The sequence below is a fragment of the Crinia signifera genome, chromosome 7 (genome assembly GCF_055691185.1).
Source record: "Crinia signifera chromosome 7, ASM5569118v1, whole genome shotgun sequence".
In the NCBI taxonomy this organism is placed as follows: Eukaryota; Metazoa; Chordata; class Amphibia; order Anura; family Myobatrachidae; genus Crinia; species Crinia signifera.
In genome coordinates, this window is record NC_139223.1 from 141,196,196 (window position 1) to 141,268,284 (window position 72,089).

The 72,089-nt window shown below is 44.2% G+C and overlaps 1 protein-coding gene and 1 long non-coding RNA gene across 2 annotated transcripts; one reads left to right on the forward strand and one right to left on the reverse strand.

The window, feature by feature from the left end:
- Window positions 1–3,311: 3,311 nt before the first annotated feature.
- On the reverse strand, window positions 3,312–44,407 carry LOC146020625 (uncharacterized). The gene is made up of 4 exons (XR_014450818.1): window positions 44,249–44,407; window positions 42,376–42,425; window positions 11,380–11,500; window positions 3,312–4,162 (listed from the first exon to the last, which is right to left on the reverse strand). It is a non-coding gene; the product is annotated as an uncharacterized LOC146020625 (long non-coding RNA).
- On the forward strand, window positions 41,671–47,465 carry CXCR4 (C-X-C motif chemokine receptor 4). Its single transcript, XM_083153880.1, has 2 exons — window positions 41,671–41,764; window positions 44,832–47,465. Exons 1-2 carry the CDS (start codon window positions 41,750–41,752, stop codon window positions 45,900–45,902), a joined length of 1,086 nt encoding a protein of 361 aa, XP_083010006.1. The 5' UTR covers window positions 41,671–41,749; the 3' UTR covers window positions 45,903–47,465.
- The last annotated feature ends 24,624 nt before the right edge of the window (window positions 47,466–72,089 follow it).

A 72,089-nucleotide genomic window follows, 5' to 3' on the forward strand; every position in this document is an offset into this window, starting at 1 on the left:
GATAGGCCCATTAGTGTGTCTCTTTGGAATTGGAATAGAGGAAACAAACTCAAAGATTATGTATAAATATGTGTTGTGCCTTACTACAATGGCCAAGGTGATAATAGCCAGGAACTGGCACACAACAGAAACTCCAAATATCTATAAATGGCGAGCACTGGTCAATGATGTGGTACGGCACGAATGACATATGTTTAAAACCAGAGGGGCCATACACAGATTTAATGAGAAATGGGATAGGTGGTGTACAGCTGGATTGGGTAGAGGGGAGGATATAATTTAAAAGTTGATTTAATATTTGAAAGAGGATCACATGAATAGGCATATGATTAAAAGTGTATATATATAGGCTGATGAATTGTCCATGCTCCTTAGTTAAAAGATGAAATTTTTTTTATGTTGAATCTGTAATGCTGGCTGGTGTTAAAAAAAAAAAAAAAGGGGTTAAAGATAAACCTAAAAAGTTAAATGTAAACCGGCCAAAGGAATATAAAGTCAAGGCGTATAGTCTAAGTAGAAAAGAAGGTGAAGGAAGGGTTTTTTTTTTCTTTTTTTTTTTTTTCTCTTCTCGTTCAGATGGAAACGATCAGGGATGTATAGATAAGGTAGAAGAGAGATGGGGTCAGAAATAAGGGAGGGTGGAGAGGGAGGGGGGAAGGGAAGGGGTAAAGTAATTAATTAAGATCACCTCACGAACCACAAGAACACAAGGTACACATATAATTGAAGAACAGGGAACACAAAAATACAAGAAACACATAAAAAAAAAAAAAACACATAGAAACACACAAGAAACACACAAGAAGCACATAAACAAACACAAACTACATACGCACATAGCAGGTGCGCCGAACAATCACATAGTAATCACATATTTTAAGGTGCACTACAATTAGAGAGGGAGGGCACAGAAATAGGGAAGTAAAGGAAGGGAAGAGCGAGGGAAGGGAAAGAAAGGGGGAGGGTGGGTAGGGAGAAGGAGAGATAGAAGTAAGGGGGGAATGGGGCTAGAACTCTGATCACATGCCTCTCCACAGTATTTATGTAAACGATTGTGCCAAGGTTCTCTGGTCTATTCATCTGCCTGGGTATTTTTTATGTTAAATGTATATTGATCTATTTATTTATGTATTTATATAAATCCTTATATATATCTTTTTTTTTCTTTTTTTCTGTACTCTGTATATATGTGTTCTTATATGTCCGATTTTTTTTTTTTTTAATTATGTATGTGTGTAGATGAAAATGAAAAATAAAAATAGAAATAAAAAAAAAAATTATTGTCTGTGATTGGAACCTCTGCAGTGTGAATCCTGTTCTACCCCTTTCACATCGCAAAATGCAGGGTTGCTCTGGGACTTTGAAACGGTTCAGTCCCTGGGCAACCCTGCATTTTACTCTGTTCACATCCCCTCAGCGGACTGCCAATATTGCCGGCTCGCTGACCTCACCCAGGGGCGTGTCAGAGCATCATCGGGGGAGGTGGAGGAGGCAATGCTTAGTGCTGGCGCTGCTCCAAGCACTGCCTCCTCCATTGGTGTGAACGGGAAACGGGTCACTCCACCTTATTAACCTGTTCACACCGCAAAGCAACACGGCAATGAACCGGTAAGAACCCTTCTTTTTTACTGGTTCATATTGCCGTGTTGCTACCGCTTTGCAGGACCCAGTAACCCCTTTCACATCGCACCAATTACCGGGTCAAACCGGCAAGAAACCGGCATGAACCTGGTAATCACAGTAGGTGCGATGGGAAAGGGGTATAGGTTGCTTTTTATTTTACCCTTGTATGTCCTATTGTCATGTATTGCTAATTGCACATTGTAACCTGCGTAGTGCACCCAAGATGGCCGCCTGGCCTGGGACTCTCCTGTGTGGAAAGAGCCGTGACTGGTTCTGATAATTTTGCAATGATCTCTCCTAATCCCAATGTGCGTAGGAGGAATAATCCTTGGCATTGATAACACAAAATGTCTGTCACACATTTGTATTTTATTCATTGTTTCTGTATTCTCTGAAAAAGTAAACTTCTGTAATACGTTCATGTTATCTGTAACGTGTCTTGTGCCGAACTGGAGAAATTACTGTAGAAATACAATTCTTCTTCTTTTTCTTCTTCTTCTTCCTTTGTTAAATCTTCTTTTTATTTGTATTTATTATTATTATTATTATTATTATTAATCAGGAGTTAATAACCCATATATCATATAACCGACTTGCATTATTCACATACAACACATACAAATATAATGTTTCCCTACCAAACCTTGAGCACATATTAGTCGGAGGCATTGATTCATTACTCCATAAGCCCCGCCCATTTGTATGGTCACCTCAGTGATCGGGGTTTAAGCTTACTCCATAAGCCCCGCCCATTTGTATGGTCACATCAGTGATCAGGGTGTAAGCCTACTCCGTAAGCCCCTCCCATTTGTATGGTCACATCAGTGATCAGGGTGTAAGCCTACTCCATACGCCCCTCCCATTTGTATGGTCACCTCAGTGATCAGGGTGTAAACCTACTCCATATGCCCCTCCCATTTGTATGGTCACCTCAGTGATCAGGGTGTAAGCCTACTCCATAAGCCCCTCCCATTTGTATGGTCACCTCAGTGATCAGGGTGTAAGCCTACTCTATAAGCCCCACTCATTTCTATGGTTACCTCAGAGATCAGGGTGTAAGCCTACTCCATCCCCATTTGTATGGTCACCTCAGTGATCAGGGTGTAAGCCTACTCCATTTACTTTCCATTACCACCTCTAATCTCATTTACCCACCAGCCCTCACTGCGACCTCCTGACCTTTTGGAGCATTTATTAATATAAATAAAGACAAATTCACACAAAATATATTTAATAAATAAATTCAAACTTTTATTTTAAGTAAAATGTATATATTATTTTTGCTCTGCATTATAAAATAGGGAATACTGGAACAGGATTGTTCCAGAACTCTTACACACTTGTCCTATAAGAGGAACAAGATGGTGGAGTCATCCATCAGCGCTCAGGAGAGGAAAAACCCCCTGTGGGGGAAACCTCTGGGGACCCATGGCTGACGGACTGCCCGTCCCTCTAGGCATTAAGAGACTTTGCAGAGTTTGCCCAAACCACCCACCCACTAACCTTATATAACCCGTCATCCCTTCTGTCACCACAAATCTGTATTTTAACTTTTTTCCCAGATGATGAAGAACGCACCCGATGGCACCGGGGGGCACGCGCATGTCCACAGTAATGGGGGGGAGAGACAAGGTAGGGGGGAGAGACAGACAAGGTAGGGGGGCGAGACAGATAAGGTAAAGGGGCGAGACAGACAAGGTAGGGGGCGAGAGAGACAAGGTAGGGGGAAAGAGACAAGGTAGCTAGCTACCCATTAGTATTAGGACTCTATGTAAGAATCAGTCAGAACCCCTTTAGGACTCGTCTCTGGTGCTATAAGGGGTTAGGGCTGCAATGATATATATAGGACAGCTCTAACTCTGTTTCCTATGTCCCCACCGGGTCTGATCTCTATACACATACACAGACGGCCGTCATGTATGTGCATTAGTCAGTAACCCATTGCCAACAGGCTGCTGGCAACACAGCAGAGGATACAGCGGAGGAGGGGACACCGCTGGTCCTCGCTGGAAAGATACTGTGTGTGATGGTAAATACCAGCGGCATATCCTGTGTATCACACTGACACTAACACAATATACTGCCAGAATTTAGTATCACTCTTACATGGAGCCCAAACTATGATAAATCTATAACAACAGTATCAGATAATAACAAAGTAATGGGTACAGCACCATATACATCTCTCCCACCTCTGCACATTAATAAGTAGGGCTCCGTACGGGGACTTGATGCAGCATAGGACACCTTGTGCCTTGCGACACGTCCTAACCGCTCCATACAGGGTTTATTCAGCGTCTCCAGACACTGCCCTTAGGTGTCCCAGGTACAGCCCTAGTGACTGCTTAGTACTGTCCCCCTAGGTGGGAGATTTGTTTGTATCCAATACTGTCCTGTCGGTCAGGTGATCAGTCATATATTACAGTAGTCGCACTCCGAGTCTGCCGCCGCATCGCACTAACCTGCCCTTATCTCTGTCCAGTCACTAACCTTATGTGAGTATGTCCTCCTGCTGCTGAGCTGCGCAATGCCCGGAGTCCTGTGAGGTGAATGAGTGAGACAGCCTCAGTACAGCTCTGATCTAGGCAGTCCCCATTATGACATCACTATACCCTCACAGACCCCACCAGATTGGCCAGGGCTGGCTGTTTGTGGTTTGAGGCCCATTATGACATCACAGATCCTTTGTCTTTTGCATGACTGACCTAATTTAAATATTACATTCACATCAGAATCTAATGTATTATTTGATGGAAGGATTTCCCTATAAATCTTTGGGAATGTGAGGTTTTATATGAACACAATTTTCACTGTAGTTACATTGTTTTCTAGCAAGGGTGGCCAGATTTTTGTGTCCCAGGATAATACCTCCCAACATAACCCATTCCAGGAGGGACAAGATGCTCTCTTTCTGGACATCCATGTCAGTGGCAGTTGCAGGGCTGCAGCACAGTTCACAATTCAGGTAGGGGAGCCCCACCAACTGCCACCCTAAACACCACAGTCTGGACTCACTGGCAGATGTGGCTCCCCTTTTGAATTTGCGACATTGGTGCAGTCCCACCTCTGCAACTACCACTGGCAGCAAGTCCAGGAGCAGAGCATTTTGTCCCTCCTGTATTGGGTCATGTTGGGAGGTATGCGGGATCAACTTTTAGTTCACATATTTAGCGGAGATCTACCATTGTCAATGGGCCTGATTCGGAGGTGGCCCATGTACTGATATTTTGTTTTGCTATTTTCCGCATGCATGAAAGTACCGGAAACTGCAGACCCGTAAATCTAACTGTACGATGGCGGGCACAGTTGCACATGGCATTGCTGCCAGTAGAGATGGTAACTGTATATTTCTGCAGTTATAAATACATAAGAATCAACAACTGCACATACATACATACATACATACATACATACATACATACACAAACATACCTACATGCATACATACATACATACATACATACACACAGACATACATATACACAGGGCTATTTTTCAGCAGGCTCCAGCAGGAACTGTGGCCCTTATTCTAGTTCACTCTTTCTGACAAAATATTTCTTAGATGGACAAAACCATGTGCACTGCAGGTGAGGCAGGTGTAAAACCCCACCCAAATCTAATCATCTCTGCACAAGTAACACCTGCCTCACCTGCAGTGCACATGGTTTTGTCCATCTAAGAAATATTTTGTCAGAAAGAGTGAACTAGAATAAGCGCCACAGTTCCTGCTGGAGCCTGCTGAAAAATAGCCCTGCATATACATATACATACATACATACATACATACATACATACATACATACATACATACGGATATACATACATATCCAAACATACATACATACATACATTCACACATACATATACATACATACATACGGACATACATACATACCCAAACATACATACATGCATACATACATAGCATCCACGTCTGAACCAGGATCACAGGCACTATGCTTCCCACAATAGATTTTGTTTTGCCGATCGCTCTTACAAACATAGGGCCATATTCTGCTTGCCTCGCTCGGACACCAGCTCAGGAATTCTCTTAGGCTCATGCCTGTGAGCCTGCCTGTGAGCCTGCCTAAGTAGGACCTCTCAGTGAACTGATTAACAGGGGCCTAGTGTCCACCTAATATTGGGAAAGGAAGACTGCACCCAGGCCTAATTCCTATATATGAGGCCACAGGCCTAGTGCCTGACTATGAGCCCATGGGCTTACCACCCAAATACAGGGCCTCACACCAAACACCCAGGTGATAGGGGCCTCATGCTTGGTGTTTGGATGAGGGGGGCCATGGGCCAGGAGGGCCCAGTTTATTGTGGCCAAGGGACAGGAGGGACAGACTATTTAGCCATGGGACAAGAGGGCTAGCCAAAAATGCCCCATGGGCCAAGAGGGCCCAACTATTGTGCCTACAGGCTGAAAGGGCCTGAATATGCCATATGGGCCTAATGCCCAAATACATGGTGGTCTAGGGAAAGGTAGGTAGCCACCGGCCGCCTACCTGGAGCTGGAAGAGGCCACATGGGGGAGCTTTGTCAGCTCTATTGCTTTCCACCCCTGCTGACCTCTCCAGTACCAGCCACCATCTTCTGCCGCTGGCCCTTCCTGGCCGGTGGCAGCGCTGCTTCTTTTCTTTTGCCAGCCGGCGGTGGCGATCTTCTTTCTTGATCACGCCGGATTTCTTCACACTGCCTCCGCCATCTTTGGAACTTCTGAAGAGCTCCCACATTACATCTGGGCAAACGCACTCCCTTCTTCTGCCTCCTGGCAGCGTCTGACGTCAGATGCCGGAGGTTGGGCCAACTACGGTGTGGTGAGTGCTGAATGGCTTGCCGTGGCCATTCCTTTTGGCCTCCAATTCGGGAGGCATGTTTGGCTCCCAAATGGCATCAGTTTTTGAATGCTGCTGGCAGTGTTTCTCATTGGTGGCCGTATTGGCGCAAATTTCAAAATGCCGTGCTGCTCCCTGTCGCTGCATACAGTCCAGCGATGGGAACCAAAGCCTGCTGAGGACAGAGCTCACTCTAATCCGGGAGCTGCTGCTGCTCCAGTGCTGGTAGCAGGGAAGCTGTTCAAGCACTGGGGCACACCTTTCCAGAGACACTTTGCAGAAACTATTGGGCAGTGACTGCAGGTAACACACCACTTTCACCAATACAACTTAAATGAAGTTGAAATTAATGAAAAATCTATTGAGGCAGACTAAAGAAAACATAAATATATTCCAATGAAAAACATTAATTATTTAAGGTGTTAAGCAAATAAGTTAATAAATGAGCTGAAGATCATCCTTAGGTGAAGTAAGAACGAAAATATTATCTCAGGTCCCAGAGGCATTATAAAATGTCACTGCATTAATGAGTCTTTGTAACCTTCTGGCTCACTGTTTATTTATTAGTGTGATGTACATTAGTGTTTTCTCTGGAAAGCTCTGGTTCCTCTTTCTCCATAAGTATTTGCAAATAAGACGTTGGTTGCAATCCAATATATTCCAGAATAAAGAGAAAGAGGTACTACCAAGGGAGATAGTGGCTCAAATAACTGGAGCACGAAAGAAAGCGGGAATCTCCTTTTGGTATAAGGCTCTAACTCAAGAAAAAGAGGAAAGGAAAACCAGATGGCAAACTAAGTGGGAACAAGACCTAAACTTTTCCCTTGAACTGAAACAATGGGATCAACTATTCGGAATGATACACCGAATGTCCAAAACATCTATTCATACGGAAAGATATCTTAAGATATTTTATCATGCATATTACACACCAGTTAAGATGCATAGAATCTTTAGGGAGCAAACGGATGTGTGTTGGAGATGCTCTATAGAATGTGGAGATCTCATACACATCTTTTGGTCCTGCAAGAAATTAGAGGGATTTTGGACAGACATGGAATTTTTTTTATCTGAGCTTATGGGAACGAGACTGCGTTTAACCGCCCCAATGGTTCTCTGACATATCGGGGTGTCTAGTTTGGCACAGGCAAAGAAGTACTTGTTGAACCAAATTCTTAGCGCCATCATAACAACCATAGCACAGCTATGGAAACAAGACCAGCCCCCTACACTACAGATGGTAATAAACAAAATAAAGTTTAATTTTAAGATGGAAACGCTGAACAATCCAGGAAACTCTAAAATATGTAAACTATGGAGAGATTGGGAGAAGATACAGTATAACCATTGGGGAAGAATATTGATAGACATTAAGAGAAACCTAAAGAGGAGCCCAGACTTAAGACTCCTAATTACCCTATCCCTCCCCCTCCCGTTGTATTATAGATTGAAGAAATTATTAACCCAGTAAACCTTGACTCTCGAGAATTGTAACCTGTCTTGATATGTATGTTTGTAAGTCATGTATTGTATCTGTATGTGTATTGTCTAAAAAGTTAACAGGCAAATGTGTAATTCTATTGTCTGTATTAACGCTTTAAAAAAAAAAAAAACTGAAATCAAAATTTAAAATGCAAAAAAAATAAAATGTCACTGCATTAATGAGTCTTTGTAACCTTCTGGCTCACTGTTTATTTATTAGTGTGATGTACATTAGTGTTTTCTCTGGAAAGCTCTGGTTCCTCTTTCTCTTTCCTGTGCCATAATTCAGGTAAATGGGTTGTACACCCGGTATACGGCCTCCTCTAGCATCCCCCCCAAAAAAAACCTGCAAGAGGGCGGACATTTTATGAATGAGATTTTTCATAGCAGCAGGAGCCGAGCCAGGAGGAGTGCCAGGACCGCAGAGATCTGCGGGTCCCGGTTACAGAGGCGGCGGTGGCAGCAAGAGGCCATGGGGGTAAGGCGGGGGGAACTTTCTTGGGGGGGGGCGAGCCAAAATTCCCAGAGGGGGGTGTGCTATGTCTGAAGTTATGCCTCTAATTTAATCTCTGGCCCCTGATCAATCTGTTTCTACGGTATCGCTCTGGAGATCAGGTCTGAATAACCCATCTGGGTATAATTAATGGTATTTTCAATGTTGAGAAATACAGGTAGGTACTTATCAATCATGCAATACCATAAGGCATCTTATTGGCTCCAAATTGATTCTGCAGCAGGACAAGGCCTCAAACAACCAATGTCATTAAGAACTATCTAATTATTAATAGTAATAATAATAATTTTATTTATATAGCGCATTTCTCCCATAGGACTCAAAGTTGCTCTACAGGCATCTGAAAAATGGTACATTGTACAGGATATTGGTATTATGGAATATAGAAAACAACACATAAATAGTTAAAAACCACAAAAAAACCTAGAAAACACAGTCAGCATATTGCAGGTTTGGTGCAGATATTTTGGGTAATAAAATTCACGCAGTGGCGGTTTTTACCTCAAGCAGCCCATAGAACCTATGCATCCATGGGTCCTGATGTCTTTCATCTACATTATTGTATAGGCATTGGGACCATGGCGCAGCCAGCAGCAGCCCCTCTCCTACTATAAGAAAGGAGCCGCCTCTGCTTCCACGGATCATATTCCACTCACGAAAGGTACTAAAGCTCGGAGTTAGGTCTAAACATTAGATCCATGCATTTTCAACCCATCCACGAGGGGAGGCAGCAATGTTGGGCATTCTACAGAGGTTACTCTGTAGAAGGTTTACCATGCAAGGACCCATGGCACACATGAGATGTTTGGTTTTATTTAGAGATAGGGACACCCAATATAAATGTGGCCCTGGGGTAGGAAAGAGGCCAGACAAGGGTTTACTTTGGTGCCATGTTGGCGAGCCCCCTTTTCTCCTACCTTTGGCACAGCAGGCAGACAGGAGCCAGCAGAGTAGCAAGCAAGCGGTAGCAAGATGGCGGCTGCAATCTGGTGAGCGGTCTCAGCTCCTTACTTAGGGGGAGATTCTCTAAAGAAGAAATGAGGTAGAAACCTTGTTATCAGGGTTTTTACCGCATTTCTGTATGCTCTAAAGCCCCCCCCCCCCCCCGCAGTGTCACCGCTGCGGAGGGAAAAGCATATGGGCTTCTTACCGCAGCGCTGTGTGAGGGATCCCTCCTAGCATGCCCTGCGGCCGGCACCGTGCTCTGCACATGCACAGATGGACTCCCGGGTCACAGACCCGGAAGTCCAGCACCGGCACCGCATCGCAAGGGACAGCACTTATCGCAAGAGCTGTCCCTTGCATTAATGATTGCATATGTTAGAGCATATGCGATCATTAAGAATGCGATGTCCGGCGAAGGGGGGGGGGCGTTAGAGGGCTGCGGATGTTAGAACATCCCGCCATTAGTCACTTCATGTGGGCTTTATGTGGGGAACGCATCCAGGAAGCGCACTGTGATGCTGACCAGTGTAAATCTGGTGGTTGCAGACAGATGTTATTGCATTTGGAGATCAGCATGGTGGGTATTCCTGGGGGGAGCACCATAACGATGCTGTGGCGAGCGGCAGTCATGGCTAAAATTCAGAGCAAAGAAGAACAAGGAGTCCTGGAAGTGATTATATGGCCCCCACAGAGCCCTCATCTCAACATTATCTGTTCTGTCTGGGAATACTTGAAGAGACAGAAGAATTGGAGCAAACCTACATCGACAGAAGATCTGTGGTTAGTTCTTCAAGATATTTGGGACAGCCTCCCTGCCGAGTTCCTTCAAAAACTGTGTGCAAGTGTACTTAGAATAATTGCCGTTGTTTTGAAAGCAAACGGTGGTCACAGCAAATACTGATTTGATTTAGATTTCTATTCTGTTCATTCGCTTTGCATTCTATTAATTGATAAAAGTTAAAAATTATAAACACTTCTATTTGTAATTTCTAGCTTTCATTTCATCTGTATTGAGCATGGCTTTTTGCTGATGATAATAAACTTGACTATTTTTGAAAGCATTCATACTTTGCGGAATGTTTTTTCAAACGTGCCCAAAACTTTTGCACAGTATTGAAACCACTGAGAGGGAAGCATTTATAAGCCCATCAAGGAAGTCGTGTGGCTTAGAAAGGCACAAGGGGTGAGGTTATATACCCTCTGTGCCAAGAAAGAAATCAAAATCAAAACATCAATGCATTGATGGAAGTGAACCATTGGATGACTACTATCAATGGGAAAACCATCAGCCATTGATACTGTAGTTGTTAGTCATCGAAAGTTTATGGCCATCTCCATCCCAATTTAGAGACATTATTGGCCAGATGTAATAGCCTCTGAGTTCAGTGGCCGTGCAGGATGCCAGCTGAACTCAGAGGTTATTTTAAAAGGGGCAATCCATTTACAAGGCAAAACCCTCGATGGCATATGATTGCTCCTTTAAAAAAAAACAAGTTTGGCCGGCATTCCATATGGCCGCTGAATTCGGAGGCTATTACATTTGGCCATATGAGCCCTCCAGTCTGTGAAGTATGTAGGTATAGAGGGTGCAATGTTTGGAGATACACCCCAACTATCAGTGACATGTAGCTCTGGAAAGTATTGTTATTTCACACACAAAAACATTGTGTTTTTCATTAGGAATGTGGCTAGAAATTCACAGACTGAATCTTTGGGGATTTTTATTATGCATAGTTCCAACCAATAGATTGTCTTATACTGCAAGTATATTATTCCTGATCGTATGTAAAGTTTCCCCATAGCCTGAAGTACGTCTGTTAATCGTGTTTTATTTGCATCAAAACAGATTGCACCACTTCTGTTCTTAAACCACAGACAGAATGTCAGTTAAGAAACCACAAGTTCTCATTGTTCTCATTGCAGCTGAATCTCCTGTGTCTACAAGGCCAGGCCCCTTCTCACTACGTACTGTACCTCAGGAAGGTTGCTAAACACTTTCTTGTGGTTAGTGCAGGAGGCCATCCAAGCTCCTGGGGCGAAAGCTGGGCCCTGACCACGGGGAATTACTCTGCATCTCTTACTGCAAGCTTGGAATCTGTAAATGCAGAATAGTGTGGTTTAATGGTTTGATATTGTTACAAACCTGATACCCAAAGAAACAATCAAATCTTACTTTCTATTCACCACAAACTAATTATTCTCAGCCACAGTAATGTGTTTATAGGAGACAAAACCATTTTTCTTCAAACATTATTTCTATTATTTTGGCTATCCATTTAATAGCCCTTTTACACAGAGGTTTTTTGCTTTGTGGACCCGGGTCAGCGTCGGTGTAAAAGAGGTAGCTGAAAAAAACACAGGTCCATATCCCCACGAATCCTACCCTGGTAGCAACATGGGGAGGACCCGGGTGAAGGGCTGTGGAAACTGGTATGCAAGGTCATCAGACCCGGCTCCCGTTTACAGCAATGGGGGAGCCCATCCTCCAGACCGCAGCATTTGGGGAGGGGGGTTGCACACAGTCTCTGCTGCTGTCTGTTGTACTGTCCAGACAGCAGTGGAGCCGGGGAGGAGGTGCATGGATGCCTGTGTGCGGTATCCATTCACCTCGCGGATGGGGGAGCTGGCGGTGCACGGAGGCTGGGAGTAGCCCAGCAGTTTACCTTGGTTGCTGGGTTTCCCCCAGCACGGCGATCGGCGAAAAATCATGGATCCGACCTGGATTGGAATGAAAAGCATGTCATCTCAGTCACACCCCCTATTACATAGACCACACCCCTTTTTGGGCATGTGCGACTATGCCTTGCGAGCATCTCTGAAATCAAAAAGTTTATATGTATGTCCCAGAGTGTTTTCTTGGAACATTTTGCAGGGAGATACAACGGCAGCCGTAGGCACCAAAACTGTGGGTGCTCCGGGACCCGAGCACCCACGGAAAGTGAGGAGCACCCACGGCACGGGCCACGGCAGCGGGGTCCCAGCAGCGGATATGCTGTCAGCAGCGGGGGTCCCTACAGCGGATGGGAACTAGTAGAGGTATTACCGCTGCCAGTATCCCCCCGACGGCAAGCAGCGGGTGAGTCCCGGGGGTGGGGGTGATAGTCTGGGGGGGTTAGTCTGTGGGAGCACCCAAGAGAAAAATCGTAAATCGGCACCCCTGACAGCAGCAACATCAGGCATGTAAATTACATAAAGTATACACTGTATCTGTATGTCATACCTGCATGCTCTACTGCAAGTGTTGAGAGACTCCATTTTTACGGGCAGCCCAATGCATCAATGCGTAGATCTTCCGCACCCATCTGAATTTGCGTCATTTAGCCTCGCCTCTCCCGCAGCCCATGAATATAGCCATGTTAATGCATTTGCATACCTGCCAATTGTCCCAATTTTTGCAGGAACGTCCCATTTTTGTCCCGCGGTGGGGGTGGGAGGCAATTGGGAGTCCCTTCTGCCACCTGTCGCAGCGGTGAATGGACGCTATGCACATGTCTATTCCTGTAGGCAGAGGGAGCTGGGGCATGGCCAGCACAGAGCCATGGGCCATGCCCCCACAGCAGCAAAATGGGTCCCTCTTTAAGATCCTCTAATGTTGGGGTGGGAGGTATTGTTCTTTTTTTATCTATATAATCATATGCAAAATAAAGGAGGTTTGTTTTTGATCCTGTTTTTGCTATATAATAAAGTGACTTTTAATAACATCCCCCCTGTCTAAAATATGCTGCTAAATGACTTATACCAAATACCAAAGCATCTACTGTGTGCCTATTTTTAGCCTCTGTGGTTTTTATATGTAATGTCACAAAGACATATTGTAAATAAAGATCAAAAGTTGATGGATTCAATAACAACATCAAAACAAAACAAGTTCCAGAGGAGAGACATTCTGCCCAATTCTTCCATGTAGGAACCTTTCAAACAGTATCTTCCTGCAACCACCGGCCTGGAACAGCGCCTCGTACTGTGACGTCCCTCACAGGTGTCCTATTGTGTCTTGCACGGGAGCAACCTTTTTTCTTTTCCTATTCTCCATTAAAGCAGATGTTATGGACGAGTTCAGAGCTTTGGTCCTCCTACAGCTACTATTTTAGGAACAGATGATAATAGCAGATGCATGTGATCAGAGAATAAACCTGAAGTTGTAGGTAAGTACACGAGACCACCTAACAAAGCAGCTGCGGGGCTCTGCTGGGGTTCTCCCCACAGGTATGGGTTTTAGGGTCAACAGAACTTAGGTCAACAGTCACTAGGTCGACACAAGCATTATGCAAAACCGAGGTAAGTAGCATTGTGTCTCTGTAAAAATGAGGTAAGCAGCATGGCGGTTTGGCAAAACTGAGGTAAATAGCACCAATTTTCTAAGAGTGTCAGAAAATATGCAGGTGCGCCCAGGCATTTTAAGGGAGGGCGTCGGCCTCAATCAGCATTTTTCTATCAAAAGGCCCCCATCCAGTAGTGCGATATGGACCCTTTTCATCCGATTCAAAACTTCCGGAACAAGAGATCGGAAAAAAGTGGCCATATCGCATGCCATTTTACTCCATCTCTTTTCGAAGGCACATTCCTGTGCTCCTCGGATCAGAGTTGTAAATCGTCATGACTGCCATGAATATTTATTGTATTCTGCATTGATGAGTTAAGCACAGGTGCAACTAACTACTTATTGGGAGTAGGGTATATAAACCCTGACTGCAGGCATGCCAACATCCCTTTGATAAAGCTGTACTTTGAGACAGCGAAACGCGTCAGGACAAGGCACTTTGGCACCCACATTGCTACTACCATCATTATTTGGCCCAGACCAGCCACCACCGGAGCTAACTCTGTTTACATCTTCTTCCGCATCAATATTTGGGAACTCCATATAAACCATCTGAAGACTTCTGCAGTGACTGCTTTCCTAAGGATCAATTATCTTCAAATTGGACACTTTCCTGCGGTAAATATAAATCCATCTTACCTCCTGACACTTATCTGGAAAAAAACTTTTTATGGCGGTGTACTAGGAATGGACCACCCTACCAAGTAGCCTAATAGGTGCCAAATCCTTTGCATATGTCTATCATCGTTGTTGTGCAATCTTTTTAATTCTATGTGTAATAAACCTTGCAATTTTTTATTGTTAAGCGCTACTATTCCTCTCTTTTTTTATTCTGCAGCCATGACTGGGATCACTAGTGGATGGCTGGCTTTAGCGTTGTCATACCTGTAAAATTCTATTATTACTCTATTTGCACTTTTTTTCACTGCCTTCAGCTTTATATGTTTAATAAATGTGTTACTTACCTACATTTGAGGCATCTCTTGAAACACATAGCGCTTAATGGTATCTGTCGCAGACACTTTCTAAGACAACAAAATATGATGTTGATGTAATTAATGATGAATATATTTACATAAATTAATCTCCAAACAAAGGTGTGTGTGGCAGTGACCCTTAAGTGCTGTGTGTTTCATGAAATGTCCAAATGTAGGTAACAAAGGTATTAAACATATACAGCTGAAGGCAGTAAAAAGATGCAAGTAGAGCAATAATACAATGTAAAAAAAAAAAAAAAACAATACCAGCAAATGAAACTATGCAGTATAAAAGTTCCAAATGGAGCAAATTCCATGCAAAAGTAAGTTCCTAAAGGGAGCAGATAAGTCAGTTACATTTGACTTCACAGTAGCAGCATGTAGTAGAATTGATCGTACCAGTAAAAGGAGGTGTCACCTAGCCCACATTACACTGTTACATTTTTGGGGGAAAAAGGAACGAGAGATAGATACATTTACATTGAATCATCAGCACCCGTGTTATGTGACACCATTAAAGCAAAGGGTGTCAGAGTCCCCAGTATAAATGTCCAAGAAATGTTAAACTGTGGAAGGTGAAATGACGATGCAAGACCCTAGTAACATTTAAAAAAGAAACTCATAGAAAACTATATACACCATCCTGTTCTGAACCCTCGCCTGAATCAACCGACCCTAATGTCCTGCTCTCCCTTAAGATCTATGTATATTCCCCCTGTGGCTATGTGAATAGCCAATCCGGGTAAAACAAAAAATAAAACAGAGGAGAATGTTATCCCCCCCCCCCCCGGCTCCCTCCCCGGACCCCCTCCCCCCCCCCCCCCTCCATACACGCTGCCCCCATGTAAATACAAGGAAGATATCCCATAAGGTTTGGGGAATTAGGTTTGGAACGGAAGTGCAACGTGTAATGTATGTCATATATGTATGTAATGTGGTCAATAAGTGTGATCATTTTATATATTAATGTATGTTATTTGAAAAATTAAATAAAGACTCAAATTAAAAATAAAAGAATCATCAGCACCATTTCCCAGCACTTTAGCAAGTATAGTAGGCTCATATTTGGGGCTCATTTACATTTGGATATACAAAGTTTTAGATTACACACCCACACTTCTAGGAGCCACGTTCACAATCTCTTTTCATAATCTCTCCATATAGGGAACTAGACACACCCTTTGGGTGGGGCATGACATGCCCCCTCAATGGGGCGCTTTGCAAAATTATACTACCAACTATAATCTCCCTGAAACTAGTTTTCAAAAGTAGGCTAGTATGCTCCAAATCCATCTGCAATAAATTGTAGAGGAAATGGGTTTCCACCAGTGGCGTAACTATAGAGGGTGCAGGGGGTGCAGCTGCTATGGGGCCCGGGGCTTGTGGGGGCCCGAAGCCCAGCAGACATCCCCCTGCACCCTCTTGAAGATTTATGTATTAAGTGTGCTGCCATATATGTGAGCGGAAGATCCCTCTCTCCTTCCCCCCCCCCCCCCCTACCCGCACCGTCACCTGTGTGCCGCCTCCAGAGCGGAAAGTGAAACCAAGCTGGAGTCAGTTAACTGGCCTTGGTGATACCCCCTCCCCGGCGCTGCTGATCGCGAAACCTCAGGCGTGGGACAGTGCTGGGGGAACTGGCATTGTAGGCTCCTCCGTCCGTCTCGCCGTCTCCGCCTCCAGCACACTGACCATGAGACCAAGCGGTGGGGACATGGAGGCTCCCTCCTCCCCTGGCACTGACCGCAAGACCCCCGGCCAGAGCTTGGCAGCCCCCCCTCCCTGTTGGGATGGTGCTGGGGAACTGCATTCGAGGCTCCTCCGTCCGTCTCGCTGGCTCCGCCTCCAGCTCACTGACCATGAGATCCAGCGGTGGGGACTTGGAGGCTCCCTCCTGCCCCGGCACTGACTGCAAGACCCCCGGCCAGAGCTTGGTGGCACCCCTCCCCGGGAATCTTTGTAAAACCTCCAAGGGGGGCTTGGTGGCTTCCCCTCCCCTGGCACTAGTCCCAGCAAGCCCCAGCACTAATCCTCACCCAGTGGAGGGGAATGACTTGGTGGTTCCCTCCCTCCCCTGCACCAGCACGGATCAAGAAGGACCTTCATGCAGCAGCAGATGCAGGATTGTGCAAGCCAGAGAAGCAATCCCCAGGTCAGTGCTACCATCCACTGTCCCCAGCCCAGTGCACTCATGTCCTCGACCCAAGCCCAGTGCACCCCTCATCTGACCAACCATCTCCAGCCAAGTGCCCCCCATCTAACCAATCACCCCCCCCCCCAGCCCAGTGCCCCCCATCCTCTATCCTCAGCTCAGTGCCCTCCACCCCCAGCCCAGCGCCCCCCCCAGTTAACCAAAAATCCCCTGTCCCCAGCCCAGTGCCCCCCCCCCCCAGTGTTTTGTCACCCTGCCCCCCCTTCCCTACTCAGTTTACTGCCCACATCCCACTGCCCATCACCTAACCCTCAGCTGGTACAGTCAGAGCCCCCCCATAACCTTAATCCTCACTGTCATGTCACCCTAACCAGTATCCACTCTGTCTGGTCCTGCTTTCTACTCTGTCATACTCCTTCTCATCTACAAATCTGACCCCAAACCCCCCCCCCCCTCATTCTGGCAGAATGCTGGGGGACCCTTTCAAAATTTTGCTATGGGGCCCAGACAGGTCTAGTTACGCCTCTGGTTTCCACAGTTCATGTTCGATTGACCAGTAGCTGTGTGGTTTCATGCTTTGTAAACTACCAGGTGGTACATTATTTAGAGTTTAAAATAAGACACAAAAATGTTATAATATTTTATTGATACAGCACTAAGCAATGCAATTTAACATACCTGTGTCATGTGTAGTCTCCAGACAGGTCATCAGTGCCTACAACATTCAGAGGTGGACACAAATGGCTACACTGCTACATTTTGTGTCCTGAAGAAAATATTAAAAAAATGCTTGTCACTTGTGTAAAAAGATGGTGACCACCATTTTCTAGGGATGCCAATTTTTTTTTTAAATGCTCAATCCCGGGATTCCTGCCCACATGCTAGCTGCCCTGCAGATTTACATACATGGGCGGGCGGCTGGGAGCAGGGCAGAGAGCAGTGGTGTGGGGTTGCCCAGTGCATCCACGTGGGTGGAGGCAGCATCAGTAGGCCTGCCCAGGAGTGGAGAAGTGATGGTGCACCCTGCGTAGCATGACAGTCAGAGGTCATGCTGCACAGGCCATAGGCCGGGGTCGAAAACAGCCGAGCAGCGTCTGAGCGGGTTCTCAGACGCTGCCCGGCATTAGACTCAGACAATTCCTGGACATTTTGGGACCAAACGTCAATCATGCTAAACATTTCGTGGCACTGCAACCGACTTTGCAAAACCAGATATGCACAATGCAGCTCCTGCACATGTGCAGATCAAATACTAGCGGACAATTGCTTGAGTATCTCATTAGCACCCACCTCTGCATTGGTCCCTAAATTGTGGTAAGGATATCTCCATTTATAATGCAACCAGCAGTTCCAGTAACTGACTGAAAGTGACAGGGATGCAATGACTCACACAGATTTACACCAGTATGTAGAAGATATGTTTCCATTCAAACTCATCCGCAGTATTAGGTATAATTTTGGACATAATTTTGTACATACTGTATAATACGGTTATTATTTAGTCCTCCACCGGAAAACATAGAGCCCATCTTTGACACTGCAGTGAGCCGGAATCACATTGCTACGATGTATAGCTAATGCTAATGTTACACTAAAGCAGCCAGACTTGGATATGGGTAATAACTGGACCCAGACAAGACGCCGGACAGCCAGACTGGACATCAAAATCTGCAGTCCGGAGCTTGTAATGTCTGGTCCGGGGAGTGTCCCGTCCTGGGGGTGTCCTGTCCGGGGGGCTTCACGTCACAGCTGTCCCCGTGGAGAGGAGGAAGGGGAGAATAAAGGTATGGTCCAGGCATGAAGCAAAACCCGGAACGGTCCGGACCACATGGGGAGGCTGTAATCTCCCCTTCCCCATGTCCCTGGTCAATGCTTCCACAAGCAGGCATCCCCCTGGACAAGACACCACTAGGACCGGACACTACAAGCTCCGGACTGCAGATTTTGATGTCCGGTCTGGTGGTCCGGGGTCTTGTCCGGGTCCGGTTTTTACATAGTCCCGCCAGACATTATCTATACTTCCTTTACATTATAAAGAGAACCCCATGTGACTGAGCGAGAGATTTACTAAGATGGGAGTTCTATTTCAAATGGGATGTTGCTATGGGCAACCAATCAGAATCTACTTTTTTTTTTAGCCTCTTCTAGAACAGGGGTGGGCAACAGGTGGCCCGCAGGCCACATGCGGCCTGCAAACAGCTCATGACTGGCCCGCCGCTCTGCACTGCTGTATGTGTGTCCGATGGCGGCTGTGTGTGCATGCGGCGTAGTCCTGTGTAGCTGACACTCAGCCTGTGCATAGCAGGCACCCGGCACGGGCCGGTGCATGTGCAAAAGGCCACAGGACTACGCGGCACGCACACAGCCATCGGACACACATACAGCAGCACCGAGCCCCCCCCCCCCCCATTGTCACTACAGCCTCAGCGCCACCGCCGAGGATGGGTGAGTCACCGTGATTGCATGTGGATGCAATCTGCAATATTTGTCAAGGATGGCGCGCAGGTGTTTGGAGTATCTAAAGAGTGGCAGGTGTGTGGCATTACTAATGGGGGCAGGTACGTGGAATAACTAAGGGGGAGCTGATGTGTGGAAAATGTGAGGGGCATGTGTGGCATTACTAATGGGGGCAGGTGTGTGGAATAACTAAGGGGGAGCTGATGTGTGGAAATATGAGCATTACTAAGGGGGAGCTGGTGTGTGGTATTATTAAAGGGAAGCTAATATGTGGAATTACTAATGTAAGGGACAAGTATAAGGGGCCTACTATTGTGTTGCATAATGTGCAAAAGGGGTATATGGTGTGCTACAATACCTTCAAAGACACACCCTCTTTTGAGTGACCACACCCCTTATTTCTGGAGTGTGGCCCTCGAATATCTGCTGGAAGTATTAAGTGGCCCCCCAGCTGAAACAATTGCCCACCCCCTTTCTAGAAGATAATAGATAGTATCTGATTGGTATCCCATAGCAACATCCCATGTGTAATAGAACTCACATCTTAGTAAATTTCCACCTTACTCTCTGCAGCTAGCACAGTGGGCTCCGGACGTATCGTCAGGGGCAGAACAGAAAGGTACAGTACAGGTCCCGCTTACTGCTGTGGTGGGCGGCGGTGATTGAGTTAGACGTGTCGGTCAGCGGATAACAGAGGCTGAGCACTCCACGCTCCAGGCTGATGAGGCACAAGGACCCTTGGCAGGGATTGCAGGAAATCAGAGTCACAATTACCACTGGTGTGGCGATGATACTTGGTCCACAAGGGTTCCTTCTGTGGCTGGTCTCTTTTGTAACATGTTTCATCAAGCACAGGGTGGCTTTATCAAAAGGCTGAGCTCAACATCAAGCAACCCCAAGTATAATATGGCATGGAAGGGGTACAGTGGGTCCAGGCCCCCGCAGATTCCACACAAAGATCAGGCACTAGGCTTCCTGTTCCACCATTTTCTCTCTTTCACTTACAGTACTTTCATTTCATTATGTTTTCTCTTCACCCAAGCCCATACGAATGGAGGTTTTTGGTGGGGTTTGATTTTACATGGGAGGATTGTATAGAGATATGCACTTTGTGTTAATACATAAAATTAAATAAATAAATATGAATAAATATGAATAAATATATATATATATTCATACTACACAGATACTACACAGACTGAAATGTACTAAAATGGGAGTTCTGTTCCAGATGGTATGTTGCTATGGGCAACCAATCAGATTCTATCTTTTATTTTCTAGAAGGTTCTAAATAAATAGAACTCCCATTTTTAGTACATTTACCTCAGAGTGTTAATTTACTTGTTACATTACATGGCTAATTTGTTGGTGCCTTTATAGATCAAGGAAACAAATACTAATGATAGTAAGTGGGTTTCCTCCGGGTACTCCGGTTTCCTGGTAGGCTAATCGACTGTCAACAAAATTAACCCAAGAATGTCTGTGTGTGCATGTACATGTGGTAGGGAATATAGATTGTAAGCTCCACTGGGGCAGGGACTGATGTGAATGGTCAAATATTCTCTGTAAAGCGCTGCGGAATATGTGTACGCTATATAAGAAACTGTTAATAAATCAATAAAAAGCTAAATATAGTGGGGTCCGAATGCCGAATGTACTTGAATTTCAAATGAAAAAATGTACTGTTAAAACAAAAAAACTACACATTAAATAATGAAATACACTATGAAAGTGTTGCTGATTTCTAAACACCACACAGCCGTCTGGTAATACTGTCTACATGCACAGGAGAAAACATTGTGACAGTGGGAAATTAATGAGATAGGATGGACCCAGCTCCGTAGAGATAACAGATCAGTTGACAATCATTAAACCCTGTCAGGGCATGAATTAGAGCTTCTATACCACACCTGATCCCATAGAAGGGAGACGACTGGTATCTGTCCTGCAGCCACCATCTGCCAATTCATGTCAGATCAATGCCATCAGCTATCTGTTTGTTCTTTTGTCTAATATCTCTTTGGTTTGATCCATGGATAAAACCTGTTCCCTGTCATACGAGGCAGCCATGAACATACGGTATTAAAATATTATCATGTGTGTTATTGCACCTCTTTGTCTGTTAATACCCAGCCTATGATTTATTACCGTGCTTCTTCCCAACTGTAAAGCGCTGTGGCATATGCCAGTGCTATATGAAGATATTTTGGTCTAAATAATTCTAATAATGGCAAAAATATATAAATATATTGTGCAGTTAATTATATAGAGTACATACTTGTGCTTTACAGACAATGGCCATTATTCTGGTTCACTCCCAATGGAAAATGCCTTCTCAAATGGACAAAACCATGTGCACTGCAGGTAAGGCAGATGTAACTTGTGCAGAGAGAGTTAGATTTGGGTGGGGTTTTACTTCAAAGTGAGATCTATATTGCAGGGAAAAAAAGAAGTCAGTATTTTCCCTGCACAGAAACTAAATAACTCAACCAAAACCAGAATAAGGGCCAATATTTGGCCATTCACATGAGTCCTTCTTTTGGTGGAGGCAGGTGCGTCAGGCCCCCTCCTCTGGCAGAGAGTAGACTCTGAGATTATGCTAGACAGTCTACTGCACATGTGCAGATCTCCGGGAACATGGGCCCAGGTGCACTGCACACCTTGCACATATTATAGAAACAAAGTCCTGTTGGAGAAATTGTGCTATACAAATAAAACTTACTATATTCCCCATCACATGGGCACAAATAACACATGAGGGTAGGGATGGCCATCGACCATCGATGATTAGAAATCATCGATGGTTTATGGCCAATGTCAAATAGTTTTGCCATCGATGGGGGAGAACCAGATTGTTTCCCACCATCGATGTAAATCTTAAACAAATAGTTTAGTTTTTGCTTTTTCCCTAAAGTGCCGGGACATGGAGCATAGCTCCGCCCCTGATACCCACAAAGCCCCGCCCCTGCATTTTCATTGGCCCACAGGCCACTCAATCACAGAAAATGGATCACCATTGATATACAAAAACATTGATGGTCATCCATTGAATAGCTATACACTATCGATGGCCAGTTACACTTTTGCCATCGATGGCAACCATCGATGGCAAAGGCAACGATGGCCATCCCTACATGAGGGCTTTTTTCAAATGATTGATAAAGAAAAGTGGGATTTAAAATACGTTGGAGAAAAGCAGAAGATCGGGGAAGCATAAAGTACAGCTATATCAACAACGGCATCCTTTACTGCTGGAAGACACCGCAAGCTCTTCCGCTTAGGAACACGCTATACATCAGCTGTACAATAGAAACCAACCACCAGCTTTCCGGCAACTAAACCTTGGGTAAGTCAGTACACACAGTAGCCAAGAAGGCAAAAGTGGCGTTACAGTGGCCAGCAGCGGGTTCCAGTCCTGTTAATAAAGCACCAGAAGACTATAAACATTTGTTTTCCTGATTCCTTCCTTTCTTAACCCAGTCTTGTTGTACCTTTCTTTCTACCCTACCCTTCTAAATATTACTATTCTAATCCTCTTTAAACTTTGTTTTAAAACCAACCAACCAAACCACCCCCCAAATCCTTTTTATTTTATTTATTATTTTATTTATTTATTTTTTGATTTGTTTGTACATACAGTGTTCGGTTTGCAGTATTATTATTATTTGCAGTATCATTATTACATTATAATATTATAACTTTATAACTTAGAACTCATGACCTCAGCGCTGTGAGTTGGAACGGTAAAAGTATTATAATAATGCATTGTTTTTAAAAGGATGAAAACTTAAAATTTCATAATGAACAATTTTTAAATAAAAAAATTAATAGGACTTAAAAACTTAATCTTAAATAAAGTGAAGGCTCATTTTTGAGTTTGCAATCATATATAATATATTTGTTTATATTGTGTATTTGTGCTTCTGCCTGCTTCTAGGGAGGATGGTTCACATGCTTATTTGGATTTGATGCAACTTCCCCAAAACTGTCACTATCAGGCCATTACAACAGCACTAGACTCATAACAACCAGTATGAGTGAAGCATTGACGACAGCTTGGTTACTCTGTATTTATCAGCTTGCTTACTCAGTGTCTGTTTCAACTGTCATGTTCAAATTTAAAATTCCATCACCTTCCATGTTACATGTTGCACTCTGGATTTTGTACATGGGTATATATCCCAGGTGCGAGCTGCCTGAGACTCCTTTCAGACTAGCGGCTTGACTTAGCTTATTGCCCGGTTAGTGCCATCACCACCGATACAACTTTTCCTATTCTGAGATAGGTTGCTGTTTTGTATAGATGCGGCATTCCCGGTCACACTGGACAGCGAGACACATGTATGCACATGTATGCTTTGTGCTAGTGGGCACTGTGAATTGCTTGTTCCCCATCCCGTTCGCACCTAGCAGTGCGGGCAGGAGCTGTGGGGCGGCGGCAAGCAGCTGCGCCCATGGGATCGCTGGGCGTTCCCATGTAAATGCGCTGGTGTGGGGGGGTGGTCAACTGACATCAGCGGATGTCAGCGGCCCACCTGCTTCCCTACAGGGAACATGCAGATCTAAGACACCATAGAGGTGTCTTAGATCTGCGAACGCTTGCAAAATAATTGATGGTCAACGACCATCGAAAGATTTTGTCACCACACACATGGCTGCTAAACATCCACTCGATGCCTGCAGGGATATTTGGTGTGCGAGCGGGGGCGGCCATTAGTGTGGGCGGTGGGCGCTGCATACATGACACTCAAAGCCATCCCTACATGAGGGCTTTTTTCGGTACTCTTTACTTAGAAGGGCGCCCATCTCGGCCATCTCGGGCATTGAATGCACTAAAAAATCAGGTGCGATGCGACAGACGAGATGCCCGAGATTTCCCATAGGGAACAATGTTAAATGTCTCAATTGACCCGATTTTCCTGTTCAATGCCTCAATTGACCCAATTTTTCCATAGGAAACAATGTTAAATGGGCCACAGAGGCCAAATAGGCACCCTGAAGTGAATAATGGCCACCCGAATTGTTAACGCCACCCCACGATCAACGTCAACCCGAAGCGTGGCGAGTGCAGCGAGCCCGCGAGGGGCGGCGGTACGCGTCCTACGACCTTTTCATACCCCCACTATCCACGTCGGCGTGGAGTTGAGAATAGAAAGTGTGGCGAGCGCAGCGAGCCACCGAGCCCGAAGCGTGGCGAGCGCAGCGAGCCCCGCGAGGGGACGCGGATACCTTCACAGGTATCCGCGTCCCCTCGCGGGCTTCACAGCTGTCCGCGTACCCTCGCAGGGCTCGCGGGGCGTCGGTCGCATCACAGGCGGCTAAAAAAGGCTTAAATGGTCCAGACGCGATGCCCGCGATTTCCCATAGGGAACAATGTTAAATGCCTCAATTTACCCAAATCATCATAGGGAAAAATGTTAAATGGGCCAGAAACCCCCCAAAACACCCCTGAACAGTGAAATGGCCCCCCCAAATTACTTAACGCCACCCCACGATCAACGTGAACCCGAAGCGTGGCGAGCACAGCGAGCCTGCGAGGGGCGGCGGTACGCGTCGTCCGACCTTTTCATACCCCCACTATCCACGTCGGTGTGGAGTTGAGAATAGAATAGTGTGGCGAGCGCAGCGAGCCACCGAGCCCGAAGCGTGGCGAGCGGACGCGGATACCTTCACAGGTAAACGCGTCCCTTCGCGGGCTTCACAGGTATCCGCGTCCCCTCGCGGGGCGCGCTGCGCTCGCCACGCTTCGGGCTCGGTGGCTCGCTGCGCTCGCCACACTATTCTATTCTCAACTCCACGCCGACGTGGATAGTGGGGGTATGAAAAGGTCGGAGGACGCGTACCGCCGCCCCTCGCGGGCTCGCTGCGCTCGCCACGCTTCGGGTTCACGTTGATCGTGGGGTGGCGTTAACTAATTTGGGGGGGCCATTTCACTGTTCAGGGGTGTTTTGGGGGGGTTCTGGCCCATTTAACATTGTTCCCTATGATTATGGGTAAATTGAGGCATTTAACATTGTTCCCTATGGGAAATCGCGGCCATCGCATCGGTCGCATCGTATGCGATGCGACCGACGCGATTTTTTACCTGCGATGCCCAAGATCATGATCGGTGTGGCCGTGCTAGGAAACAAGTACCTATTTGTTTATATTGTGTATTGTGCTTATGCCTGCTTCTAGGGAGGATGGTTCACATGCTTATTTGGATTTGATGCAACTTCCCCATAACTGTCACTATCAGGTCTTACAACAGCACTAGACTGATAACAACCAGTATGAGTGAAGCATTGACGACAGCTTGGTAACTCTGTGTTTATCAGCTTGCTTACTCAGTGTCTGTTTCAACTGTCATGTTCAAATTTAAAATTCCATCACCTTCCATGTTACATGTTGTACTCGGGATTTTGTACATGGGTATATATCCCAGGTGCGAGCCGCCTGAGACTCCTTTCAGACTAGCGGCTTGACTTAGCTTATTGCCAGGTTAGTGCCATCACCACCGATACAACTCTTCCTATTCTGAGATAGGTTTCTGGGTCGAATAGATGCAGCATTCCCGGTCACACTGGACAGCGAGACACATGTATGCACATGTATGCTTGGTGCTAGTGGGCACTGTGAATTGCTTGTTCCCCATCCCGTTCGCACCTAGGAGTGCGGGCGGGGGCCGTGGGGCTGCGGCGAGCAGCTGCGCCCATGGGATCGCTGAGCGTTTCATGGGCATCCCCGTGAAAACACTGGGCGTTCCCATGTAAATGCGCTGGTGGCACAGGTGTGGGGGGGTGGGCAACTGACATCAGCGGATGTCAGCTGCCCACCTGCTTCCCTACAGGGAACATGCAGATCTAAGACACCATAGAGGTGTCTTAGATCTGCGAACGCTTGCAAAATAATTGATGGTCAACGACCATCGAAAGATTTTGTCACCACACACATGGCAGCTAAACATCCATTCGATGCCTGCAGGGATATTCGGCATGCGAGCGGGGGCGGCCATTAGTGTGGGCGGTGGGCGCTGCATACATGACACTCAAAGCTGCAAAATTTGCAGTGTTGCGTGTCAACCAGAATAAGGTCCTCTATGTGCATAATGAAATGATGTTGCTAAACATATCATTATTCTGTATTATTTTTATATACTGTAGCTGCTGTGTTTGTATTATAATGGGGGAAATGGTTTCTTTCTGGGGTAAATGTCAAAATAGTAAGAACAAGTAATCATAAAACACTTTAGATTAAAAACTACATAATATCATGTTAACATTATACTGTATGTATAAATATAAAGGCAAGTCTTGGATGACTGCGATTGCCACAGTAATGGGGACGGTTGGGATGAACAGATCCTAGAAGGGATAAAGGCATCAATCACCCCCAGGTTCTCCGTAATGCTGTAATGACTTGCAGCAATCACTCCACCTTTAAAAGCAATTTTCTAAGCACTTCACTTTATGGTCCCCGTTTCTTTCCTTCATTATTAAAAACTCATTATACTGTAAATCACTCTCTGATTGCAGACATGAGGCTGTCACTTTTGGGAGAATACTGAGATTTTCTGCCACCCTACAGGGGAAAAAAAGAGCCAATTTGTAACTTAACCAGTTTTTCAGGATAGTGAATATACGGCATGGTCAGCCAATCTAGCATTATGTGTTTATAGAGAATTGCTATAAGATTATTGGCCTTGCAAAACCCACAATCTGGTCACATACAGGTTCTTCATTGCAGACTGTATCATTGACAAAGATTTGCCTATCTACATTGCAGGGTCTATTGCCGGCATTTCCAACCTCAGTCATCAAGGCACACTATAGCTATAGCCGACACGGTTAGCAAAATCAGCGGTGCTCCGGTAAAACGATATAACGCATACACACTACCAATATTGTTAGCAATATTGTTCAGTGACATCACTCTGCCCTGCTGAACTTGCAGTCGTTGATGATATAGTTAAAGGGGGGAGGAGTCATTAACAATCCACAAGAGCGTGCATCGTTAACGATATAGTGAGTATACACTAGGCAATGTGCACAATAATATAGTTAACAATATAGTTATTGTGCAAATCGTATAGTGTGTGTACACACCTTAACAGTCCAGGAATTAGTCAATCGAATTATAAAATTGTGAGAGATAAAGTAACAACCAATTGGCCCCGAACTGTCATTTTCCAATCTAAGGCTGTAAAATGTAAATTAGAAGCTGATTGAATAATAGTTTATCTCTCACAATGTTGTGATAGCCATGCATGAGCTCAGGTGATTTCACTAATACCTCAGTTGGCTCATTTTGATTTAAACATTTTACGAAAGCCGGCTGCACCCATTTTAAATTGAAAAGCTGGGTCGCATATGGGATTTTGTATACATGCCCAAGCTGGCTGCAAACCAGCTGAAACCCATTTCGGAGTGGTGGCTGGACCCGGATTATTGCTGGTTTGTGATGTCACTGCACATGTGACCAGTACTGGCGTTTGGAGATGCGATAATCTTCTAGTGCTAGATCTCCCTATGTAGTAATTGACACATCGACTCAGCTTATCCTTTAACACTACACTGTGAGCCGATCGTGGGGTCAACCCTGCAAGCTAGGCGGGTTGGATCACCAGATCACTGGATCAGGGTTTTAACCCTTTTCCACTGACTAACTCCCAGGTTATCCCGGCAATAACCCAGGTTTTTAGCAGCAGTGGGAAATAAGTGTAATGCGCCTTGACGATCAAGGTTTTGAATATTTGTTCTATTTACTAAATCCTTGCATTGCAAAGCATTGTGTTTTTGTACAATAGCAGCAACAGACATTCTATGTATGCTGAAATTTACTATGCTCGGACTCCTAAAGACAGCTGTGCAGGGAGGCCTTCCCCGTGCAAATTCCAGATAGATAAACTGTATAGACAAGGGCGTAACTACCATAGGTGCAAGGGGTGCAGCTGCTATGGGGCCCGGAGCTGAAGGGGGCCCATCTTTGCTGTCTAACTAATATGTTTTACATGCATTTATCACCATCAGTTGCTAAATAGGGGGCCCTTACAAACTTTTGCTATGGGGCCTACAAATATCTAGGTATGCCTCTGTGTATAGATCAGGCTTTCAGTCCTCATGGCAGGCTATAGAGATGAAGTATCATACAAGAAAAGAGTGACTGCAAGAGATATAATTTTATTTTTTTAATTAGGAGTGAACAGATAATAAATTTGTCCATTAAAAAAGCCAGAGAAGGATTATAAAAAAAATGGACGCCTAAATCATATTAAATGTATTATCATCTACACAACTTAAAACCTGGTCTAATAATGTGATAAAGAGTAAATGATCATCTTTAATGGGTCGATTTTATGAGTTGATGTAATTGGCAAACCTTCGCTTATCACATCATGATCAGTTTGAAAATTTTACTTGGGGACATTTTGTGAACATATGTTGTGATTTCCCCACTAATTACCGACTGCAGCTACCAGAGCTGAATTAATTATTTAATATAAAAAAAAATGCCTTTAGTACCAATCATTTTCTGTTTGGTTATTGTAATTAGAAAAAAGGAAAAAATCAGAATGAAGAAATCATCGTACTAATTAATAGATCAGATTGCAAGGTATGGGCGCACACTGGGCCTTCTCTGCTTCATTAATGATCAAAACAATAAATGCTCATTCAGAATTTTTGTCCTGTCTGAAAATTAAAAATATTGTCTGATAACCACAATCTCAATCTGTATGTGCCTTAATCAGACAAATTATATAAACAGGAGAACGTCTTGATCACAGGACCAGAGAATATAAAATTCTGCTATGGGTCCTGAACATGCCTGTCCACCCTCACAAACCCATGACTATTATGAGAATATGGGAAGCTGTCACTAGAGCATTGGAGAAATCTAGGCCTGGTCGGATTACTTCAACTTATTTTTTTACGTGTTGGGTGTAATTGATTTTGAAGACAGAAGACTGGAATGAGAGCCAAAATCAGCAGAAAGCAGTAGGTTCTTATGAGGTTCAGACTATGGTTGGGTTGGCTTGGGTTGTGCTCCAAATAGGGCTCGGCTCTGCTACTGAGCAAACTCAGAGGAGAAGAACAGAGGCTTCTTAAGAGTGGAGAAGAACTGTTTTTACCTCCAGGCCTTGTCTCATTCTCACGCATTCAGTTGTGGTATTTCCTCCACTCGCTGATTCCGCTGTTAGTATTTCTTTGGACCTTTGGGTTTATCTATGCTTAGTGGTCCCACCAGAAACTATTCTCAAAAGATAAGGTAAAGTTTCACCATAACCAAATACTACTGACGTGTCTCAACATGTTTAGTTGTTGTGGAAAAAACTAATTTGCAAATGCCCCAACAAATATTCAGGGTTTTTTTTCATACAAAGTTCTGTCTGGTTTCAGTGGATAGTAAACAATACAATCTGATTTCCATTTCTTTCAAACAGACCCAGCCCGATAATCCGCATATGAAAAAAGTCTTGCCTTGTTTACCATTCAGTTTATTGTCCGCTATTAACTTTAATGCTAGAAATTGACATTTAGATTTGTGTATTCAGTTATGGGTGAGGACTCAAATGTTCCCCTTAAAACTTTGTAAGTGAAACTAGAAGGTTGGATGAGGATTGCTGAAGTGAGATCTAGTCTAGACATGTTACTCTGATTTCCAGTGGGCGACAGATCCTGGGACACTGTAGAACTTTAGGGGGCATATTCAATTAGTTTTGCAGTTTTGCAAGGTAACGCGAGTAGGTGCAAATTTTTGCTATACAATTATCACGTTATCTTTCAATAGGATTTTTTCTTAAATCCTCAGAATATGTGAAAGCACCTTGAGTATTACTGGACTAATAAATAATATTAATATTAAATAATAATAATAATAATAATAATAATAATAATAATTAGGATAATAATAGCAATAATAATAATATAATAATAATAATTATTATTATTATTATTAATAATATTAATATTATTAAACATTTTGGAAAAATTGGCAAAAGATCTTCAGGAAACCCCCACCCCCTAAAAAAATTATGTTTTATAGGGCAATTATTAGTTTTTACTTAGCTTAATTTTACACAGAACTAATTTACCAGCATTTTCAGCACCCCAATTTAATCAAAAGCAAATATTTGAAAATTTTAATATCCAATATATTTCTTTTTTTGGGTAACAGGATGATTTCCCTATTTTTTCTTTCCTAAATAAAAGTTACATTTTATATGAATACGAAAGATGTGCCCCCAAAAGAGGTTAATTTCATTTCCTGTCCACTGACAGAACCCAAGGTTTGAACAGAAAAAAAATTTAAAAGTAATTCAGCTGTTATATAACATTTGGGGTGAAATAATTCACTACCTCTGCTCAATAACTGGTTGTCGAAATCTGACATACTGGGCCTTATTCGAGTTCACTCTTAGAGGCAAATTCCTTCTCAGATGGACAAAACCATGTGCACTGCAGGTGGGGCAGATGTAACATGTGCAGAGAGAGTTAGATTTGGGTGGGGTTTTACTTCAAAGTGAGATCTATATTGCAGTGTAAAAATAAAGCAGCCAGTATTTTCCCTGCACAGAAGCAAAATAATTCACCCAAATCTAATTCTATCTGCACCTGTTACATCTGCCCCCCTGCAGTGCACATGGTTTTGTCCATCTAAGAAGGAATTTGACTCTAAGAGTGAACTAGAATATGTCCCACTGTGTACACTGTACAATTACTGGCAGACCATGGGGTAAATTTACTAAAATGGGAGGTTTTTTTGAAGATGTGATGTAGCTACCAATCAGATTCTCTATATTATCATCTAGAAGGTGCTAAATACATAAGCAGTAGATTCTGATTGGTTGCTATGAGAAACATCCCCTCTTTAATAGAACTCCTATCTTAGCAAATTTACCCCCATCTCCCCATTCTGGTTCGTTGGAATGTAATGTAGGGTACACACACACGTGAGCAGATCGTGAGACAATTATACGATGATCACATGATCTGTTGGAGCACACGATCTGCTCACGATCTGCATAGGTTCCGATCACAATCTGTACCCAGTTGAAGGGATCATTTTTTAATCCTGCCTGCAGCAGATAGGATCTGCAAAACGACCAGCGGGGTAGCGCATCAGATCAGAATCGGATCTAAAACATGCCAAAACATGCCCAATTTACACACAGTAAGGTCAAGATTGTATCAAAATTGTGGGAATTGAGGCCAAATCGTTCTGGTGTGTACCCAGCATGAATTTTGTATGTATGGGATTGGGAATAAATAACAATTGAAAATGGAAAATGTCACTGAGACAAATTGGTTAAATCGCGGATGTGGTCTGCACCCTGGAGTTGCAGCATAATTAGACATGGGCATAACTACTGTAGGTGGTTTTCTAAAGAGGCATATCTACTGGTGGTACTGGGAGTCTTGTGTAAAGATGGAGGTGCCGATCATTATGTTAGCAGTGATGACACCTGCAGTAATATTCACCATTTCTGATTGGCTGATTGCATATTGAATCCTCCATTCATACAGATCACTATAAAAATATGAATATGGATTAATTATATGTATTTTACATTTATGCAGCTGGATTTATAAAGCATACATACTTTATATGGAAAATTAGATTTTCACATAAAATTAATGACACTGTCAGGAAAACCACTTGTCACAAGCAGGTGCAAGGGTCTCAAGCTAATGCAAACAGGGATTTAGTAAAGACCGGACAAGAACCTGGAACGCTGGACTGGACATAAAACTCTGCATTCCGGAGCTTGTAGTGTCCACTCCAGGGGGTGTCCCGTCCGGTGGGTATCTTGTCTGGGGGGATGCCTGTGATAGAACGTTCTGGTTTTTGCTACATGCCCATACGGTACGGGACACTACAAGCTCCGGAATGCAGAGTTTGATGTCTGGTCCGGCATTCCGGGTTCTTGTCCGGGTCCGCTTTTTACCCATACCCATGCAAACATACATCTATCTCCACATCCAACTTAGCAAAGTCCCTTTATATCATACATAGTGAAATGAGATTCATGTTCTTACATACTATGCAGACACACCTACTACGGTAATGAGATGTGTCCTGTAATTTTCAGCTCATGTATAAATGTACGCAGCTCATTATAGAGCTTAAATTATTCATGAGCAGAAAGTGTTATAAATTACAACCTAAAAAGTGCCATTAATGTCCACATTCTTCTCTTGCACGGAATCTGAAATACAGAGCAACAGAAGCACGATGAGTGATTGTACGTAGGGTGAGGACGCATGGTGTGTGGTGTATGATTGTATGTGGGGTGAGGACGTATGGTGTGTGGTGTATGATTGTACGTAGGGTGAGGACGCATGGTGTGTGATGTATGATTGTATGTGGGGTGAGGACGTATGGTGTGTGGTGTACTATTGTACGTGGGGTGAGGACGTATGGTGTGTGGTGTATGATTGTACGTGGGGTGAAGACGTATGGTGTGTGGTGTATGATTGTATGTGGGGTGAGGACGTATGGTGTGTGGTGTACTATTGTACGTGGGGTGAGGACGTATGGTGTGTGGTGTATGACTGTACTGGGGTGAGGACGTATGGTGTGTGGTGTATGACTGTACGTGGGGTGAGGAGTATGGTGTGTGGTGTACGACTGTACGTGGGGTGAGGACGTATGGTGTGTGGTGTATGATTGTACTGGGGTGAGGACGTATGGTGTGTGGTGTATGATTGTATGTGGGGTGAGGACGTATGGTGTGTGGTGTATGATTGTACGTAGGGTGAGGACGCATGGTGTGTGGTGTATGATTGTATGTGGGGTGAGGACGTATGGTGTGTGGTGTACTATTGTACGTGGGGTGAAGACGTATGGTGTGTGGTGTATGACTGTACGTGGGGTGAGGACGTATGGTGTGTGGTGTATGATTGTACGTGGGGTGAGGAGTATGGTGTGTGGTGTATGACTGTACTGGGGTGAGGACGTATGGTGTGTGGTGTATGATTGTACGTGGGGTGAGGACGTATGGTGTGTGGTGTATGACTGTACTGGGGTGAGGACGTATGGTGCGTGGTGTACGATTGTACGTGGGGTGAAGACGTATGGTGTGTGGTGTATGACTGAGGACAAACTGTGTGCGTGACAGGTGGATGTTAAAGGCTGCATTCTTAGCATAGTGTAAGCATGGTGCTGACCATATCATGTAACACAACGGTAACACAATACACTGCACCATACTGAATCTGAGCAGGCTGGAACTTCACAGATCTACACTATATAGTGTAAATCAGGAATAGAATTTCATTATCATTCCCATATTGGGGAATACCAATACAGAATCTGTACAGTAGCCTGGAAACGGTAAACCAAGGAATATCAGTGAACAGCCTAATGATTGCTTCACTGTCCAGTCACCTTATGCAAATGTCTTTATTTACCATGTGCTTGTCGTAAATTGTATTGTACTGTAAAGGGGCATATACAGATGGAGTAGCTCCCGTCGGAGCTGCTCCTGGCGATAGAATCGTCATCTGCCAGCTGCCACCATCCGCCAGAGAGGGACACGCACCCACAAGATGCTCGCGTGCCCCATTCTGATGGAGCCCTCTGCCGCCTTCTGCAGCTCCCCAGAGGCTCCCCCAGCTGCCCCTGATCCCTGCCCATCTCCCTAAAGCGGAGACGGGCAGGGAAAGTGCTCCCCGCCGCTGTGTTCTGACGGGGACGCATGTGCGTGTGAGACGCTTGCGCATCACCGTCTGATGGAGCGCATCTCCGCCAGCCTACGCCAGCTAAGGGAATCTACCGATTCCCAGCGCTGGCTGAGAGGTGCTCCATCTGTACGTTGAGATGTGTGCTAAGCGTTTTTGCTAAGCTATTCAGGGTAAGCGATTTCCTGTGTCTAGATCGCCCATAGAGAGCCCATACACATGCAGCAATGTGTGCCAAGCGATTTTACTAAAGCAAAAAAGTCAGGGTAGCGTCTCAGAATAATATAGATCACAATCGCTATCACTCATTCTGTACACAGAGATGTGCAGTCACTTGCTAAGCAATTTGACTAGCTTTTGACTGCATGCACTGACTTAACTAGCGGGCGATAGCGATGTGCGGGACCGCCATCGCACGGGGAATTCACACAGAGCAATCTGTACTTACTTTCTAAACGATCTAGTACAGATTAGAAAAGAGCACAAAACCGCTCTGTGTGTATGCCCCTTCATTCGTTATTTAATTGTTTGTTTGTTTTTGCTCTTTTATGTATTGTTAGGTGCTGCGGAACCCTCGTGGCACCATAGAAATAAATTATAATAATAATACAGTTGTACTGTTTTAGCCAGGGAGATCAACTGCATTGGACTCAATGTTTTATTTCATTCTAGACAAAAGAACCTTTAAAATTGGCAGTATATTTTTAGTTAAATATTAGTGGTCTTGTACAAGGTATATAAGTATAAAATAGACGTTTCCTGCCGTAATGTATGCAGTTTGCTTATACTTAAAGGCATTTGTTTGTCATCATTTGTGTTATTTCTCAACACCCCAGAGTGTCTTGTGATTATTGAGTTTTTAGGACCCACTTAATATCCAAAACAATCATTCGCCACCAGGAAAATAAATTCATTTAGATCCCGGGTTATCTCATGTCTAATGCAGGAAATTGACTTAATCCAACAAAAGCTGAGTCAGACAGGGACTGGAGTGAGGCTGCTGATGATTTTATCATTACTGCAGAACAAGTTAATTATTAGGGACTGATAAGACCAACAAGAGCACACAATAGAGGCTGTTCCCTGTAGTGGCCTTGAGTTAAAATAGAGACCCTCATTTGGTTCATTTATTAAGCAGCAAACATGTAAACCCATGCTGCTTCTAGCACTGCACTTGTGCTCCTGGTGGATTTCCATATGTGCGCCCACATGCTGGTTGGAAATTCCAATGATCCTGATTTAGGTAGGACAGGCACAATTTAAGAGGGCTGGCTTACACAGCGTCATGTAATTCAAGACTTTTGTTAGTTCCAGGGCCAGATTCTCTAAACTTCAAAAGTGATAAAATGAAGAGTGATAAACAGCCAGCCAATCAGCTCCTGTCTGACATTTTTCAAACACAGTCTGTGACATGGCAGGTAGGAGCTGATTGGCTGGCTGTTTATCACTCTCCATTTTATCACTTTTGAAGCTTATAGAATCTAGCCCCCAGCAGGGCTGGATATATATATCCTCTTTAGTAAATGTTCCGGCTGATGGGATATACCATATGACCCGGGAGGGCAGGCAAGCATGAAAGTAGCCAACAGAATACACAAAATATACCCTCGCGGGATCGTTACGCTCACCACGCTTTGGTACCTGTGGCGAACAAAGCAAATTTGATGTTCCACTGACCTGGCTGCTGCCACTGCCGTCGTTGGTCACATGGTATGTTCTATTGGTCACATGATCCAAACTACACTCACAGCATGGGAACTAGCTGCTACCATTCCGGGACAGATGAGAGGTTGGCTGTTATCATTGAATGTCATGCACACAAGTAGCTGGCACATGCGGCATTAGGGCCCGGGTGCTTTATGGGAGAGGAAGGGAGCAGTGTATGTATGACCATGTTTCCTCCTTGGGGTACATCAGGGTTGCCGACCCTCCCGGAATTTGCGGGAGTCTCCTGAAAATCGGGTCCCCCCTCCCGGCCCCCGGAAGGGTGGGCAACCCTCCTGGAATCAGGGGGACCCCCACTGAGCCCCCCCCGATCGCGGCATTTAAATGCCACAATCCGCGGGTCTCAGAGGAGGGGGCGGAGCTAAAATGGCACAATTGTGACATTTTAGCCCCGCCCCTTCCATTGAGAACAGTTATTTCGGCTATTTGTCGTAATGGGGGCGGGGCTTAATGACATCACCGGTAAGCCCCCGCCCCCCGAACGCGTAATGAAAGATTCCTCTCCGGGCTTCTCCCGGAGAGAATTATATGCAAGTCGGCAACCCTGGGGTACATGGGCAATTGTAGAACCATTTGAGAAATGCAATGTTACCCTGAACTGCTTACATGGGTGATATAAGAGAGGAAGGAGCCCACCTGCAGGCCCTGTGCAGTGCAGTAGACTCCGGCACACCATGTTTCCAGTGACTTTATAATGTGCATGCGCAAATCTCCAAGAAAATAATATCCACGGCGCCATTTTCTCAGAGATTTCTGCTGCTGTTCTCCAGTGCCTTCATGGGACTATGGAGGGGTAAATATATATTTTTATGGGTGCAAGGTGTGCATTGTGGGCAGCTCACCCTCTACCCATCATAGATGTGACATTGTAGGCCAATGGCTATTGAATTGTACCAATGTAAACTTGTGTTGTCCAAAATGAATTGGGCATTTGTTAGTACAGTTCCTGCATACAGTACATCACAGTGATCAGTAATTTACTATTGCTGCTGCTGTGGTCCTCACCTCCTGGTCTGGCCTTTGTGTGCTAATACTAGTGTGTTTTGTAAACATCAGGACTCTATCTGTTCTGGGGCAGCAGCTTGGGGTGATGTGCATTAATTGCTCTGATACAGTGGTTAATACACTTAGAGGGTGAACTCCAGGATCTGTGCCGAGCTACACTAATGAAATTAGTCTGGATTTCATATGTTCATTAGGGGATGTAAATAAATACTGTGCAGTTTCCCATCTAATGGAAAGTTGGAAACAGTAAATGATATCTAGTACAGTAATAGGAGGATATTTTGGTTGACACGCAGCGATGCGAAGTTCGCAGTGGCATCAAATGATGTGGAGCGCACACGCAAAACTAAGACACTCTCAGGTGCCTTAGGTTTGCGTGTGTTCTGTACGCCGGGCGCTCGCACACAACAGTGCCAGCAGGGGGGCGGCGGGCTGGGGGATGTGCACATGGGAACGCCCAGCATTTCATGGGCGATCCCATTAAAACCCTGGGCGTTCTCATGCTAATGCCCCAATGACACGGGTCCCGGGGCCGGGCGGCTGACATCACCGGATGTCAGCTGCCCGCCCTGTCTTCGTACAGTCCACAGGCAAACCTAAGACACCTGAGAGACACTCTGTTCACCATGGCTGCTCGTACACAGTTCATGCACATGCGCAGAAATGTGCATGTCCAAAAAAAAAGTCATTGCACTGCCGTGCAAATTCGCATGGGAGTGCATGGACCAGAATAAGGTCCATAGACTGATTGCTGTTTAGTGAGTCATCTAACGCTGCCCGCCGGGTGAGCGAATGCCCACCCCCTGCCACCGTGCGATATTTAGCATAAATATCCATACAAAGGGGAGCGTACGGGGCCAAAATCATTAGATGCCCGCCAACCATCAAATCATTTTTCTTGACTGACCTATATTTGAGGTGTCTAGCTCCAAGAACAGGGCGGTCACTGATGTCATGTGACGTCAGCCGCCTGCCCCCCGGTAGGCAGCTGCCGACCTGCGTTCGCATGGGGACGCCCAACGTTTTCCTGGGCGCACCCACCGTTTTTGTGGGCATGCCCAGGAAAGGCTGGGCATCCCAAAAGCGGTAGCCCCCTGCCCGCCTCCATCCCGCCCCCACTGTGCGAACGCCTCTGCTGCTGTGCAAGTTGCCGAAGACGTCCGCACAACGGTCCTGAACATGCGCATTTGAGAATATATGCATGCACAGAGCGGAAACATTGGCCCCCGCTGCGAATACCCCGGGGACCGAGCGTTACTGAATCGGGCCCCTAGTGAAAGCATGCACTTGCCTACAGTACATGCTCAGACATGTCATGAAATAGCAGTTGTTGCTCTCTCATTAATAATAGTACAAAAAAAGCATATACAAGCAAATGTCCACTGTAACAAAAGCTAGCAATTGTTTCCCCTCCAGCTCTCATTATGCAGAGATGAAAGGTTCTGTATACATAACACCTGCTAATGGGTGACGACAGTATCTGACACTTTTATTACAGTTTCCATTTATTTCTTAACACCAAAATGTATTTTGATCAATACAGGATAATTATAATTATTTATGATAATTACTAGATAATGGATGCCTTTCTGTCATTTCACAAGCAGAACCCAACCCATATGTGACACACGAAGGTATAACATTTTTATGATTAATTCAAATTTTTTCTCTTTTTTATATAACTTTTACAGCAGTATCACTCATACAGAAGAAACCATTTGTCCATTGATGGTGCTTTACTCCGAGCTAAGAACACAATAATGGTCATCAAGGGATAAATACTGTCAGCCTTTAAATATTACACTTAACAATGGTATGTACATTAGGCTAATATGTCATTCAAATGTACTTATTGTACTGTAGAAAAAAGAATAATAGAATCCACAGTGGATTATAAATAAATCATTATATCCATTTAGCTTACTCCATCATGTTATTAAGTGTCAGCCATGCAGCAGAAGGGTGTGGTATATACTGTAGGTGTATACATTGCACTGATGTCTTTTAACTATAAATGAATGGATAATAATCCCCAGCACTGCCCCACCACCACCTTAATGTGACCTTGGCATGTTTCCGTCCCTATACTACTGTGGTTGTTGCAGGTATTAACACTACTGAGCTAGTCCCATTGTTATAAGTCTGCAGGACAAGTATTTGAGCACTAAGTCAACTATCCCACACTGACCCTTTACACTAAGGGGGGTTTATCACCACCCTACTCTTAATAGTAACAGAATGAATTACCAGTTAAATCTGAATCTGAGTACATAGGAAAATGGGAATTAGCAGAACAGTAAAATGTTTACTGCTGATTTGGGACCCAAAGCCCCGGTGCACCCTCAGAAGCTGCCTTCCCTGCCTCTAGTCTCATATCAGGGTATATTTGTGTTAAGGATTATCCAATCCAGCAGCCAGAACCCAAAGACTAATACTGCCTGGTGAGGCTGTTACTGCAAAACTGGAGGTACCTAAAAGTGAGGCTGTTTCATATGAAGATAGACTGAAGGCGGGAAAAAGGGGCGTGTCGGGGTTATGGTGACAAGTACGATACACTGTGCACACCTGGGTGATCTGAAAGCCCAGGCACCCTGCACACCCCACAAGTTAGGTGGGCATTAGGGGTGCAGCTGTCCTGTCATGTACAGTTATTGATTACAAAATAACTGATTTAAATCACAATACAGGGGTCGCAAAAAAAAGCCCTCACACTGTCACTTGTCACACAAAGGGGGGAATTCAATCCCAGGTCCTGACTGTTGGTACGTCCTGCTCGCCAGTTTATTGGCAACAACAGCATTGAATAGGTGCCCGCTGCTATTTCCCCTGTCAGAAATAGCAGCGTGGAATGAATATCAACCAAAATAGTTTCAGTTTTAAGTGGTTGGTATGTTGTGTACACATACAATATATTCTTATATGATACTACAACCATGGCAACAATATTACACTAAAATGTTACAATAGCTACAATGAACAGCACTATGGTATATGTGGTAGTTAAAGAATAAAACATAATACTGAACCATGTCCGTACTTCCCAGTGGCACACGCCTTATTCCTTTACCAGTACAACATATGACACCCATATGGCAGAAAAATAATAATGGTTTGTGTTTGAGCAGTGAGTGCATGTGGGTTAGTATAAATAGAAATATCATAGCTGCAGCCCAAATAACATTCAGCACTGACTAAATAGGGAGGGGATCTGAGCATAGCCAGAGGTTAGAAACAACAATAGCTGTTTTTTTTTAACCTAATGCTTATAGGGCTGGGGTATAATCTGTAATAAAGTCTGCCTTGTATTTCAGATTTTTATCTTTATGACTTATATTTTCATATCAGGTACTTACTTGAACTGATCTATGCCTATAATAGTGAACAAAGATATGTCTATAATAGTAAATGGAGATATGACTATAATTGTGAACAGGAATATGTCTATAATAGTGAACAGGAATATGTCTATAATAGTGAACTGTGATACAGATTTAGCTACGCCTATTGTGGCTACTACATCATGGCTGATAGTGCCTGCTCAGAGTGCCAGGCTGCCAGCCAATGTATTACTAATGGGCCACGGGTGCAACTATGATGCACGCAAACACAGGTTGCGCTATGCATGTTGCACCTGCAGCAGGATGTCACCACAATGTGCGTGGTTACATATGTATGTCTATAATTGTGGATTTTAATATGATAGTAAACTGTGATATTTCTATAATAGTGAGCTGTGATATGGCTATAATAGTGAACTGTGATATGATAGTAAACTGTGATATGGTTATAATAATGAACTGTGATATGGCTATAATAGTGAATTGTGATATGATAGTAAACAGTGATATGGCTATAATAGTGAGCTGTGATATGGTTATAATAGTGAACTGTGATATGGCTATAATAGTGAATTGTAATATGATATTTAACTGTGATATGGCTATAATAGTGAATTGTGATATGATAGTTAACTGTGATATGGCTATAATAGTGAATTGTGATATGATAGTTAACTGTGATATGGCTATAATAGTGAGCTGTGATATGGCTGTAATAGTGAATTGTGATATGATAGTTAGCTGTGATATGGCTATAATAGTGAACTTTTCTATGACTATAATAGTGAATTGTGATATGATAGTAAACAGTGATATGGCTATAATAGTGAACTGTGATATGGCTTTAATAGTGAATTGTTATATGATAGTAAACTTTAATATGTCTATAGTAATGACTATGATATATCTATAATAGTGACTGATATGGCTATCATAGTGAATTGTAATATGATAGTGAACTGTGATATGTCTAGACTAGGGAACTGAGATCTGGCTATAATAGTGAATTGTGAATGATATTGAACTGTTATAGGTCTATACGAGATAGTGTTCTGAGATGTCTAGAAAAGAACACGAATAATGGCCAATTTTGAAAATAATATGATGGATTCTGTTATCGGCGTCCACAAGGAGTTAAATGTTTTCCTTGTATTCACAAACGACACACATACACATATGTGCAGTCATGCAAAGAGCTGTGATGCACTTTTCCGGACTTCATGAGTAAAAAAAGATTTGACTCTCTGAAGCATAAAATGGAAATAGATGAATTTAGAGCTACACATTAGCACTGCAGAGTCTAGCTAGAAATGTCTGGCTTTGTTTCATACAGACAAAAGCAATGGAACAATAAATTTACCCTGCCTCAGAACCACATAGAAATGGACTGACTGGCAGTCTCTTTAAGGTGCATGTTGATGATTGTTATTTGGTAACTGATGTTTGTTGCAGATGCTTATCTTAAAACAAAAAAAAAGTCTCCCCCTTTTTACCAGCTGCAGGATAAACAACAGGAGGTAGTGTGACAGTGAAATTAGCAGCTATTGTATGTAAGAAAGCTCAGGACATTGGATGGGAGGCAGATGGGAGGGTACTTATATATAGCTGTGCAGCCCGCAGCCCTACACTAGAACTCAGTTCAGTCTCAGCAGCACACTGAATGACTGTAGCGTATTAGCTCCTTCCTGACCACTGGAGGATTTATTTCAGACATGGATTTTGAAGTTGTAAGTACTGAAGTTTCTGCATGTTGTGGCAACTCTAATGCCAATTGGGAGCATATGATGATTAGTGATACAGTTAGTTTTGATGCTATTTTTTAATTGCAATCACGATTTTTGTGTCAGTTTCTGTACCAGATGTTAGATTAGCTTTGGAAAGCACGAGATACACGTGTATCTATAACTTGTGTTTCAGATTGTGCTCTAGTGTATAGTCAAAGTTTATGGACAGCAGCGATGTCTGCTGCAGAAAGATCAACAATCTCATGTGTTAATTGGATTTTTGGAGTTAAATATGAGAGAAAATTGCTAGTTACAAAAAAACGTTATTTTGTAGTTTTCCATGTGTGCTGGTGATGATCCTAATGTGGTAATTGCTGTGCACCTACTGGGTGTCTCTCCATCTGTTGTTGAACTACGAGTCCCATCAGGACCCTAGTAGGACACATTGGAACTTGTAGTGCTACCACAGTCACGGGGGTGCCCCAGCCTTGCATAGGAGGTGTTTGCTGATATAATGTATGTGCCACTGCCCAGTGTACTTGTGTTTGTATCAGTGCAGAGGACAGGGGATTTGTGAATGCCAGGTACACTGCATTGGCACTATACACACTTACTTCTTATGTTGGTTGGGCATTTTTCCAGGGGAGATCCGGTTCTGATATTGCTAAAAAAATAAATAAAGATATATAATCCTATTTTGTTGTGTCCAAATAGAAGTTTACAATGTGATATATATACAGGTCGAGTATCCCGTATCCGAGTATCCGTTATCCGAATTATTCCGAAATACGGACATTCCAGAAAGTGAAAAAAAAAAATTTTTTTGCTAAAAACTCACTGGGGACATTTGTAACAGCATCACTGGGGACATGATATGTAACTGGCACTATATATGTGCAAGAAAATGATTGCTTGGCATTCAAATTCAGTGCTGAGATAGTACACACATTTTGTTTCACGTTTTGAAACCTTGTTTTTTGAACAATTAAAATATATTTGTGTGTATTTTATGTGGTAATAAAATATATTTGTGTGTATATTATGTGTTTATACAGCATACATGCAAGATACTTCAAAATACATCATTGAAATATTAAAATATTCCGAAATACGGAATAATCCGTTATCCAAAATTCTCCTGGTCCCGAGCATTTTGGATACGGGATACTCAACCTGTATATATATATGTTTCAGTTTCTCATATTGTTGTGAAGAGTAGAGACAAGTGCCTGACACAGTACTGAGACAGTACTGTAGGTTCTGTGCTGAGAGCTGTGTTACTGTACTTCCATGTGGACTGTGGAAGTGACACTAGATTGTATTTTGGAAAGCATGTAGCAGTGTAAAGGCAGAGTGCAGCACATTGAGTCATAGAGTTACAGAGTTATAAGGAATTTGTACTATAATTGAAGATTGATTATAGCTGGTTACATGCTACAAAGTACTGTATACAATAGAAAAGCTGCAGTACGATTACAGTTATATTATATAGATGTATTTTACTGCTAGTGTAATCCCTTTGTACTATCTCATGACCAGTGTCACTTTACTGCCTTTATGCATTTTCTAAGTTGCTTTTTAAGTGGTTTTAAAAATCCCGCTCCCTCTTACGTTGCTGCCCTAGAACCGTTGGATGTGTGTAATCCACTTCCCTTTACCAGGTATTTGCTGCTGTGTAACACAACCTTACTTCAGCATTAAGGAAATTGTGCAAAAATAAAACACAGAGGACTCACAACTAGAGGGCACCAGTTCACCCATTTATTATATGATATTAGTGAAATGCCATACCTGTCACTGTAGCTACAGATATATAACTTATAGTGTAATACTCACTAATGGGGTATTGTGAATGCAGGGTGATCCTGGCTAAGGACTTACACCCAGGGGAACTCATTTAAAACCTATTACCGATCTCTAATGTATGTGCTTTATATCTGATTTTCCAAATATAATGTTAGCAGTTGCACCTGCACGCTATGCGGTCACTGGGTAAACAATGCCTAGGTTAACATTCACTAGGTCGATAGTGACTAGGTCGACACCTTGAAATGGTCGACATAGTCAAAAGGTCGCCACATGCTTATGGTCGACATGAATACGGTTGACGGGAGTTTTTTGGGCATAGAGTGGGAAAATAATAGTGTGCCCGAAGCATGGCAAGCGCAGAGAGCGTCGACCTTATTCATGTCGGCCATGTCTACCATTTATGCCGTAACCACCTGTACACACCCTTGGCATCTATTTTGCCATTGTCTCCAGCATACAGTGAGTTCATGCTCATTACATTATAATAGGTGTTCTATAGAACATAATATGCCGTGCTACAGGGAATCAATCAGGCACTATAGGGAACATGCTGCTAATATACACTACTACACCTTTAAGTAGCATCGTTTTTAGTGCTTCGACGAATGAGCCCCAATTCGCCCTCCACAGCTTCAATCTGAGTTGTGTAAGATCAGTTGTAAACAATAAAAGCCTTACCAGCTGTTTTTGCACTACAACTCTCATTTTATGCTCTGCCTGGTGGGAGATATACTTCCACAAAATCAGACACTTTTCTTTTGTTCTGCCTCCCTGGGTTTTGCACGGGACTGTGTGTCTGCGGTGTTCTTCCAGCCTGTGTGTAGCATGTGCTGTGTGCTTCTATAGTTTAGTTTGTGCCTTGTTATCTATCACTCATCATCTGCCAGCTGAAGGTTAAATCAGGATTTGTTTGCTTTTGGATCGTTAAGAACAAAACCTTTTAATTGTAATATTTGCATTTCTTTCTAAAACACAAGCATTCCCAACTGATGAATGGGAAATACATTGTATGTTAATGTCTGAGAGTCAAAGCACAGATGGTCTGTAACACTATAGTACAGCTCCCTCATATGCGTAATGTTCTAATGTCTTGGTAGCCTGTGATATTGGAGGAGTGGTAGTCCTTTCTGGCTAGTTATATTCCAATTACTAATATACTAACCACTGGAATTAGAATTCATTGGCCATGTAGTCTGCATACCTAGTTCTAATTGATGTTGTTTGTAGTGAGACCTAACTAAATTTTATTTTATCTTCACAGTTCTCTGGAGCGATTTATATAAATTTGACAGAAGATAACAGCACCTATGAAAATGAGCTGGGCGATATTTCTGATTCGCAGGGCCCATGCTTCGCAGAAGAGAACAATGACTTCAATCGAATCTTTCTACCCACAATCTACTCATTCATCTTTCTACTTGGAATAATCGGCAATGGCTTGGTGGTGTTGGTCATGGGCTATCAAAAGAAATCCAGAACTATGACTGACAAATACAGATTGCATCTATCAGTTGCTGACCTCTTGTTTGTCTTCACACTCCCATTTTGGTCTGTGGATGCTGCTATTGGTTGGTACTTCAAGGAGTTTTTGTGCAAAGCCATCCACGTCATTTACACAGTCAACTTGTATAGCAGCGTCTTGATCTTGGCGTTTATCAGTCTGGACCGGTACTTGGCCATTGTCCACGCCACCAATAGCCAGGGGTCTAGGAAGCTTTTAGCTGAAAAAATCGTGTATGCTGGAGTGTGGCTTCCAGCAATATTGTTAACTGTGCCCGACTTAGTGTTCTCCAGTGTGACTGAAGTAGGAGATACCTATGTATGTGACCGCATCTATCCGCTTATGGAAAGGGATAACTGGACCATTGGATTCCGTTTTCTCCACATCATAGTAGGCCTTCTCTTGCCTGGACTCATTATCCTAACTTGCTACTGTGTCATCATTTCAAAGCTGTCCCACTCGAAAGGACATCAGAAACGCAAAGCCTTGAAGACCACTGTCATTCTTATCTTGGCTTTCTTTGCCTGTTGGCTCCCTTATTACATCTGTCTTACTATAGATACTTTTAGTTTACTTGGACTTATTAAGTCAGATTGCAGCCTGGATAATACCATCCACAAGTGGATCTCCATTACGGAAGCCCTGGCCTTTTTCCACTGCTGCCTGAACCCAATCTTGTATGCTTTCCTCGGAGCCAAATTTAAGACCTCTGCCCAGAACGCTTTGACATCTGTCAGCAGAGGATCTAGTTTAAAAATACTATCCAAAAAGCGTGCTGGACTTTCATCTGTCTCCACAGAGTCGGAATCCTCCAGTTTCCACTCAAGCTAATATTGCCTAATGGCCAAGGACTTCTATTTCAAAACACAGACTGATAATTGTATATACATTTCATATTCCTTAAGGAATTGTATTGACTTTTTATTGACTGCCAGATTCCAATGCCTTATTTATATAAATATTTTCTTTTTTTTTTTTCTATATCTTAATTGTAGGCAGGCCCTATAGACTTTTGGTTCTCTATACACTTGTTACAGTTAACCATTATGTGCCAACTTTGATGTCTCTGTCAAGGAACCTTCCCAGCTTTTCATTTATGTGACGCTCATTTTCCAGACCAATAACTCATTGGTAGTTATAGCGGACAAAGGACAGACATCCATATATCCCATGTATGGTTAATGTGTGGCATTTCCATAAAACGTGTAAAGAACTGTCTGATCTTCTATTTATTCTGCAGTTTTGAATGTGTATGTAATAAAAAGACACGAATGACGTAGTACAGGGGAGAACCAGCTACTGTACTTATGTTGTTGAAATGAGGGTATAATGCAGTTTTTGGGCTGTACATTGGCAAAAGTCATGTAGATTATGCTTTATGTTATATATATAGCATGATAACTTATATGAAAAGTATGTGTTTCAGTATAAAATAGCTTTGAGGTCAATAAGTAGATTTATTCAAATGCTGCAGATAGCAAATATTGTATAATAACTGAAATGACACACATTATTTTACATAATTCCACATAAAAAAAACATAGGTCTCAGGATCTGCAACACTAGACCAGTTTGGTGTTTGACCTCTTCATTAGTAAAGTCAATTCCAAAAAGTATGTGGACACCAAAAAATTAATATGGACCCACCAAGTATACTCTAACTTTTTAATAAGGGTTTTAATTACACTTTGGTGCTATTTACTACTGTTAGGGAACACTTGAAGAGTAACCTGTAGAACCAAATCGTTTACCTACCTTCTGTTATAAGTTTATTGAACGTAAAGCTGGGCATACACTACTGTGTTTTCTCGCAGCAGTGTATGCCCAGCCGATCACCGTGAGCCGCTCAGGATCATATACAATCCATCACTTGCGTTTCTTATCTTGGGATGGATTGCATCCAAACACTGTTCCCCACCCGGCCTGCCGCCAGGAGGGAGGTCCAAGGTCGGACCGGCACCTGTGACTCACGGGACCATGCATCGGACCTGAGGGGACATCTCACTGACCCGATTTGGTTCGATTTCTTGGCCCGTTCATCAGGAACGGGTGAAATCGTCCCAAATTGAGTTAATGTATGTGGGCCTTCAGACACTTGCAGGAATAATTCTGATTGGTTGTTATAGGTTATTCTGTTCTTAAATAAACTCCCAAAAATTTGAGTCTCTACATTGAGCTTAAATTCATTATTGATGTATGAAAAGTGTAATTGTTGAAGACTACTCTGGACCTTCTGTGTAAGTGGTGCGTGTGACTGCACTTATTGAATGTCATATGTTTATACAGTATGTCTACTTAGCATAGGATACGTGTCCAATTCAGTATTGGCATCCTTAAAAGCCATATACTGAACAATGTACATAATGTTTGTTAATAAAATCTCGTGAAATGTAATCATGGTTGTACTGCTTTATTGTAAAGGTTAGTCTGTGACATTACTCACAACACACACAAGGTTTTGTAAGGATCAATAGCCCCTGTGATATTTATTATTTGATGACACATGTCATTTTCCTTTGTACTTTCAACGTCCTATCACTTTTACTTTCAGTAGGTAAAGTTTGATTATTTAATAGATACATGCACCTGTTCCATTGAGCAATCAAAATTCTTGATCAATCCTTCATTATCTCTCATCTCTACTACTGCAATATCCCCCTTTGCGGTACTCACCTCACCCCTTCCCCACTTCAATGTATCCTAAATCTAGAGGTAATACATCTCAAAATACTCTCCATCACGTCCCATTAGATCTACCTCTGACCTTCGCCTCGCCAATGGTAACCACCTCTTCCATGCATTTTCCACTTATGATATTCCCAACCACACTCAAACAGACACTCCCACATCTTAACATGCTCTCTCATAACCCATCTGCGAACTAAAGTTTACCATACTTCCAGTTCCAAACAAAGTATGCACAAAAACACACTATCACAACTATCACAGTCTCCACCCTAAACAGGAAATGCAAATGGATAATGTGATCAGATTAGGAAGACATATTTGGCCACAATGATCAAAAACATGTGTACTACAAGGTGCGGTTAAAATCTCACAATCCTATATCAAACATAAACTGCACATAATCTAAAAATACATTTCTACATCATCAAATTGTAGCGAGTAAATGCATTTTTTTTGGGGGGGGGGGGTTTCTTCTGTCTTCTGGTTGACTTGCAAAGCTGCTTTGCGAGTCACTGAAATGCCGCCCACACTGCTGTCCCCCCTTGCACGGCGCATTCCCCTGCACGCATGTGAATGGATGTTTTCCATAGACATCCATTCGCAGCCTTGGGTTTGGTGAAAAATCATTCCAAGGTCGCCAACCACTAACGATTTTGCGAGCGCTCGCAGATCTAAGACACCACTGTGTTCCTGTACGGGAATCGGACGGGCAGCAGACATCCACACAGGTGGGGCAGCACACCCCCCACCTGTGTGTCATAGGCACATTAGCATGGGAACACCCATGAAACACTGGGCGTTCCCATGGGCACAGCCCGTTGCCGCTGCCCCATGCCCCCTGGCTGCACAGCTAGGTGCAAACGGGATGGCAAAAAAGCAGTTTGCAGCACCTGCTTGCACCAAGCGGTGGCACATGCGCATAAAAGTATATGAACATGCGCAGTTGCTCACCATCGCTCCCATGCGCGTATACGCAGGGGAGCGAAAGGACCAGAATAAGGTCCATAATTAAGATTATATAACAAGTAAACCAGGGACGGGTTAAGAAAGGAGGAGGCCTAGGTGCAGCCTCATCTGTCTAGGCTTTATGTGATATAAATCACATGCGCAGATCTTGAAAACGTTGCAGTGCTGCTAGCATTTTCGTGTGACTCAGGAGGGGTAAGTATTAAAAAAATGGGTTTAGCACATGTGGTGTGGGCTCCGCTGGGCTGAAGTAAACATTTGTGAATATTTCATGTTTGTAATATAATGCCAGAAGACTCAATAATCCATGTACAGATTGTGAGCTACACAAGCTTTCAATTTCTGTTTCTTCACCTACAATACACACCAATAGCCGCTTTCATATGCAAAGTGCCACCACGCATTTGAATGAAGGCAGACAGATAGCATCATCATGGGAACTTTTAGCCTACAACTTTAAAACCGGTTTTGTACAACTTTACCATAATGCGTCCTTATAACTTATAGATAAACAAGTAGGCCTAATTTGGAGACGAATGAATGAACTTTGGAATGTGGTGTAGAATTAAAACCATTCCTCCAATGTGTGGAAAGACGATTACGATTTTTGTAGAATGATGCGTTTGGTGACATTCCCCCAGCAGCTGTAGAGAAGGAGCAAATATCCTATGTGACTTAAAGTGAATGAATTCGTTCTCATAGAATGCACATATCCGATTCTGGCTGGGGGGGCAGACAAGTGTGCTGTTCTCACAATTTCCATAAATCATTTACTGCAACAAAGACAAGAATCCTTCATCTTCACGGACAAATTATGTATTCAGGGACAGAAAACGAGTGATTTATGGGCTGTAACGAGGAAACTCAAGGGCATCGTTCCGTGACCTGTGTAGAGTCCTGTTCTAAATGTATGGGTAACTAAACGGTTCATTTTATTGCAGAACATTAAATAGAAGCACAGTGGTATTAGGGATTATAATTCATGTTAACAATATATTTGATGCGCTTTACCAACAGGAAACAATGATCGTTTTACTTAGCCGGCCATAAAACCATACTCACTTGTGTCTCATCAGAATGCTAAGAAGTACACATTTAGGGCCTGTTTCAGGTTGCCTTGCTAGGCAGCAAGCTGCCTAGCGAGCACCTTAATGCCGCCCCGATGAACCGCCGTCCCCACCGGCGCTTGAATCCCTTCCTCTGCCTTCGGTAATAAAAGTCAGTCTGAACTGACTTTTATTACAGCCGCTAACTACCGAAAAGCAGGCAGGCACTGACATCATGTGACATCAGAGACATCGGCCCGTTTGCTTACCCAGGGGACACCCATAAAACACTGGGCATTCCCCTGCAGCTGCCCCCTGCCTGCTCCGGCCCTCCCCTTAGTGTGTGAACGCCTCAGCTAATGTGATACTCTCTGAAGACTTTAGCACAGCGGGTCTGCACATGCGTGTTTTCGCCCATACGCATGTGCTTAAACGCAACATGACCGTCACTGGGACGAATTCAGTCCATACCGATCCAATCTGCATCGGCCCCTTCATTTTGAATCTTGGGTTCTATTTATTCTAGACAAAGCTTTAGGAAATTATTTTTGTCTATGACATCACAGTACAGAGCGTTAAAGATGACACTGGATTAAATTCAACAAAAAAAAGAAAACCCCAAAATTGGGGCAGCACGGATGGTGTAATGGTTAGCATTACTGCCTCACAGCACTGAGGTCATGGGTTAAATTCAGACCGTGGCCCTAACTGTGCAGAGTTTGTATATTCTCACTGTACTTGCGTGGGTTTCCTCCGGGTACTCTGCTTTCCTCCCACAATCCAAAAATATACTGGTAGGTTAGCTTCCAACAAATTAACCCTTGAATGTCTGTGTGTGCGTGTACATGTGGTAGGGAATATAGATTGTAAGCTCCACTGGGGCAGGGACTGATGTGAATGTTCAAAATATTCTCTGCAAATCGCTGCGTAATATGTGTGCGCTATATAAGAAACTGTTAATAAATAGATAAAAACAATGTTAATATTTTACCTCCCAATACTATTTCTCCCTCCGCTATTCCTAACGGCGGAAATAGCAACGGGGCCCTATTCAATGCTGTCTTCCCCGACAGCATTGAACAGGGTTCTCAGCAGAACATGCCCGACTTCACAAGCAGTCGGGGACACATTCTGCTAAACGGCCCAGAATTGTCGAGCTCCCGGTCGCAGCTCGACGATTTATGGACGCTTCTCGTGGCCACACCCCCTTCTCAGTGCTCGGCAGGCAGGACATTGAATCCCGCCTGCAAAATCAGTGACAATCTGGTCGAGATCGGAACAGGGTCACGGCTAAATTACATTGAATACCCTCTATATATGGCAAAAGACAGAGTTGTCATAAATAGAATGGGACTACAGCAGTGATTCCAAAACTTTCTTGACCAGGGCACCCTAGAATACCAGGATATGTTCAAAGAACCCCGAGTCAAAAACTTATTATGGATAAATAAAAAATAAAAAAGTAAATTGCGCTGAACTGTTACCCTCAGGTTCAGTTATGTGGTGGGGAACATAACTGTGGTTCTAATTGTCCATACCTTTTATGATTGGCAGCCACCAGCACTGGTTTTGCCTATCACTTTGAGAATAAATAATTTGTTTGGGTCGTGGACCCCCCAACCAGAGGCACCCTTGCAAACATCCCAAGGCAACACAGGGTGCCTAGGCACACAGTTTGGGAACCACTGGACTACAGTGTCATGGGACAAATCCAAGGCAGCAACAAAAATAGGGGGAGCTGCCTAAAAAACACCCATTGGATTTTCTACAGGAGACTAAATTGGTGGTTGCTGAAACACCGGTGGATTTAATCTTCCAGTGATGACTTTAGTCTTTATAGTGTGCAATAATGGAAAACAGTAGAAATGTTTTTGATGGAAAGATGCCGTTCTAGCAGCAGCTGCCTGAGGCAGCAGAAGGACAAAGCACCGCACAGATATCCAGACTCTGGCAGACGTTCCATAATTGTAAAACACATAGCTGCAAACTAAACACTACTAACATGCATGAATGTTATCATAGACAAGGCATCAGAGTGATGTCTGGGCCCTGGTGTGGCACTTTTGTGCTTTGTGAGTGTGTGACCATTTGTGACCTCCCCCAAAGATGTAATGCTACACATGTATGCTAGAAGGAGTGTGACCAGATGGACCAATGTTTTCCAAATGGCCTTGTAGATGCATATAGGTATACTACCACAGGTTCCAAATATAGGCCCAGACCCTTTGGGGCTGATTCAGGATAGCTCGTTGCGATCCAAATTCATTCCTAGCCCTGATGGTCTGGGCTTGTGCAGGCGCATTTCTGCACATGTGCAAACACCGGCAGCGAATGGCTTTGGCAAGTTACACACTCACCGGGCTGTTAGCTGCGGGGAGAGAGGGCCGGGGGTGTGCAGGGGCCGTCAGCAGGGTAACAACCAGCATTTTATGGACGTCCCCATAAAAACACTGGTGTTCCCCTGTATAAGCAGGTGTGGCGATACCTGTTTGGGGGGAGGCTGACATCACATGACGTCAGTGCCCCTCCCCCATCTTCGGAGAACAGCAAGGGATGATCAGCGACCATCCCATGATTTCTCACCCCTTCAAAAGCATGCGAGGGGTGTGTTCACGTACACATCCCCTCCCATGGTACCGAAGGGATTTACACGATCAATTTTGACTATATAGTGAAAATTGCATAACACATAGTGCAAATCGCTTTGCAGCACCCGATCCCATTTCCATCTCGATGCGTGGCCCCACCGCATCAGAATCTAATGTAGAAATAGACTGTGCAGCACGGTCTATTTCTACTATCTCGAAACAACTGCCATGTTGCTCAATCCCCCGCTACCCCCCTTGCACACCGTTCCTCCCTCCCTGCCATGTAGCCGCCAAATCCCTACCTATCTGGTTTCTGTGGGAACGTCACTTTTTTGGGGGACGTTAGCGCATACTGCCTGGGGCCGGCAGTGTCCTGCAGCAGGGGGGCAGTTGGGATTCCCCCCGTCACAAGTGAATAAACACTGTGCACAGAAAGACAGCACAACAGTGTCCACCACTGGTGTAACTGTGCACAGCATCTATTCATGCCCCCATAGCGGCGAAACCGGAGGCGCACCTTCGGCGAGCACCAGCGTCCCTCCTCAAAGTTGGGTAGTATTATTATTATTATTATTTTATTTATAAGGCGCCACAAGTGTTTCGCAGCGCCGTACAAAGGAACAATACAGGGAGACAAAGCTTGGCATAACATTGAATAAATAACAAAAATACAGTACAAATAAAGAGCGCCACAGATCAATACACATTACAGCTTAAATGTAAGTAGTGAGGACTCAATCAACATACAACTAGAGGCTTGAGGCCAATGATGGAGATGAGTATGCAGACAAAGATGGTCACTGAGTGTTGGAGTATAGAAGAGCTGTGAGTGACATGTGAAGAGAAGTGGGCTTTGACAACAGGAGGGAAGAGGGCCCTGCTCGGAGGAGCTTACAATCTAGTAGGAAGGGGAGACAGACAGATTACAAGAGGTGCAAGCAAGTGGGTGGTGGTTAGATAGCAGGATGTAAACAGGTAAGGGGTCGGAGAACCAGCTGGTTTATGCAGTGGAAGGGTACGCTTTGATGAATAGGTGAGTTTCCAGTGCCCGTTTGAAGCTTTGCAAGGTCGGGGAGAGTCTAACGGAGCGAGGGAGTGCGTTCCACTGAAGGGGTGCAGCACGGGCAAAGTCCTGTACTATGCAAATTGAACCGCGTGTACACCCCTTAAGTCTTTGCTTAGTTTTATGTATCAGATGAAGAAAATACGGGCATAAATAACCTTCCCAAGCTAAAGCTTTCAATACAAGTGAAATCTCTGGGAAAACACAGCGACCCATACTCTATGATCCCAGTGTTTATATTTTTCTAATACTCTATTTCCCTAACAAACACACTGTCTTCTTATTCTGCCCTCCGCACAGTCATTGCACACTTGTACAGCTTCCTATCATTTTATTTTTCTTTCATTGAAGTTACTTGAAAGGAAACTGTGTTGGTGGAGCGCATGCTAGGTGCTGTCGTGATTTGTCTTCCTTATCTGGTGACTTGTTATTCTATGGTCAGTTTTATTGATTAAATTAAAATATCTCTGTGCAAATGGTCACTGGGAACTCTCCATTTGCTCCAGTGGACTGATTTAAAGGGCTCTGTCCGTGTGCAAATTCATTAAATTCAAAGAAAAGCAAACATTATCAATCCAAGCAGCCAGATAAGGGTGCGATTTCCTTCTTGCCGGATTCTCATTGTAGCGTCTACCAGTGCGAGTTCTGCTTCCCAATATCTTCATCTCTCAGCCAATTCTCAGTATGTGATAGACTCACTACCTGCACATGCAAATACTAGGAGAGCTGTTTATAAACAGGATGAATCCTATCAAGAAGACAATAAAATCTGTGTTTACTTGCACACTTTACAGCATTTCCAAAGATAAAGGGCCTTATTCAACAACACTCGGAACGGGGCGAATTCGGCCCCGTTCCAATGTTTGGGGGTCTGCACATGCGCAAGCGCATATTTACAGCCCCCAGCAATGCACGGCTTCAGCGAGCTACACTCTCACCGTGCCTTTCATTGTGGGGAGGGAGGGAGGGCGGGGCAGGGGCAGACGAGGGCAGAGACAGCGCTGGACCAAGGGGACGGCCAATGTTTTTGGGCAACCCCATTAAAACGCTGTATGTTCCCATGGGAATCCAGTTGGGCCAATGCCTCCAGGGAGCAGGCGGCTGACATTGCAGGATGTCAGTGCCTGCCCAATCTCAAAGTCAGTGCAGGGAGATCACTAAGCACATCGCCAGCACTGTAAGCATCGAGCACCTTGAGGGGCAGAGGAATCAGCAAGTCATTACACACTGATAAGCCTGCCCCTCTCCCTAGGACGCCTGTGTAACTAGCCGATTGGTGGGCTGATTCCTGGGAGCTGCATGGCGCCCGATGCCTCGCACAAACATGGTCGGTGCTGCAGCCCTGGGAATGCAGCCAATGCTGCTATTGAGCATGTAAAGTGTCCCGTGTGAAGGAGGGGGGCCATGACTGCAAGCTAGAGAGTCACTAGACCCTAGAGCTGTGCTAAAGTTTAGTGTGCATGTATAGGCCTCCAACTGCACATGCGCAACATGCCGGGAATATAGTCTACCAGTTATTTGTGCAGAGCTGCTCCCGAGGTGTCAGTATTGAAGAAATGGGTGCAGGTTGTGCAGTGTGGGCCCCCATGGACTCAGAGGCCCATGTGCTCTACACACCTTGCTCACATTATAGATGCTGGAGTGACAGTGCTTATACTGCAAGAGTTGTCCACAAACTATACCTGTGTTTAGGGGCCAGATATACTAAGCTTGTAAAGTGATAAACCACCACCCAAATCTAACTCTCTCTGCACATGTTAGATCAGCCGCACCTGCAGTGTGCATGGTTTTGTCCATTAGGGAGTGAATTTGCCTTTGCGAGTGAACCAGAATAACCCCCTATATCTCTGCACCCTCCCCTCTGTAAGCACTTGTGTACATAACTCATTTCCCAAAGGTAGAGATACCTAGGGGGAAATTTACTAAAGGAAATTTGTAAAAAATAGGTGTATTTGTATCCAGAAATACACTTATTTTTTACATTTACTATCCCAAAAATATGGCAATTCGTATTCGTATTGACAGCACATCAATACGAATACGAATTGCCGTATTTTAGGGATAGTAAATGTCAAAAATAAGTGTATTTCTGGATACAAATACACCTATTTTTTACAAATTTCCTTTAGTAAATTTCCCCCCTAATGTCATCACAAGGAACAACTGTCCCCCTTTGGGTCGGATCTACAACCATATGCTCAGCATTGGAATGTCTGAAATGTTGCTTAAGTAACATCAACTGCTGTCTGCTGCTATATCCCTGTGATGGTATGTAGTAAGTAAACATTGATAACTTGCTAGTACCGCCCATACACGGTGCGATGCGCACCATGCGTTTTGAACTAGACGCAGCCTATTGATCAGGTTAACGCCACCCCGGAGAACGCACGCCCCCCACTGCCTGAATCCCCTTGCTTCCCTGCGAGCGAATGTGTACCCTTACACATCTGCTCGCATGCGTCCACACAGAGGAAAAATTATTCGATAGTTACTCACCGTCGAATGATTTTTCCTCTGTTCACAGCTAAAAGTAAGCCAGGGCTTACTTTTCAGTTGGCTGGTGTTCTTATTGGGGGCGGGTGCTGACGTCATGTGACATCATCCGCCAGGCCCAATCAGGCAGGGACATGCCTGCATTCTCTGGGGTCCGCCCAGTGTTTTTAATTGGGCGCGCCCACCGTTTCTGTGTCCCTGAAACACCGGGTGCCCACCCGGAAACGTCCCCTGCTTGTCAATCAGGCAGCGAAAGCCCCAGCGAATGAAAATGTCACGATGGCCCTCGCTGCAGAGAACTGCACCTGCACATGCGCAGTCCCTCAACATCAGAGACCGAATTCGCTGCTCAACGAACAGGCTTGAATTGGCCTTTATCTACTTTTTGTGAGATTTCATTGCTCCTGTAAAAGGACAAGTCCAAAACTAGTCTATTGTCCATTTGGTGACTTTTTATTAATTTTGCAGAGTTTTATTACACACACAAACACATATGAAGTTCATTTGCCGGTGGCTGTGCTTCGTTTGAGCTCGCACAGCCGTTGGCGCTGATATTACTGTATGTATTTCCATTTTGGCGGTCCGTAACTAGTAAGAGCCAAAAACATGGGCGATGTGTTGTCACGCTATGAAATACTGTAGCTCACGTTGCACGGTATATGGCATGTTTATCTTTTATGGCCAAATTTCAGGCTGATTTTAGCACCAGCTGATTGACTTAAGTGTATCCGGAATAATGAGAGTTTAAAATAGCACTGATCGGATGTTACGAGCTATCACGTCAATGAGTCCTCACAATCTATCCCTAGGTCCGCATTTCAATGAATCCCTCATTTTATTGGTTTGGGAAAGGAAACTGCAAGAGGAAATATATTCCTCTATGGGACGTATACAGAAAAACACTTTTCAGATGTCTAACAATAGTCTCCTTTTGTGCACCCCCCTTTCATATAACACAATGGCCTGGAAGCAGTGCAGGTAGTATAGAAGGATACTGTTTACTTTTGAGCTTACAGACCATCCTCCTCCGAGTCCTCACCAGCCTGGAAGAGGTTCTGCAGAGCGGACGAATCCGTTGCTTGCTACGAATGAATGAAAGCTGTCTATGAGCACTCAGTAATATTGCCCCTGGGGGGTCATTTGTTTTACGGACTCTAAGTAGATTTTTTTTTTTGTCCAAATCCCAAAATGGTTTTAAATTCCTCAGTGCCCCATTAAGTACGGCTTTTATTCAATTCCACAGAGGTTGGACCATGAAAATGTTAAACAAAGATGAACATTTATCAAAGGCAAATGGCCTGCTTCATTATCTTATCAAAATATGCAGCACTAAGATCCATGCAAAGAAAAGTGCCATACGGAGCCTCTTAGACCTAAATACCCAGAATACATTGCAGAATTCCAGAAGACTAAAGCGCAACAGAATATGCTGGCACTATATACAGTTAGCAAATAGTAATAAATAAACATTAATAAATAAGAGTAGGCAAGCATGAAGTATTCTCAATGGGAACTGCACTTCAGGCATATTTACAAAGCCTGGTGAGCAGATATTAGAGTACTTGCCCCTATGATAAGCAAAAAGGGGGATGTCAACCACCAGTCTGACCATCAGAAGTAGTATTACATCAAAGGTACATTGTTGCATTAAAGCATTGGAAATACTTACCTATACCCCTTTCACACCGCACCTCGGACCCAGGTAATTGCCGGATTGCTGACGTGTGGACACGGTTCAAGGTGCAGCATGAAAGCAAAAAAGCTTATAACCCGGGTCAACCAACTCAGCAATTCGACCATGGTAATGAGGTGGGTTAAACCCAGGTCGCTGCCTGTATAATGTAGAAGTGCTGGACACAGGTCAGAGCCGACGCGACTTGATAGGGATATTATTCTCCCAAAATATCCTGTGAAGGCTCACAAATCTTGGTTGTTTCCCCCCGAACACTGTGAACACCTGCGCAGTGATGTTGCTATGAGAGGGGCATGCAAACACACGCACACACACACACACACACACACACACATGGGAGTTCTATGGGAGAGATTATTGTTGTTACATTATTATGTATTACTTTATCAACATTTATACAGCACTCACATATTAAATAGTGCTATACAGAGAATATTTAGGGTGAAATGTAATAGGGTGAGAGAATCAGAAAGTGAGGGATTTGGTAAAAAATCTCTAGTTTTTTTAAAGCAGCAGTCATTCACACTGCAAAATCAGGTTTTGCAGTGTAAATGATTGCCGCTTTAAAAAAACCTGGAGATTTCTTACCAGATCTCTCAATTTCTGAAGGTTTATATTAGTACCTTTCCCTGTGAAGTTGATAATCTGAATTCCCTAACTCATGACCACACTAAGGTGAATTATTTTGTCAGCAGTTAAACCCGGTAGGTTTTTAAAATGTGGGAGTACTGTACATTTCTTCACTTAGCTCAAAAATATCTCCCAATCCGACCTCTTCGCTCTTTACAAGATCTGTATCTCTCATAAACAATCTTAATTCACTAACATTCACAATGACTGGACTTTCTTGGGCTGCACCCTCTCTACGGAATGTCCGCCCACACGCAAAAACTCTCCTCTAGTCTCCCAACCTTCCATTTTCAGGCAACCTTATCAAATCCCAGACCTGCCCACATAACCTTTATAAACTTTCCTATCCAATTACACCCCCACATTCCCATATTTCTGACCTAAGGCCAACATTGCTGGGTCACCATATCATACAGCCCATCAAGAACCATTGCAATATGGTGGACTATTATGCAATACCTAACACCTATCCTTGTGTATCAATAACTATTTCCCTTTAGATTAAGAAGAGCCTTCAAACAGTAGATCTGTAACTACCCAATTTTGTTTTATCACTGTTGTTTCCAATGGACTTTGCTGCGCTATATAAGAAACTGTTAATAAATAAATATTAATGTTAAACTGGACATGGCTCAGGAATATAACCATGTTGGGGTTATATACCAGAGCAGTTATAGAAAGCCATGACAGACAGTGATGTATTGGCCAGGAGGGTGGACTGCAGAGGGCTCACCATTCCTGCTGTTACTGTGATGAAGGACAGCGGGCTGCAAAACCATTTGATTCTCCTGCCTTTTGGCCACTATAGCACAACTGTGTGATGGACAGCGTAGCTGCGTAAGGACAGGAGCCACAAAGACAGACTGTGAACCTTAAAGGCCATTCAGAGCTGGCTTACAGCGAGGGCTTCTATTGAGGACAGCTGCTGGTAATCAAGAAACACAAACACATATATTACTAAATCACTAACAAGATATTACATCCTCGTTTACAGACCCCCATTCTAAGCAAGTATCAGCCTGCGTACACCAGCTTTAATACCTTTAGCAAATAGAGTAAATCACCCTAGTCTGCAAACCATAGGTATAATGACATGTAGTCAGCATCTGCAATATGTTCCTTAGTTACTTAAGAGCAGGAATTCCAGGTTAAGATACACAGGGCAGGATGTACTCAGGCAGTATATTTTAAATGGCAAACAGTATAAAGGCAAATATACCTGATTTTACCTTTAAACTAATTGCGACTTTAAATCTAGTGACTTCCACTCCAGAATTGCGCTGTCTCCCACAAATGGCCCATTAGATCTGATTGAGGTTCAGTAGTTGTTGTGCTCTGATGCTCAGGACTCATTCTGCTCATGCACGAGCAGGTCCTGCAACATAGGACACAAGGGACAGCATCAGACTGTCAGTGATTGACACTCTACTGTCATTTGTGGCAGAAAAGGGATGGCAACGGCCTAAGTATGTGAAAACAGAGGCACTTCAGTGCTGTTTAGGTGGAGGGGTTGCATAGCGATCTACTGGTCTCTATGTCCCCATAGGTGCCACAAGCTGCCCAATAGTACTGGGGAAGATCCAATACTTCTCCCTTGGATGCAGTTCGGATGAGTAATGCAGCAGAAGAATAACCTCCAACACTACCTTTTTGGCTGGTAAACTACCTTTTATACGGTCTGTACCAATGGCCACACCCCTTTTGTTAATATGGACCGGTCTTCTGTCCAGCCATGTTGGAGGGTGCGCAGGAGGGGTCAGGCCTCCTGCCCTATTACCATGTTAATGCTATTGCTGCTTCTACATGTATGTAAGCAGCAACAATAGCAACTCCAACCCACTGTCCAAATGTAATAGGGTGTGAAAATCAGAAAGTGAGAGATTTTTGGACAGTTTACCCATTTTTTTATTTAAAGCAGCAATTAATTACATGGCAAAATCAGGGTTGCCTACCTTTCCGGAATGGCTGGGATTTTCATGGAAATTGGGTCCCCCTCCCTGTCCCCCGAATCCTCCCAGAAAGTTTACCATCTCCTATGACCAGCCCCTTTGTTAGGGGGTCCGTGGGTGAAATTACACGGATTGGGGGCAGGATGCTATAAACCCCGCTGCCAGAGACCACCCCCCCCCCTTCCGCTGGCTACCGCAACAATATTAATTGCATATGCTCTAACATATGCGATTAGTATAGCAACAGGCAGCTCTTGCGATAAGAGCTACCCATTGCGAAGCACCCAGCGGGTCTCCAGCGGCTCCCCCTTCCCTCCCTTACCTGGCTGCTGCTGCTGCTGCGGGGTGGGCTCTGCCTCCTCCTCCCTGCACCTGGAAAAGAATGTACACTGCAGGGAGGAGGAGGTCACTGATCCGGGCAGCACAGCGCTGTGCTGCCCGGACACAGGTGAGGGGGGGTCAGCGGGGATTCCAGTGGGGTCAGCGGGGGACGGTGCGGGGCGTTGTGGGTCGCGTTAGGAAACCCATAGGCTTTTGCTGCCGATACCCCCTGCAGTGAAAATCCGGCGTGCGGGTTTTCCTGCATATCAAAATGCGGTAAAAACTGCATTTTTCGTTTAGAGCATCCCACCCTGTGTCATTTTTGCCCCGCCACCACAGTGCAATGTCTGAAATACTGACAATGCATGAAGGTATGCATGGCTAAAATGGCACAATTGCTCTGGCCACACCCCCAAACAAACTGTCCATCCTGTGGCTCTGCCCCATCCCGCCCCTTTCCACTCCCGGCGGTGGCTAAGCCCATACCTCCCAACTTTCTGCACACCAGAGTAGGGACACCTGTCCGGGGCGTGAGCTAATGAAATGGGGCATGGCCTATACTTGCGGCTCCGCTTTTGCCACTGTGGGCGTGAGCTGCCAGTTATGTTCCCAGCCCCTCCAGCTGCAGGAATAGAGGCATGCGCACACCCAAATTCAGGGGTATGTGGTCGGCCGGTCGACAATAAATAGGTCGACATTCAATAGGTCGACCACTATTGATCGACAGGCTATAATAGGCTGACACATGGATAAGGTTGACATGAAAAAAGGTCGACATGAGTTTTTCATGTTTTTTTTTCCAGAACAGGTGTTTTTTTCATACTTACTATCCCTGTGGACATAGAGGGAGAATATAATAGTGTGCCGAGAGTTGCGAGACATCCTAAGCATGGCGACCGAAGCGAGCCATGCAAGGAGACGCGGTACACTTATACGGTGTCCATGTCGACGTAAATTGACATAGACACAAAAACTTGTCAACCTTTGTCATGTTGATCTTTTCCATGTTGACCTAGTACTTGTGTTGACCTTTCGATCATGTCGACCTAAGCCATGTCAACCTCTTTAATGTGTCGACCTATGGCCTGTCAACCTATTGACTGTTGACCTTAATTGGGTCAATCCTATGACCCATGCCCAATTCAGGAGAGGAAAAAAACTTTTTGTTTTTTTTATTTGGTGCTTATTATTATAAGACTAGTAAGACCACTCGAAGCAAAAGCTTCGAAAGCGAGTCTGACACCTTCTGTGTTTGTGCATCTGTGTGAAAGAGATGTAGTTTCACTCTCTACCAGCAGATGGCAGTGTTTCGGAGACTCACAGACGCTAAATATATATATATATATATGTATCATTGTTGTGTTTGTAATTTAAAGAGAAGAGATTGTAAAACAAATACAGGGTATACTGTATAAACATATATTATCAGACACAATATAAGCATATATAGTATTGTGTGTATACTCACACTGGTGATTTGTGGTACAATATTAGTATTTATAGGCATTTACACACAACAAACACAACAAGCATTACTAACACACATGTATCATAGGTTCTGATGTCAGCGTGGAAGATGCTGGGGAGTCAGTGTTGGATGTGTCGGCTGTGGTGGGGGAAGATCTGATAAAAAACCATGAGCTTGTACCTCATCACCTCACCACTGCCAACACCCCATCCCTTTCCCCATGACCCACTGCATGTCACTTACTTCCTCCCACTGTTACCCACTGCCTCTTCCTTTCACTCTCTATAATAATGCACCTGAGCCCACCACTTACAAGTTCTGCCACTGAGACTGATTCACCCCTATATAATGCAATCAGTGGTACTTGTGTATTATAGCGGCGCCCCAGATGTACATCGCGCAATGTTTTTATCGCATCGCATTGCATGCCATGCACCCGATGGCATGCGATGCGACGCGATTTTGGCCCCCTATGCAATGAAACGTTGTATAAGCACCCTAAAGGGTGCTTTTAAGCACCCAAATGGGTGCTTACAATGTGAAATGCACCCCCACGCCACCCCCCCCACTATAAACGTGAACCCGAACCGTGGCGAGCGCAGCGAGCCCGCGAGGGGCGGCGGTACGCGTCCTCCGACCTTTTCATACCCCCACTATCCATGTCGGCATGGAGTTGAGAATAGAAAGGATGTCGAGAGCGCAGCGAGCCCGAAGCGTGGCGAGCGCAGCGAGCGCCGCAAGGGGACGCAGATACCTGTGAAGCCCGCGAGGGGACGCCGATACCTGTGAAGGTATCCGCGTCCCCTCGCGGGCCTTGCTACGCTCACCACGCTTCGGGCTCGGTGGCTCGCTGCGCTCGCCACACTTTCTATACTCCACTCCACGCCAACGTGGATAGTGGGGGTATGAAAAGGTCGGAGGACACGTACCGCCGCCCCTCGCGGGCTCGCTGCGCTCGCCACGCTTCGAGTTCACGTTTATAGTGGGGGGGTGGCGTGGGGGTGCATTTCACATTGTAAGCACCCATTAGGGTGCTTATACAATTTTTAATCGCATCGCATTTATGGCATTGTATGCCATACACAATGTCATACAATTTTAAAATTGTATGGCATTGTACAATATCGCGCGATATCGCGTCGCATCGCATACCATCGCATGCCTTATGGTATGCGATGCGATGGGAGCCGCTATAATACACAAGTACCCAATCAGTTAATGAAGGCAATATAATGGGTATGGGGAGCTGCTACATTCAGTGAGAGGAGCACTGATTTAAAATGTAGTAACTGAGTGGTGCAATAATGAACATAGAAGGTGAGGGGGACATGGTGCAATCAGTGAAGGTGATATATAATGCAAGATATACTATATTATATATTAGGGGCATAAATCATGAATGAAAATATAATGCTATGGACTATTTGAGGGAGTGGGGCCCTAAATAAGTATCTTACTATATATATATATATATATATATATATATATATATATATATATATATATATACACAGCTTAACTGTGCAGAGTTTGTATATTCTCCCCGTACTTGCGTGGGTTTACTCCAGGTACTCCGGTTTCCTCCCACAATCCAAAAATATACTGGTAGGTTAATTGGGGCAGAGACTGATGTGAATGTTCAAATATTCTCTGTAAAGCGCTGCAGAATATGTATGCGCTATATAAGAAACTGTTAATTAATTAATAAATAAATAATAAATAAATATGTTACTTATGTATTAGCAGGGCGCCCGGCTACTCTACGCTGACTATGTTGTCAGCATAGCCTTGCTGGGCGCCCTGCGCCCGGCCTTCAAAAAACCAGCCGGACGCCCTGCTATGCCTTCGCAAAACCAGTCCGACCCCTGCCTGCTCACCTTACATTGGTGGGTTAGTGTTGTGAAGCTGGGGGACAGGTTTTCCTGTCCTTGTAGATTGCGCCCTATGGGCAGACACAGTCGGTGGCTCCGGGTGGCGGCCATCTTGCCAGGATGGAGGAAGGGAACTGAGGCCCCTGCTTGCCGCTGTCAGTTATTCTGTGCTAATACACAATGGTTCATATCCCCACTATCCACGTCATACCCCCATTATCTACGTGGGCATGGAGTTAATTTTATAAAGTGTGGTGAGCGTAGCGAACCCCGCAAGGGGACGCATATCCGTGTCCCCTCGCGGGGCTCGCTGCGCTCGCCACACTTCAGGCTCCGTGGCTCGCTGCCCTCGCCACAGTTTATAAAATTAACTCCACGCCCACGTGGATAATGGGGGTATGACGTGGATAGTGGGGATATGAACCATTGTGTATTAGCACAGAATAACATGGATATATTTAGCAAAGTAGATGTGACCGAGGTTACACGATCCCTTTACATTGGTAAAAAAAAAAAGTTTCTTTCTTTTTTTAAATAAAGCAGAAGGTTGATACTGTACAGTGCGGACCATAACAGGCAGCCAAAAGCAATGTTGCTTTGTGACTGTATTGTGCTCTACAAATGTACCCCGCCGTCTGACTGCATGTACTTAATAAATGTATTCCTGAATAAAGGGAAGCTTGTATTCATGGACATCTTTGATATTTATTTGGTTTGATCTGTATTCCTAAATTATGCATAAAACCTCTTCGAGTTCTTTTAATAAACTAGCCTAAGGGATTCTTACTAAGAACAATGTTCAGCAGAGGCTAGGCAGGTCTGCGAGCAGATATGGTGATCTATAAGTGGGCTCTTGAGTTTAATAGAAGCGGAACAAAAGAACAGGATTGCTTTTTAGCTATCCTTGAAATGGTAGCTGCTTTTATTCTTTTTCGGTTTGTGACAGTATCTAATTGCCTTTTATTTCATTTAAAGGTGCATTAACTTCAAAAAATAAATGCCGGTGTTCTAAGAAATATCTTAAATAAACATATCAAGTACTCTCCAATACAGGCGGGTTGAAATCATTGGTAGACAGCAAGTTGGTCGACAAGCATTAATGTTAACATGCAGGAAGGTCAACATGGGGAAGGTCGACAGTCAAAAGGTCGACATGGGGTTTTTCACATTTTTTTTGTCCCGTATTTCGACACAGTCGACATGGGCACTGAAATGTAGCACCACATCCCCTAGCATGGCTCGCTGTGCTTGCCGTGCTTCAGGTATGGTACCCCGCTATGCTTGGCACACTATTTTATTCTCCCACCACACCCTAGGGCATGAAATACAGTCTGTCGGCACATGTCAGCTCGAAAAAATGTGAAAAACCCCATGTGGACTTTTTGACTGTCGACCTTCCCAATGTCTACCTAATGACCCTGTTGAACTAACCCATGTCGACCTTAAGTAATGTTGACCTTCCTGCATGTCGACCTTAATGAATGTCGACCTAATGGTGTCGACCTAATGCTTGTCAACCCAATGCTTGTAGACCTAGTGACCCTATCCCATAAGGCTATGAGCTAATTTAGGGGTATGTACAGTAACTGAATACTTTTTGCATCTCTTTAGACGCCCTCACTGCCATTTAAGTCAAACCGGCTCCTGTCACTGGGACAAGCTCCAAGCTGTTGTGTTGGGTACAGATTATCATGCACATATATCAGAGATGTGAGGTAATAGATATGGGGAATAAAGGGCAGAAAAGGAAACAAAGCCTGTGTAGGACTACGCAAGCAGACATAACGGCACCTTTACAGCACGCAGGAAAATTCCTGTAACATGAGAATTGTTAACATTAATTTAGTAATATTTGCGGTAATCAATTCATAAAACACAAAGGGGCTCATTTATCAACGAGCTGTGCATGATGAAACTCATTGGATGTGAAAAAATGTGTTCCTTTCCATAGGTGCTCATACACAGTACAATTGTTGGGTGCGATGAGATGCACACTCCCGTCACACATCTCATCGTACAGCTAGATCTCATCTCATCTCATTGCAATGCAAAACCTATGCGATGCGATGCAATATTGTATACAATAATTGTACCTTGTATGGGAACCTTATCATATTTTTGAAAAATGACAGGTGATTGGCTGGAGCGCCATTTATTATTATACGCAACGAGTTATATCATTCACTGCTAGCTTGCTTTAACACTGTAGTCTGGTGTATGCAAAAAGTGGAAATATCTAATAAATTATAGGTCTAGACTTAGGGCCTGATTCTGGTTCACTGGCAAAAGCAAATTTTCGATATAATGGACAAAATCATGCTGCACTGCAGGGGGGCAGAGAGAGTTAGATTTGGGTGGGGTTTGTACTTCAAATTGATATCTATATTGTACTGTAAAAATAAAGCAATTAGTATTTACCCAAATCTAACTCTCTCTGCTGCCCCCCCCCCACCCCCCACCCCCCGCAGTGCAGCATGGTTTTGACCATTAGATAGAGAATTTGCTTTTGTGAGTGAACCAGAATCATGTCCTTAATCTGGACCTATCATTTATTATATATTTACCCTTTTAGCATATACCAGACTACAGTGTTAAAGCAGTGAATGATATAACGGTACTTGTTTCCTAGCACAGCCACATATCTTATGGATCGTGTACCTTTAGTTAAGGTACACGATCCATACGATGGACCCGATTTCCTTTGAAATCAGGTCCATTTGGCCGGCTAGGACAAAATATCGGGGGCATCGCGTCGGTCGGGACCGTTAACAATGGTCCCGACGCGACCGACGCGATGCCCACGATTTCCCCATAGGGTTCAATGTTAAAAAATATTTTAACATTGAAATTGTGTCGGGAAAGGTAAAATATCGGGGGCATCGCGTCGGTCGGGACCATTAACATAGGTCCCGACGCGATGCCCCCGATTTTTACATAGGCTTCAATGTTAAAAGATTTTTTAACATTGAAATCCTGAAAAAATGTGAAAAATGTGAAATGGGCCAATATGACCCATTTCACATTTTAGATGTCCCCGTCGTCACCCCACGATAGACGCCAACCCGAAGCGTGGCGAGCGCAGCGAGCCCGCGAGGGGCGGCGGTGCGCGTCCTCCGACCTTTTCATTCCCCTACTATCCACGTCGGCGTGGAGTTGAGAATAGAATAGTGTGGCGAGCGCAGCGAGCCACCGAGCCCGAAGCGTGGCGAGCGCAGCGAGCCCCGCGAGGGGACGCGGATACCTTCACAGTTATACGCGTCCCCTCGCGGGCTTCACAGGTGTCCGTGGCGACGCGGACACCTGTGAAGTCCGCGAAGGGACGCGTTTACCTGTGAAGGTGTCCGCGTCCCCTCGCGGGGCGTGCTGCGCTCGCCACGCTTCGGGCTCGGTGGCTCGCTGCACTCGCCACACTATTCTATTCTCAACTCCACGCCGACGTGGATAGTAGGGGAATGAAAAGGTCGGAGGACGCGCACCGCCGCCCCTCGCGGGCTCGCTGCGCTCGCCACGCTTCGGGTTGGCGACTATCGTGGGGTGGGGTGTACGCCGTGACATTTGGGGGGGTTGGGAATATTTTACATTGAATCCAATGTAAAATCGGGTCCCAGGGACCCGATTTACATTTAATTAAAAAAAAAAATCGGGTCCAAAATTGGTCGGTCGCGACGATCGCATCGCATGCGACCAAATCGCATGCGATGCGATCGACCAGATTTTTCCGACACGACCACCCCGATGTAAATCGGGGTGGCCGTGCTAGGAAACAAGTACCGATATAACTCTTTGCGTATAATAATAAATGCTGCTCCAGCCAATCAGCTGTCATTTTTCAAAAAACATGATAGAAATTAACTGATTTTTTCACATGCAATGAGTTTTATCATGCAAAACTCATTGATAAATGAGCCATGCGAGGGGATACAGGACACTTATACAGTATTCATGTTGAACTACTGTACAAAGACACCAAAAAAAGTCAACTTTTTTTTGCCACATCGACATTTTAAATATCTCAGTCTGCCTTTTGACTGTCAGCATTTGACCATGTCGGCATAATGAATGTCAGTATCAGTAGCACACGCAGGGGGGTTTCTGAGTTCCCAGAAACCCCCCCAGGAGTCTAAGAGACCTAGGCTGAAAGCTGAGAGTCCCCTCTTTCCATGGGTACAAGAATTTTAAAAATCGGCCCTTGGGAACCGGAGATATCTGACTTCAAAGCAGTGGCCCCCATCCAAGCCTGTTAATTGCTCTTCCCAGTCAGATATTTCAGGTTCTGTCTGACTAATGCTGGCCACACATCAGACCAACTTTCCTCCAACCATCCAACTAGTTGGTTGGATGGAATAAAAACCTGGTACTGGATGGGAGCAAATGTAATTTGTAATTAAGTCATTTGTTTCCCAAATCTGAAAATGGACAAAGACTGTCACTCAATGTACTGTTGTTGGACCTATTTGATTTAAACAATTTCACTGAATGTTTTTGTCCATTCTCCTGAGTTTGTGAGCAAATTGCTTATTGCCATTTGCCCCCATACAGTACCAGATTTTCAGTCCAACCAATGAGTTATTCCAAAAGCTGGGACTCTCCCCCTTTGATGGACACTAGAAGCTTGTCTCTACTGTTCTCAAAACCGGAGATATCAGCCTTCCAGCAGCTGGTTACTGCTCTAGCTCCACACACCTGGTATGTAGTTTTATATACTCGTTGGCAGATTGCTCTGCCTCCTGAACTCTGATCCCCTAGTCCCCAATACCATTTAGTAGGGGGGATTCTCTAGTTTTTAATTCTATTAAAATCTAAGAAATCTATTTTCGGGAAATGGAGATATCTGCAGTCAAGCAAGCTGTCCTCCCACCAGAAAATTATGAATAATAAGCCCACTCCACTATATATATTTATTATTATTAATATACATTTGGTATATCTATAATACTTTAACTGACCCGGCTTTGCTCCGCCCCTCTGGAAACCCCCTTCTGAAAATCCTGCGTTTGCCCCTGAGTATTTTGAAAATGTCTGTACTTTGACTGTCTGCCAATGCTTGTTGGTATTTTGACCGTCAGTATTTCAAATGTCGGGAAATCATACTGAACCCCTCTCTAGTTCGCTGTCCTCTCTCTTTAACAGTTGTTTTCTCTACCTCTTTTTTATGTCTTTTTTATATCACTCTCTTTCTTTCTTTCTCTCTCTCCATCTAATTTTCTTTCTCTCCCCACGCTCTACAATTTCCTCTTTCTCTGTCCTTTCTTTCACCCATCTCTTTTTTCTCTTCCTCTTTCTCTCTCGTGTATAGCGAATAACGGCTATTCCTTATATAAGAGACTACATAGACCAGAATTATTTGCTCTTCAAAGGGATGACTTCATACACGCTGACATTGAGAGATGTCACGTTTCACAAACGCTGATAAACATGATTTAGTTCTGCTCCAGAGGAGAACATACAGTGTTTATAGAGCCCCTGCCCTGCAATCTGTGACAGACACAATGCCAAGGTAACTAGCAACGTCTTCTAGAAATGGTGATCACCACTGCTTGAGCCTTGACAGGCCTGGATCTGTAGCCTTGGACAAGAGCACAAAGGGAACCTCAAAACCGGCATTTATTGTATCATGTTTGTCAAACACTAGAGTGCTCAGACTGGCATCCCATAGGAACACACTTTTCTTTCATGTCTGGGGATTGCCCCCTCCCTTCGCTCTCTGGATTGGGCTTTGCACTTACACTGTGCACAGTTGGTGCCGTAATGCGATACAAGAGAGCTTCTGGCAGTAATAACTCCAGGTGCTCGCTGCTGTATATAATGGGCAGGTAGGAGCAGTGTGTTGTAGGCAGGCCATTGTTCCACACTTTGAATAGCTGGATTGTGTTTACTCTGAAATCTGGAAGATCCCTGTACTTGTAAAAGACATATAACGACAAAACCAAACTTTAAGGGGAAAGAGATGGAACACGAGAACCTTCCATGTTGCAGAATTGGCTTTCTTCATCTATTGCCAAGGAGGACGGCTTTTCCTGAACATATACAGAGGTGTTGTGTCCCAGTGATTATTAGAATTCTATATAATTTATATAGCACCGACATATTCCACAATGATGTATTATCAGAGTACTCATGCATTTCATGCCTTGTCTGGATACTGGATTGGCAGTATTGCTCTATGGGGTGATTCAGGTTGGTTTGCAAAGTACATTTAGTTTGCGAATGGACAAAACCATGTACACTGCAGGTGGGGCAGATGTAACATGTGCAGAGAGAGTTAAATTTGGGTGGTGGTTTATCACTTTACAAGCTTAGTACATCTGGCCCCTAAACACAGGTATAGTTTGTGGACAAATGTTGCATTTAAATTTGGATGAGTTATTTTGCTTCAGTGCAATATAGATATCAGTTTGAAGTACACACCCCACCCAAATCTAACTCTCTCTGCACATGTTACATCTGCCCCACCTGCAGTGCACATGGTTTTGTCCATTCGAAAACCAAATGTACTTTGCAAACCAACCTGAATCACCCCCTATGTTGGGTAGCATGCTGCTATATGCATTTTCACTTTGCTCGAGAGCACAAGATCCATCCGCATTCAGAAAAGGCTCTAGAAGTGTGACGTTGTCCTGAGAGAGTGTTAGGATACTATTAATTTGGGTATACACCCCTATACCTTAGGGAACCCACTGCAATGTTCTCCATTGCCTTATTTATTCTACTATATACTGCTAACTCGCCCACACTGGCAGATTTTGATGTAGTCTATTTACAGATGCCACAGAAAGTGAAGGGTTCTCAGTGGACTGACCTTTCCCCACACATCATGACTCAGTGACTATCAGTCATTAGGGTTTAGGCTTTGATCTGGAGGTTAGGTGAAAGGGTATAAAAGCCACTTGACCTGGAACTCATTATCTCATAGTGTCATAAATCTATACTGTTTCTGTAATTTGTCTGGCAAATTGTCAATTAAAATAAAAGGAAAGAGTGCTTCCCCCATAGTGTGATTGCAGGCATCATGTTGAGCTAATAATACAAAATGTCGACAAATGGGTCAACCATCCTGAATCTGTCGGCAGCTCTCTGTTGACCTCACAAGGGCTACTCTAAGTTATACACTTTGGGAATTAATAGAGTTGTCTCAATTGCTCCGTATGCTTGCATACAGTTACAGTATATCTGCAAGATAATTTATTTATTAACAGTTTCTTATATAGCGTACACATATTGTAGCACTTTACAGAGTATAGTTCAGGGCTGGGCAACACCGGCCCTCCAGATGTTAATGAACTACACATCCCAGGATGCTTTGCATTAGTTTTGCTATGTGGCCATGCTGGCTATAGGGGGGGTGCAGTTTGTGCTGCCTGGGTCCCGGGGATCCCTCCTCCCCTCCACATATGTTCTGGGGCAGCCAGGGAGACTCTTTAATCTCCCTGGCTGCCACCGTCCCCCGGCTCCCTGCCAGCTCCCTGCCGCGGATGCTCGTCCGCTGCAGGGGTTAAGACTCGCCGCGAGTGGCGGCGAGTCTTAACCACATTGAATAGTGGGAGCAGGAGTGGCAGCGAGCCCTCCGGAACAGGGCGAGTGCATGGCGAGAGAAAAAATCTATCGCCATGCACGGAGAATTTTTCTCATTGAATACTGCCCAGTGTCTCCAAGTGACCCTAAAGCCCAGAGTCTATTACTGTGCCAGCTAAAGAAAGTGCCCAGACTGAAACTGCACATGGTCCTCCTCTCTTGATGCACCCCTGGGAGAATTACTAATGTTGGCTGGTAACCCCTCTAATCCAGTAAACTCTGCATACAAAATAAAATATTTCATGCAAAAGAGACATGGATCAGCCCAGAAAAACTAAGTCCCATGTCACTAATCAATAATATTATGGATTTCATTTATAATATATTGGATTCCCTCCTTCCCCTGTAATAGTAGGAATTCTAATGGAATATATAAACCTTTGCAGCCCTCTCAGTGCCTGTTCAATTTCATAAGTAGGAGAATCTCTACTATACTAACATAAAAAGCTAAAAACAAAGCTCAGGAACAGGTGGAAATTAGCAGCCTAGGTAACCCGATACAGTTAATGAATGGTAGGAAACAGCACAGATATATATGATCTGATCGTATTAAGCGTGACGTTCTCTGAGGAATGGTCTCAGATGGAAGGCCTTAGATGTGAGTTTCATTGCACGTGCAGCTTTAACAATGTGACCTGACCTACAACATTAGGCCACTTTGCAGGAACCA